The sequence below is a fragment of the Garra rufa genome, chromosome 2 (genome assembly GCF_049309525.1).
Source record: "Garra rufa chromosome 2, GarRuf1.0, whole genome shotgun sequence".
NCBI lineage: Eukaryota > Metazoa > Chordata > Actinopteri > Cypriniformes > Cyprinidae > Garra > Garra rufa.
Window position 1 is genome coordinate 49,370,246 of NC_133362.1, and position 72,089 is coordinate 49,442,334.

Genomic DNA, 72,089 nt, shown 5'->3' on the forward strand with positions numbered 1-72,089 from the left:
TGCCGTATAACAGGGAGATACCAAAAGACCACTAAACCTATCCCTTTGAACTTGACTGACTATCTACTGTTTGTATCCGTTAAAAATTAATACACAAATTCAAAATACAGCAAATACATTCTAAATCTGTTGAAACGCATCGATGTGAAGGTTTGGGATCAGTGAACTCTGTCAGTACGCGTCTGATGCTCATAAACACCGAGCCTCACTCCTCTTCTATGGGCGAGCATCCATTATAAAACACTCACAGGACAATAATTTGGACAACTAGGCAAATGTTTGAAATTTCACGCAAAAATAAGATAGGGATAAGAGCCCCGAGAGCGCGCATAGTTTGTGAATCAATAGCAGACTTATGCGTGTCTCATGCACGACTTTAACATACACGAGTGTTATACATTAGGCACGCGCAAGTTCGTTATTATGACACTAATCATTTTTACCTTTACATTAGAGCGACGGTTTGCTTCATGCATGCAGCTGAGAGATGAAACAGTAGTTTGCATACAGCGTTTGGAAGTTTTGAGCCGCCATTCAGTGTGTATTTAACAGTGCGATGAGGCTTGCTGCGCCGAGTCTGAAGCAATCAATCACAGAACACGAGAGAGGCTGTGCTTTTATTATTTTCATTTAGCATATTAATAATGAAATTAAACAATTATAGGATAATATTTAAATTAATTTTAAGATATCTCGCGGCCCCCCTGGAGGATCACTGAGGCCCCCTAGTGGGTCGCGACCCCCCGGTTGGGAACCGCTGGCATAGGACATTAAAAATAAAGATGCCAAATGGAAAGTTTAAGACCCAGTATCTAAAACGGCATTCAAATATTTTTAATACTGCTTGAGTTACAGACATGCAAACTTTGGAGAAAAACTTTGGAGAAAAGTGCTGTTTCCGCATTTTGAATGGTCACCATTGGCACATAATGCAACAAAGATTGCTAAAGTCAGCAGATTTTACTAATAGAGCTACCAATCTCGGTGTAAAAATAAGATAACGATGCTGCCATCTTTCTGAAGTCATTTTTAACCCCTGTAACTTGACTCTGAATCTACTGGCAATTTTGACCTCCCTCTACAAAATAGTGGATTACTCAGTAATTATTCATCCATGACATTTAATATTTTGTCTTTCATCACTATACATGTCTATCTTTCCTCAGAATATATATTGGCAAAATCAAAAATTTGAGCCGGGGACCTCTGGTTGAGTTGACACGGAATGACCCTTATGCAATTTTATTGTTTTAAAGGGGTAATGCTCTCATGCTTGGTGAAAAACACATTATTTTTCATATAATTTACATTTTACATAAGCTATTGTAATAAATTGTCTTGTTTTCAGAAAAAAAAACCAAGTCAAAATGAAGAGATATTTTGGCTGTAAACAAGACTAAAAATCAAATTTTTTGCAGTTTAAAAGCAGCCAAATGTTTACAATGACAATAATTGAATAAAAACATTGTAAGTTACTAATTATAATGCTTACATTTTCTTAGTTATTCAGAAAGCAGCTACAGAAAACGAGCAATGAACATTAACATTATCAGCATTAACATCACTGATTGGCCTAGCCTAATGCAAGTTTATGAATAAAAAAAAAACACAGTTGCGTTATAAGTGAAGCTATCTACACTGTATTATGAATATATCTCTTACCAAACACTGCACACATCTGTGGCTCGTTCAGCTCTGACTCGGCCATCGGAGCTGATCGCCACTCTAATCAATGCTTGTGTTTACATCAGCCGCGCATCCGCATGTGTTCCGACCCTCCCCAATACTGCACACGTCTGCGGCACGCGTAAAAAATATCGTAAAAATATCGTTGATATTCTAATAAGCTTTGTGACATCATAACATCCAGAAAATAATGCTGTGTAGTCCAAGCGAGCCGTTAATATCTCTCTTTGGAGTGCAGATTGTTTTTATGCCTAAACACACACCACACCCTGGATAAAATTCAAAAAGTGAAAAAGCATAATAGGACCCATTTAATTTAGCTAATTAAATGCATTAATAATGCTAATTATCACATTACAATATAAAATGACATGCCAAATAAATAATATAAAAATTTTAATTTGAGTTAAAATTGTTTTAATGATGATTTAATAAAAATGACTTGAAGTAATCCTAAAAATGGGTTCAGATAGGGCTGTGCAATTAATGGAAAATTTCGATTTTGGCTTTAAACGATTATGTAAAATACAATAATCGAGATAAAATGATTATTGCTCCCACTTTTGCTCCTCTATAAAGCCCGATCTTGCATGCAAATGAGTCAAATCACGTAACGTGATGCATAAAATTGGAACGTGCTTGATTTATTAATGTTTATTTGATGTTGTGTTTTTAAAAGCACGAAAGAGAATTTGTGCTGTTCTGTGTATCTTTTTTTATTGTATTCCTATCTTTAAATTAATCAATTATATAAAGTTCCGGACCCACACATAATCTTGTTAAATAATCGTGATTACTATATTGACCAAAATAATCGGGATTATGATTTTTGCCAAAATCGAGCAGCCCTAGGTTCAGATGAATGTTAAAGTGTGTGCCCTGCATGACTCTTCTCTCCTCAGTTCTCACGGTCAGGATCGGCTGCTGCCGCATCAGATCATTCACATCCTGCACTGGACTAAACACCAAAGCAGTGCAGTGATGTTCAAATTACACTAAACGGGTGGTTTTCAAAGTGTTAGGCATGGACGGTTATGATGAATTAAAACTAAAAAGTTTAGTTTATATAAACTAAGCAAATGTAAAAATATTTGTAACGTAGATCATAACTCTGCCTCTGTGAATGGAGATTTGCAGAGGCTGTAAACAGACTGAGATGAAGAAGCCCACTGAACGCTAGCCGCTCGATTTGTTGATGTAAATGGTCTGAAATGACAGCGTAAATACTGTTTTATCTGCTCTTTCCTCAGGACATTTCTATAAGGTGAATGTTCCTGTAATGGTGACGCGAGGAGCTCAGCACGTCCTGACGCGGCCCACTCAGACCCGCAGTGATCAGAACCAACTGTCTCACCCCGCGGCTGTGGCCCGCAGCAGTGCTCTGACCCATCTGTCCGAACGCCGTCCTCCAGCATCCTCTGCGCTTGTGACTCCTGAGACGCCGCTGACCCGTCCGACCGCCGACAGACCCTTGCCGTCCGCCTCTGACGCTCAGAGCGAGTTCACGCTGGACGGCATCGAGTTCAGCCCGCAGCCCGTCGACATGAGCACCGCATCGGCCTTCACTCCGCCGGCACAGGCTCTGTGCTCAGATTACAGCTGCCACGACACACAAACCACCTTCAGAGAACAGGACGGAGCTGCTGCTGAATCCACTGACCTTCCAGACCTGCAGACTGAAGCTACTCACGACATCAAGGTAAACCGCAGTACAACACGTCAAACACCTGTGAATATGACGGCAGTGCTGAATTAAAAACATTACGACCTCTAGATAGTGACAGTAGATGAATAAAAATCCAGCTGCTTGCTGAAATGAAACGGTGGGCTACGTTTACATGCATGTAAGAAAACATCAGCGTACTGAAACGTTCTGTTCTTCATAAGACCTTCTTCTGTGTCGTTTGTATCTGTTGTGGCTATTGCTGCCTGTGCCTGCAGCTGGTCACTTTCAGACTATTACATTATGCAGGGCTCTAGACTAACTTTTTGCACTGGTTGCACTGGTGTGCCTAACTTTTCTTCTTAGATGCACAAGCACACAAGTTAGGTGCACCCAAAATTTTCAAAAGCATCGCATTTAACACCTCAGTTTTAAAAGTTCACTTTTTTTTGTTTTTTATCCTGTCCATATGGGCAATATTGACTTGTAAACGATTAACAAACAGTCTGGTCAACAAAGTTTTTTTATTTTTTTTTATTTACAGCACAATTCTACAAGAAAGGTAACTTACTGAAAAAGTGTTGGTGCTAAAAGTGCTTTACTGAGCTGAAATTTAAACTGAAAATTGCTCCGACTCAATCGTATGTGGCTCATTATCTAATGCCATCTCTGGACCAGGGCCTGACATAACCCGGGAGGTTGATGGTAGAGGGCTGCATTGGGATTGGGACCCGCCGGGTCCCGCGGGACCCAACGCAAATCTCGCGGGAGCGGGCGGTTTGAACTTTGCTGCGGGCGGGAATGGGCGGCTAAAAAAAGCACTGCGGGATCGGGATGCTCAGCGCGCTTTGCGTTAGTGAGGAAAAAAGTCTTGCACTTACTTCGTTTTCAGGATACGGAGGTATTCCAATAAGGTAAAGTGCAACTCCATTCATTGGACAGCTTAACTTGTTTTGCAGGAGGATTTCGAGAGGGGGTTTCGGGAAAACCTGTCCAGTTTTCTTCCGTCCACTCGCCTTTTTCCCGTTGTTTGGGCTGCCCCGCAGTGCCCTCCCTCTTCCCTCGCCCGATGCAAATCCATTCTGTACTTCCAACGGCCTGTCTACTGCACAACGCGCTGGATTAGTCTGCGTGTTGTAATGAGTGGCGCGGCGCTCCCTCCTCTGGCTGCATACGGCGATTACGTGAAAAAAAGTACTTGAAGTCGGTAGCCAAAGCGTTTTAGATGTCCCCGGTAGCCCAGGCTACTATGCCCTACAAGTGTGTCAGAATACATGCAGGCCAGGGAAAGAAACAAACATGAATCTCTTTAATAAAAGCAATACAAATACGTTTTTTTTCCCCCTGCGGGACGGGAGAAGAGGCAAAATCAATGCATTTCTATTATCGTGCGGGAATAAATTCTCAGAGTTTTGCGGGTGCGGGCGGGAGTGGACATACATATTGCGGGAGCGGGCGGGAGTGTAACACACATGTTGCGGGAGCGGGCGGTAATGGTTAGAAAAAAACAGTCCCGTGCAGGGCTCTAGTTGATGGCTCCTTGTCAGAGCATTGGATATGATTTTTGGATGGATCAGGCCTTAACTTAACATTCTTAATGAAAAAGTTGTCAATCCAAGGATCTACACATAATTTTCTTGTTAGGAGCACAGTCAAAATTTCAGGAGCACAATCTAAACAATCAAAAAATCTGATAAAAAAATTAGCCTTCCCATTACGAGGTGATATTTGACTCCTTAAAGTGATTTACAGGGGAATTTTGTTTTTACCTTTTGTTTCTACCTTTTCATGTTTAATGAGGCTCAGAGGTGGCATGAGTGCAATCAAATTCATAAATTCATGTTTAGATTAATGTTTTAAATATAAAAATTTGAATACAGAAATATTAAATGATTTTAATAACCGAAAAGATTTGCCAGCAGGTGGCGGCAAGACACTGATTCAATTACTGAATCATTTTTATTTTTGCCCTCGATTGGCTGGACCTCAGATTTTTTTTAGTCGCACCATTGAGAAATTAGGTCGCACTCTAGAGCTCTGTTATGAAGTAAGAGTCACTGCTAACGCGAGGAGCAAAGCTGCTGATGTTTTGGTGAAAAGCTCAGCATGTCCTGATGAAGCTCAGATCCTGCTTCAGAAACCTGTGAACCGGTCTGTTCAGGACATGCACATTAATCAGGAGGCTAAAGCTGTGTTCACACCACTGATTTTGATGAGAAAACATCACCTAACAAGTCGTTTTTATATCTGAAGTATTTTTTTTGACAAGGTAAAAGGGTGTTTTATTACACTACTAAAAAACCTCTATATACATAATATTTTAATCACATGGAAACAGTAATGTTATTAAATCAATACAGATTTTGCATGAACTTTTAAGAGTCTGAAATAGATGTCAGTCACATTATAAATATACACATCAAGACTCCTAAAGTATGGACTTAAAGACATGAAGCTTTATTTCAGAGATTTTAATTTCAATGCAACAAGCAATGTAGTAACAGAGGCTTGTATGGTATTACAGGTCCTTTTCAAAAAAATAGCATATTGTGATAAGTTCATTATTTTCTGTAATGTACTGATAAACATTAGACTTTCATATATTTTAGATTCATTACACACAACTGAAGTAGTTCAAGCCTTTTATTGTTTTAATATTGATGATTTTGGCATACAGCTCATGAAAACCCAAAATTCCTATCTCAAACAATTAGCATATTTCATCCGACCAATAAAAGAAAAGTGTTTTTAATACAAAAAAAGTCAACCTTCAAATAATTATGCTCAGTTATGCACTCAATACTTGGTCGGGAATCCTTTTGCAGAAATGACTGCTTCAATGCGGCGTGGCATGGAGGCAATCAGCCTGTGGCACTGCTGAGGTGTTACGGAGGCCCAGGATGCTTCGATAGCGGCCTTAAGCTCATCCAGAGTGTTGGGTCTTGCGTCTCTCAACTTTCTCTTCACAATATCCCACAGATTCTCTATGGGGTTCAGGTCAGGAGAGTTGGCAGGCCAATTGAGCACAGTTATACCATGGTCAGTAAACCATTTACCAGTGGTTTTGGCACTGTGAGCAGGTGCCAGGTCGTGCTGAAAAATGAAATCTTCATCTCCATAAAGCTTTTCAGCAGATGGAAACATGAAGTGCTCCAAAATCTCCTGATAGCTAGCTGCATTGACCCTGCCCTTGATAAAACACAGCGGACCAACACCAGCAGCTGACATGGCACCCCAGACCATCACTGACTCTGGGTACTTGACACTGGACTTCAGGCATTTTGGCATTTCCCTCTCCCCAGTCTTCCTCCAGACTCTGGCACCTTGATTTCCAAATGACATGCAAAATTTGCTTTCATCCGAAAAAAGTACTTTGGACCACTGAGCAACAGCCCAGTGCTGCTTCTCTGTAGCCCAGGTCAGGCACTTCTGCCGCTGTTTCTGGTTCAAAAGTGGCTTGACCTGGCGCCTGTAAACGGTGGCTCTGGATGTTCCTACTCCAGACTCAGTCCACTGCTTCCGCAGGTCCCCCAAGGTCTGGAATCGGTCCTTCTCCACAATCTTCCTCAGGGTCCGGTAGGGTTGGGAATCGAAAATCGATTCCGATTCTGGAATCGGATACTTAAGATAAAGAATCGGATACTTGTTATAATATTAAAATTTCGATTCCTCGTTTCGATTCCTGGTTGCATTTTTTCCATCTAGTGATCTGCCAGGACCTTCCGCGCGTGCAATCTGCCAGGACTTTACGTGGTAATGTAAACATCAGTCGAAAAGATGGGTCACGGTAAGCGTTTAAAAGTGTGTCTACGCTTTGTAAAAACCGAAGACAAATCTACCGCTGCACGCAAACTTCATCTTAGAGATCTGCAAGGGACGGATTTTAGTCCTGCGCCCGCCCACTCCAGAAGGAATATAATGTTATTTCGTCCCGCAAAAGCCCACATAAAAGTCACTTATACCCCCGCGGGAAGACAGGTATCTACTTTATCTCTTGGCTGCATGAAACAAACCCTCCCGTTAATGTAAAGGCAAAGATGACCAGAGTAATAGTAACGAACTCACGCGTGCCTAATGTATTCATTCTTGTATATCGGAGTCGTACATTAGGCACGCATAAGTCCGCTGTTGATTCACAAACTATTCATGCTTTCGGTGCTCTGATCCATAGTATTTTTGCGTGAAATTTCAAAATATTTGCATAGTTTTCAAAATGAATGTCCTGTGAGTTTTTTATAATGAATGCTTACCCATAGAGGTGGATCTTGTAAGGGTCAGTGGTGTTTAAGCACATATGAGCACCAGCATAAACAGATTTACAATGTATTTACTGTATTTTTCATTTATATGTTTATTTTATAATAAATACAAACAGTAGATATTCAGTCACTTAAGAAAGAGTACTCTGAAGTTGTGAAGAATGTCTGAATTAAATAATTTAGGTGTTTTAAATCTGTATGTATATTCATGTTAAAAAGTTAGAGCAGAGGATTTTCTTTTAAATTCAAAAGTATAGCTTTAATTTAAAGTTTGTTTGATTTTTTTTATAACATGCAGGAGAAAAATAAAAAGGCAAAACAAATGTTTAGGTTAATAAAAAAGGTTAAAAAATAAACACCTTTAGAGGAAATGTCAGGCATAGGGGGGCCTTGCAAAACTGACCCGAGAAGAAGGGGGCCCTGATATAAAAAAGGTTGAGAACCCCTGTAATAAAATAATATGTTGCAAGCTAGCTCTGAAAATAAACATGTTTAATATATTAATGTTTGACTTTTGTGTTTGTTGTTGTTTTTTTTTTTTTTACTAAATCGGAATCGAAACTGGGAATCGAAAAGAATCGGAATCGGTAAGTGGAATCGGAATCGGAATCGAAATCGATAAAATTCAAACGATACCCACCCCTAGGGTCCGGTCACCTCTTCTCGTTGTGCAGCGTTTTCTGCCACACTTTTTCCTTCCCACAGACTTCCCACTGAGGTGCCTTGATACAGCACTCTGGGAACAGCCTATTCTTTCAGAAATTTCTTTCTGTGTCTTACCCTCTTGCTTGAGGGTGTCAATGATGGCCTTCTGGACAGCAGTCAGGTCGGCAGTCTTAGCCATGATTGCGGTTTTGAGTAATGAACCAGGCTGGGAGTTTTTAAAAGCCTCAGGAATCTTTTGCAGGTGTTTAGAGTTAATTAGTTGATTCAGATGATTAGGTTAAAGGGGTGCTATTATGCTTTTTCACTTTTTGAACTTTAGCCAGTGTGTGGTGTGTATGTTTGGGCATAAAAAACATACAAAGTTACAAATCTCAAAGTCCACTCCAAACGGAGATATTTAGTTTTAAAAAATCCCTTTTCAAGAACTACAGCGAAACGACTCGTTTGGATTACAGCGTTTGTTTGCCTACTGAAATTCAATTCGTTAGCGGGTGGGGGATTCGCCTAACTTTACCCATGTACTAAGGATAGCCGCTTTTGGGATGCTACAGCAAGCTGTAGGTCGGCTCATTCAAACACAGCTTTAACTAAAGGGTCCACGAACTGCTCCGGTAGCCGTGCTGAGGCAGCGCCGTTCACGTGTGTTGAACAGAGGGTCCAAACACATGCAGATCCGCAGCTGATGTAAACACTGACTAGTGATCATCCGTGGACGCATCGGAGCCGCGCCTAGACGTGCAGTGTGTGGTAAGATATTTATTCATCATACAGTGTAGATAACTTCACTAGCCTTATGGTTTCGGGCATGCAAATAATTAAATACATTAGCACAATAATGATAATGTCACGGATCCGCGATCTCGCATGCTGAAGATAGGACCAACAAAAGTGTTTTATTTACTCACCCTTCATGCATCCTAGGTGTATATGCAATTGGAGTTATATTAAATCAATTCTGGCACTCATGGAACAGCATAGACTGAAAATACGTCGATCCATAGTAAAAAAAGTGCTTCACATGGCCCCGGGGCGGTCGGTAAAAGCCTCCTTTAGCAATCAGATGTGTTTTTGTAAAAAAAATATCCATATTTAAAACGTAAGAATCACTTTAATCTAGTTTGCTACTTTGGGAAGGGGCGTAGCAGGGTGGAACGCGGTCTACACTGTGTGCCAATCACAACGCAGTGGGACTGCTGACCAATCACTATACATTTGGTTTTGTGGAAGGCGGAACCCGGAACTAATCGAGCCGTTTGTGCCAGCCTGGGGAGAAAGCTATTATAATAATCTAAATAATGTGAAAAATAATGCGTTTTTCAAACAACTAAGCATGAGAGCATGTTCAAGGACACCCCAAAAACAGAATAAAGACTTTGTAAAGGAGCATAATAGGACCCCTTTAATAGCTCGTTTAGAGAACCTTTTCATGATATGCTAATTTTTTGAGATTTTGGGTTTTCATGAGCTGTATGCCAAAATCATCAATATTAAAACAATAAAAGGCTTGAACTACTTCAGTTGTGTGTAATGAATCTAAAATATATGAAAGTCTAATGTTTATCAGTACATTACAGAAAATAATGAACTTTGTCACAATATGCTAATTTTTTGAAAAGGACCTGTATTTATTGTATATTTGGATCTATTTCAGATACTAATACCAGATATATGGTCATGTTTATTTCCTGCATAATTAGGTACACAAAGAAATCTATTTTTCTGTTAGATCAGTTCCCTGTGTCTGCAAGTGCGCAGCTGACACACCCACCTAAACGATTTCAATATATCGCTTATCCTGCCCGAAAAAGACCATAAGCATTCCAGATAACATCTTAAGTCAAATTTAATTTACATGCACATATCCTAAAAACTAAATGATTTGCTTCAAATCTGGGTATTTTAGGTCAGTGGTTTGCATGTGAGCCAATGGTGCTCTCTGCCGGTAGGGAATAGTAAGATGGAGGATCGAACACTTCCGGTGGCTTCAGTGCCTAACGCCTGTTTCACACATACTCCGTATGCACTGCAGTGCGTTCCAGAAGCGGCGCGTTTGCAGCAGTGCAGCGATCGATTCCGCGCCGAGTCTACTTTTTGCTGTGCTGCATGCGCTGAATTACAGTGACAGCGCATTGTTCGCAGTAAAAATGAACATGATTGACACGGAAATGTAGTGATCACACCATAAATGCATATAAATACTTGGCTTTTTGGCTAGGTTTAAAACAAGCAAAAGTGCACTTTTAAATAAGGCAACACTTGTGGAGGTAAAAAAGAAAAGTTCTTTAAGGGATTGTTTTTAATACAGATTTAATGCGAAAAAAGGCACGAGAGCAGACTCTGTATGTGGTAAGTTTTAATTTTAAATATTTGTGATAGCCCAGTTTCAATATGAAAAGAAACCTATACCTATTGTGTGTTTAAATGTGTTGCAACTTGCTTAAACAACTTAATATACAAATCTAGAATGTCAATGTCCGTGTGAGAGCCACAGGTGGCCTGAGAAGCAAACATGCTCCAGTCCGTGTGTAGAAACCTCACACTCCAGGACAGGTCTCTACACACGGACTGGAGTATGTTTGCTTCTCAGGCCACCTGTGGCTCTCACACGGACATTGACAGATACACTTCCTCTGTTTTGGATTACATTAATACTACCATAGACAGTGTTACAACCCAGAAACAGATCACCACATACCCAAATCAGAAACCATGGATGAACAAGGAGGTGCGTCTCCTGCTGAAAGCACGCAACACTGCCTTCAGATCAGGTGATGCAGGGCAAATCTGAAGAGGGGCATCAAAAAGGCCAAGCACTGCTACAAACTTAAGCTAGAGGAGCACTTTTCTAACTCTGACCCTCGACACATGTGACAGGGCATTCAGGCCATCAGCGATTACAGACCCAGCGACTCCACCCCCACAGCCACTAATGTCTTCTTCCTGGATGAGCTTAATGACTTTTATGCTCGCTTTGAGAGAGACAATACAGACACTTCCACCAAGATCGTTCCCTCAACCGACCACTCACCCATCACACTAACCTCCTCTGACGTACACTCCGCACTGAGCCGGATCAACGCGTGCAAGGCTGCTGGACCAGACGGTATCCCTGGCCACGTACTGAGGGCATGTGCAGAGCAGCTCGCTGGGGTATTCACAGACATTTTTAACATGTCCCTTGCCCAAGCAACTGTTCCCACATGTTTTAAATCCACCTCCATTGTGCCAGTGCCAAAACACTCCAACCCAACATGCCTGAACGACTACCGCCCTGTAGCACTCACACCCATCATTATGAAGTGCTTCGAGCGGCTGGTCCTCTCACACCTCAAGGGCTCCCTCCAATCCACACTGGACCCACACCAGTTTGCCTACCGTGGCAATAGGAGCACAGATGATGCAGTCTCCATAGCGCTGCACTCTTTACTAACACACCTGGACAATACAAACACTTATGCACGTTTGTTGATTTCAGCTCAGCATTCAACACTGTCAGACCCTCTAAGTTAATCACTAAACTTAAAGTCCTGGGCCAGTATTCACAAAACATCTTAAGGCTAAAAGGAGCTCATAACTTGCCGATTTAGGAGAAAATCTTAAAAATAATGGGTGTGTCAGTCCTAAATTTAGGACTCATAAGTTTTTGCTCTAAGAGTGTTTCACAAAGCGTTTAGCGCTAAAACTAGCTCCTAAGTCTGTTCAGCGTAAAGACTTATAGATTTATACGCTTCCGAAAGTTCGCTTGGGTTTGTGAAATCACCCATTTCGCGTTGCGGTGTGCACGGCTTCTCGAATGAACTGTTTGCGTGTCACCTCATTGCTCACAAAATATTTTAAAGCTGTTTTGGCTGAACAGGTATGCCTGTACAGACATCTCTATAATCCATCAATGCATGACCATAGAAATAGTCAGATGGCAAAAAGCTCATCGTGACCAGTATTGGTTTGTGAAACTGTACATTTTAACACTGTTGTGTTGGTTTTACTGTTGATGACTGCTGTAGTAAAAATATTTCTCATAATTGCTTTTGATAGTGTTTCACATTACTTATTTTCATAGGCGTAATTCACGGGTGGGATGGGTGGGACACTTGTAAAGCTCGATATTGTCCCACCACATCTCGCGGCACGGATGTACCTAATGCTGATGAAACATTCCTTTCTGTTAAATAAGGTGCTGACGCTCGAATCTGTATTTTTTTTCTGAAATCATGCTTAATGTTCGTCGCGACGGAACTTTCTCAATGCGGCTCGTGCTCAGTGTTCACACGCGAGCCCTTCAATCCCTCGCTTATGACTCATTACGGTTAAAAATCAAAACAAAATACACACAAATGTGTCTCTGATATAGGATCACTGATGAACATATTTAATTTTATTAAGGGTTGAAAAAACTTGTGTGATGGCGGATTAGAACCGAAACCCTCTGACTCATTCAGCAAACATTCTACCACTAGACTATTGGATACTACCAATAACTGATGCATATATATGAATTTATTCACTGCATCATTTATCTCAAGGCTAATAACTTATTATTAAAGTACATGTAAGAATAAAATTATCATGTTAAAAACGAGTTTAATGTCAATACATTATGTACACATGATCAGAGCCTGTAACCACAAAACATTTCATCTTACCACTAAAAGTTCTCCTAAATGGCAGTAAAAGTTTTTAGCTAAGTGTTTTCTCTTAAAATCTATTCACAAAGCTGCTGAGACAAAATTTTACTAAGGAATAGAGAGAAGTCTTATGCTAAAATTAAGGGTTGACCTCGTTACTATGGATGATGTCATCATGCTCATTAACTATGCACACAATGATTGGCTGATAGGGGAGGGGTCTCTGTCAGACATTTATTCATAGAAATATTGTAACGTGCACTATTATATCATATTTAAATAAAGGTTTTAAAATAAAAAATTTGCCATAGTCAAATAAAGATTTTAAAATGCAGCTAGTGTCACTAATTAAACGTGTATCTTCAGCCTCATGTGCGCTCCTCGTATACAGTTAGTGGCTATGCATATAAACAGCCTTTTAATTAACAGTAGAATAATCATAGGTGATAGTAAGGCATGTAAACGTAAAAGAAAACCAAACTGGACGCAAGAACAACTCTTACTTCTTGCCCAACTTGTTCATGAAAACAAGGATATAATCAAGGGAAAATTTGGAGTTGGGATAACCTCAAAAACTAAAAAAAAGATGTGTGGGAAAATATATGTGTGCAAATAAATGCAGCTTTCCCACTTTTGTCCAGAAGCAAAGATGACTGAAAAGCGCTGGTATTCTTTGCAAAGTCAGGCAAATTAAGGCTGAGATTGCAGAATTTAAGTGACAAACAACAGCTACAGCTAAACGGACATTACTTTCAAGTTGCCGATAATGTTTTCATGTGACCTTGTTATGCTATTGCAGATTGAAATCCTTGGCCTCATTAAAATATTTATTGCATTCATAAGGAGCTGCCATTCGAGGATTGTCAAAACCTTGATCTGTGGCGTTATTGGGTTGTTTCTATTTGTTGCAATTCTGCAATACCTTCGCGATAAAGACCGCACCTTCTGAAAAGCTCATTATCATCCAATGCTTCTAAATTGTTTCTGTTCCGAGGCAGACAGCCGGCAACAGCCATTTTAGGATAGTTTTAGGACTTGATCTTAGTGACTTAGCACTACTCCTAACATTTCACAGATTTAGGAGCTAGTTTTAGTGCAAAAATGCTTTGTGAAATACTCTTAGAGCAAAAATTAGGAGTCCTAAATTTAGGATTGTTTTAAGCATTACTTTTAAGATTTTCTCCTAAATCGCTAAGTTATGAGGGTACTTTTATCCTTAAGATCTTTTAGGAACAGGGGCCCAGAATTTGGTGATGTGCGCGCGCAGGCAGCACAGGCTTGCGGTGCAGAAGAACGCGTCGAGTATAAATCAGCCTAAATCGGGCTTAAATCACAAGATCAAATCCTAACCTTCCTAATATTGCTGTTGCTGGCAATCTGCCTCGGAACTTAAACTTTTTTTGAAACACTCTGCATATGCACGCATATTCTCACACAACTTTTTTTTTAGTCTTGGAGGTTATCCCAGCTCCAAATTTTAATTTGATTATATCCTACATTGGGCAAGAAGTAACAGCTGTTCTTGCGTCCAGTTTGGTTTTGTTTAACGTTTGCGTATCTCGCTATCAGCCATGATTATTCTATCATGAATAGAAAAAAAAAACATTTTCATGTCGGCACCGATAGCCTAGCGGTTAGTGCGTCAATATATAGCGTAACTCCGCTCAAAGACCCCTGAGTTTGATTCCCGTTTCTAAATGTTTTGCTGCTCCCTTCTCTTCACCCAATGATTTTGTGTCAGTTCTCCGCTATTCTGTGTCATTAAAAGCATAAAAAGCTCTTTAAAAAGTCTGTTTATGTAACGGAGGCCAGCTAGTAGGTGCTGTACAAATAAACCTACAAATAAACAGCCTTTAGCCTCCTTGTTAGTGCGTCCGTCCCCCGTGCCGGAGACCCGGGTTCGAGACCTGCTCGGAGTGGGTGCGGTAGGACGTGGGTGGGAGTAGTTATATTTACATGCATATCAGCCAATTATAAAAGACTGTCAATCATTTGAACACTTCTTTAGTAAGTGACACTTGCCCTGTATTTTGAATTCTTTATTTGAATGTGGCGACATTTTTACTAACTTTTTAAAACTATATTTGAATATGGCAATATTTACAACAATATTTCTATGAATAAATGTCTGTCAGAGACTCCTCCCCTATCAGCCAATCACTGTAAGCATGGTTAATGAGCATGCTGACATCATCCATAGTAACTAGGTCAACCCCGCCCTTACTCTTAGCTTAAGACTTCTCTCTACTGCTTTGTAAAAGTTTGTCTCAGCAGCTTTGGGAATAGGTTTTAAGAGAAAACTCTTAGCTAAAAACTTTTACTGCTATTTAGGAGAACTCTTAGTGCTAAGATAAAATGTTTTGTGAATACGGGCCCTGGACATTAACATTTCACTGTGTAACTGGATTATGGACTTTCTGACCAATAGACCTCAGCATGTTAGGTCAGGCCACATCTCCTCCACTACTCTCACGCTCAACACTGGTGTACCACAGGGCTGCGTGCTGAGCCCCTTCCTCTACTTCCCCTTCCTCCTGGTGAACTTCTATCGCTGCACGATAGAAAGCATCCTTACGAACTGTGTCACAGTCTGGTACGGAAGCTGCTCTGTTGCGGAGCGTAAGGCACTGCAGCGGGTGGTGAAAACTGCCCAACGCATCATAGGGACTCCACTTCCATCCATTGAGGACATTCAGAAGAAACACTGTTTGCGTCGAGCACGCAGTATTCTTAAGGATTCCTCTCATCCCGCCCACAAACTGTTTTCTCTCCTGCCTTCCGGCAGGCATTTCAGACTCCACAGGACTAGACCCAGCAGACTGAGGAACAGCTTCTTTCCCAGAGCTGTCTCCTTATTGAACTCTGCCCCCCACTGACACCTCTGCCCCCCCACCCCACACACCCCTACAGTCTCCCCACTACCATTGCACTACTTAATATTCATTGCACTACACTGTACATACCCATTTGTAAATGCACATTTCCTTTGCACATATACATATTGTAAATCTATATCTACACATGTCTATTTGTAAATTCTGCTTTAGTAAACGGCAACCTGTATATTATGTTCAAATCTACCTGCAATTTACATTATAGTTAATAGCAACCTGTATATTGTGTTCATCTATTTATACATTCTAATTGTAGTTAATTATTATCTGTAAATGATGTTCACAGTACTTCATCTGTAAATATTATCCATAGCTTCCCCCTGTACATATCTCCTATAAGTGCACTTATAAATTATACCTTTATCCTGCACTTGCTGCTTATTGCACTCCTGGTTAGACCTAAACTGCATTTCGTTGCCTTGTACTTGTACATGTGTAATGACAATAAAGTTGAATCTAATCTAATCTATAAGTGAAGTGCATTGAATAACACATTTGTTTATATTTATTGAGTTTAAACGTGAATATATCTATGAGCGATTGTATTACTGTGCTGTTAAACGAGGATCACGATGCTGAAAAAGCACGTTTGGATTTGAAATCAAAGTAACAGATAAATGTTGTGTTTGTGTTAAACAACCCCGGATCAGGAACGGACTGCAAACGTGTCCTGTGTGAAAGCAAAATGAGTCCGTGCTGCTTCTGCACCGCAGACGCACTGCAGACGGAGTACGTGTGAAACAGGCGTAACGGCAGTTTAGAACGCAATGAGCGATCCAGTCATTATATAGATCAGTGGTGCACACTGGCTATGACTATGGGCAGCTATGGAGAAACGGAGATCTGCTAAATCGTGCAAATCTCTGTCAGTGTGAACAACACAAGATGAAGGTCTCACTGGAGGAGCGCTCTCTCTGAGGTTGGACAGTGGCAGGACGTTTGCTTTTTCTGTGTTTTATTTACGGAGCATCGTACAGTACTGTACTACAAAACACTCACTTTAAAACCTTAAACTTCACCGCAAATAAAGCAAGTGGTAAAAAAGTACAGTAAAATGAATAAAACACTTTTTTTTTTTAAATGAAGTGCTACATTAAGAAATGATACATAAAAAAAAAAATAAACAGAAGCTGTGGAGGAGTTTGTTCAGCAGACAATCAAGCTCTGCTTGAACAGTTCGGCCAGTAGAGGAGACTCACGATGACTGCGACGATGATGGTCTTTCCACCTGCTTGCAGTAGAACAGTATCAGCTGTTCTGTTCTTCTGTCAAAGGCTGCTGAAGCCTGACATCCACAGGAGTTCCTCACATCTGATATAACACATGGATCCACCTTCAGCGGGCCCGGATGAGCTCAGTCCAGGAGCCGATGTCTTTAGGTGTGTTGGACTTCATGCGCCGCTGTGTAGTGCGATCTGTGAGAGTTGATGCTTGTGGAGACGTGAAGTTGGACTGTCTGCTGCTGGAGGAAATGTTCAGCTGTAATACGCATTCTTGCACCTCATCGATTTGTTCACCTGGAGCAGCTCGTTTTCCTGTAAATCTCCACTTCTGTGGAGAAACCCATCATGCGTCGTACTGCTCTAAGTAACCTAGTGCTTTAGTGTTTAAATCTGAGTGAAATTTGAGAGATGAGGAGATAAACTCACATCATCTGTAACCTATAGGATTTTGAGTAAATAACAGATTTGCATTTGTTCATCTGTGGAGAAAAAAAGTAGCCTAATGCATTGGTGGTGCTACTGATAGATTGTGGTTATAAACACAGAATCTGTTGATGTTTCCTCAGCTTGAGACGGAGCTTCAGACCGACCTCAACTTCAACCAGCTGCTGGACATCACACAACTGGACGGAGTCGCTGACAGCAGTTCAGACACGGAGGAAGATGACGACGATGATGATCTGGGGCTCGTTGGAGAGAACGAGTTTCTTGGAATGATCAATGCCGCTGAGGAGGAGGAGCTGGAAGAGGAAGAGGTACTTTCTTTGTTATAAATGTATTTTTTGCTTGAACTAAGGTTCTTACAATATCACAGTTTTTGTCAGGACCACTATTATCAAAATGATAGTCACTTAGCATACCGATTGGTTTGGCCATATGTTTTTTTTTCTGGGCAAAAACTGAAAGCAGCGATAATAACCCCCAACCACAGATGATGGCAGCTGAGAAGAGCAGCAAGTCCCTTAATGCAGTTCCTGAAAAAGATCAAAGATACAGAAAACCCATAAGAATTGGCAGCATAGTTTGCCAGTTTGCAGCAAACACAGCGTACTGCAGCTGTGGAAGTGAGCAAATGACTTGTTCAGAGATCGCAGATTCTTCCTGAGCTGAAAGCATCGGCATCCATTTAAAAACTCTATAACCACAGCATAACTCAGTCAACTCATCAGTTTACAGGTTGTCAACTGATTGACATTTGCACTCGATGAAAATGTGATATTTATCTGCTTACCCCCAGGGCATCCAAGATGTAGGTGACTTTGTTTCTTCAGTAGAACACAAAGATTTTTAACTCAAACTGTTGCAGTCTGTTAGTCATATAATGGCAGTCAATGGGACCCACAGCTTTAAGAGTAAAAAAAAAACATTCACAGACAAAACCAAATTAAACCCTGTGGCTCGTGACGATACATTGAGGTGTTAAGACACAAAGCTATCAGTCTGTGCAAGACACTGAACAGTATTTATATCATTATTTACCTCTGGTCCACCGCAACATCCAACTGTCCTGAGGCGCGTGACGAAGAGCAAGCAACCATAACTTGTGATCCGGCTGTTGTGAACACGCTCAGGACAGTTGAATGTTGCGGTGAATCACAGACCAGTCATTTTGTGTCTTAACACCTCAATGTATCGTATGTTATTTTGACTCTCAAAGCTGTGGGTCCCATTGACTGCCATTATATGACTGACGGATTACAAGTTTGAGGCAAAAATCTTTGTTTGTGTTCTCCTGAAGAAACAAAGTCACCTACGTCTTGCCCTGGGGTAAGCAGATAAACATCACATTTTAATTTTGAGGTGAACTATCCCTTTAATTTGACAACCTGTGTGAGCGCAGACAAAACTCCTTTATCAATACACTCGATAGCTTTAGGCAACAGCCTGTTGCTTGCTTAATCTTAGCATGTTGCAGTAGTCAGAGAAACTTAACCCTCTGGGGCCTGAGGTGTTTTGGGGCCCTGAAGAAGTTTTGACATGCCCTGACATTTGTGCTTTTTTCAGTATCTTAAAAACATATGAATGGTTAAAGTCAGATTACATTGTAATCAGCACATATTGGGCTACAATAATATGCAAGCAACATTAATATGCATGTTTGTGTTTTTGAGAAAACTACGTTTATGCGTGGTTATTGAAAATCTAAAGTTTTGAAGTCACTGAAATAAGGCCATGAAGCACATACAGGACATTTCTTTACAAGACTTTAGATAATTGGATGTCGTAGGCTAGAATTTTTTCAACCAAATGATGTGAAAATCATCTCGTTCACTCGTTCAGAGAAAAAAATATATTGATTTAAATTTTATAAAACATGTTTTGTGATCGAAAGGGATTATTCATAGGTGTGGCAATGACCCATGAATATTTAGCAATTCACACCTGAGAGACAAAAGAGCCCTCCCTAATGGCCCCATCAATGACTGACTTGACTATAGCAGGTAAGGAAACAATGTGAGAAGATTCAGAGAATGGAGTTTTAGATTATTTTTATTTTATTTACTATCACTGTATAAACAAAACATACATAATGAAGGTCAAAGACACATTATTGAGCTCCCTCATCTAACCACACAGATGTGCACAGACTTTGTGGCATTTCTGAAAACTTCTTCTGAATTCTGTTCAACAAATGAAACAAATCTTACCTGCTATTTTGCGTGCCCTTAAAAAAATACAAAAAAAAGTCAAAAACTTGTTTTACACTAGAATATCAGTGTAGTTGAACATCTCAAGTTTCTAGTGCTCTCAGAGGAAAACAGTTTGAAGGGACTCAAGGGAAAGAGGGCAGGATTCATCTTTTGAGCAGGTTTGAGATCACTACAAAAACAAAACAAACCAAAAATCATCAGGATCATCTGTCAAAATACAGTCTATACTCTAGAATTTGTACTAATGTAAAAAAAAAAGGACATGTAATATCTGAGAAACTAATAATTATCGTTTAGCACTATATTACTAATAAACGTGATGTAAACACACATTCAGTGTAAGCACTCATATTACTTTTACACTGTTATACAATAAAATAAATAAAGTATGATTCTACAGTCATAAAGATATCGTCATAAATGCATCTCACAGTCATAATCACATCGTTTTTCTAGAACATTATAAATATCCTGGCATCGTGAGAGATGCAATGCAATCAAACGTACTTCATAATGTTTCATTTGATAAAGTCAGGAATTTTAGTTTGGAATAAATCTAACTAGTAAAATGTGTACATGTTTTGTCAAAGTAAATAACAGCGAAAGCTAGTAGGAAAATGAAAGTAAGACTTACTCATGTAAATGTCTCCTCCTGCTGGGTTTGCGTCGCATCGCGTCCTTTTTAGGATTGAGGTAAATATAAGTCTTATTCCTCACAGCATATCTTCATTCAGTAACAAACTGTAACCAAGATGAACTTGAAGTCATGCTGCTTTGTTGCGGTAATGTGGGAGTTTCCTCGCGTACAGATACTCCGGTCCTTGCTGCGCTTGTAGCACATGGCTAATTTGCATAGCAAAAGAGATTTCGCTAGTGGGCGCGGTCACATTAGAGATAATTAGTTGGAACTCGATAGACTTGACATCTCCTTGGTTTCATATAGATTAATTTATCACAGATTATTTGTTTTTGGTAAAACTTACTTCGTTTAAAAGCATAAATCTCAAGCTTTCAGTAGATACCACTTTTCTGTTTGTGTGCTGAGTATTCACCAAGTTTGAATGATTTAAGTGACGCATTTCTAAAACCAGTTCGTGGAGAAAGAGAAAACAGAAATCACCCTGTTTGTTTTCTTTATTCTAAATAAAAAAGCACAACTTTCTGCTGTTCATTTGAGTGTGCACAAATAGAAGTACACATATTACAGTTTCCAATGATGTATATCTCTAATTTGTATGACTAATACCGACAGAGCATTTTTAGTGTCTTTTGCGCTGATCTAAAAAAAAAAGAGCTCGTATTGCCGGCGATACAGCCGGCCCCGGAGGGTTAAAGAAATAACATTTCCAATTACCAGATGAGCCATAAGCAGCAAGCGTATTGTATAACAAATAACAGATCAGATGGCCCTAAACAACAGCTTAAAAATTAAACTTCTTCTTGCAAGTTGTAATGGAACCAGCATGTTGCAGTAACAACCAATAGCCTAGTGTCAATTACAGTACAAGGCCCACGGGCCAAACACGGCCACCCATGGCTTTAAATCAGGCCCGCCAACAAATTCTGGTAATCAATTTGATGTGGCCTGTGCGTGTTTAAATAAGTGTCTGTGACAGTAACATTGAGAGGCAGGCGGTATTCTCACGCTTTACACAACTCGCTATTTTTGTGTCAAAAGTCAGATTCAGATTTTATTGTCCTCAAAGAGGAAATTCTACGGTGGCCGACAGAGGCCAATGCGCTGCAAACAAGAAACACATGCAAACAGAAAAAACGACAACAAATTAAGAAAACATCTTCATCAGTTTGACAACACAGGCGCTGCAAATCCTAGCAACGCAAACACAAATAGGGAAACGCGCTGCAAATTCTCACAACACAACCAAACTCTGAAACGCGCTGCGAACACACGAACGCGCTGCATATAGCACGGTCCACAACGGAAATGTTTCAGGGGGACCTCAAAAAGTGATGAACCCATCTGGGACCTGATTATTTTTTCAGTGGCTGTTGGTCAGAGCAGAGGTGTTATCGGTGAACTATCACCTTTTAGTGATAGTATAGTATCACTTAAAGGTGATAGTGATATAAATAATCAGGTAATATAGTGATATAAATAATCAGGTCCCAGATGAGTTCGTCACTTTTTGAGGTCCCCCTGAAACATTTCCGTTGTGGACCGTGTTATATGCAGCGCGTTTGTTAGTTTGCAGCGCCCTCGTGTGTTCGCAGCGCGTTTCTGAGTTTGGTTGTGTTGTGAGAATTTGCAGCGCGTTTCCGTATTTGTGTTTGCGTTGCGAGGATTTGCAGCGCCTGTGTTGTCAAACTGATGAAGATGTTTTCTTTATTTGTTGTCGTTTTTTTCTGTTTGCATGTGTTTTCTTGTTTGCAGCGCGTTGGCCTCTCTCGGCCACCGTAAAATCATTTCCACAGACCGTACCCCAACTTATACTGCACACATCTCCTACAGCATACAAATAATCCACATATATCCACCAGCTACAAATATATATCCTGCAGAGGTACATAACAATCTTACAAATATATATATTACCCATATGTTTATAGCATCAGCAAAACAGCCCCAAAGTCACACATTTCCCAGTTTCCGTGAATTTAACATTCTGATGGCAGAAGGTTCAAAACTTTTAAGCGTGCTTTTGTTTCACGAGTTCCCTCTTACAGATAATAAACTGAGCCAAAGGTTGTGCATGTTTGGCATGCTGTCTGGGAGAGGGCCTCGAGCTCTGTGGTAATTCCCGAGCCCGGGGCTCTCCCCCGCCCAGGGGTAGGGGTCCGAGCTCAGCACTGGCCCGAACCCTATAAGCGCTCCCCCTATGGGCTGAAGGTGAGGAGACGGGGTTTTGACGAGACAAGAGATGATGAAGGTAGGATTGTTGTGTTATTTATAGGGCTTTTTCCCTGCGTTGATTAGATAGGGAGACTAATTACTAATGGTGTATTGGCCGTGTTAATTATCTGCGCGAGCTCCTCCCGAAACTTGTTAATAAAACATCACTTCACGAGTTCCCTCTTACAGATAATAAACTGAGTGAAAGGTTGTGCGTGTTTGGCATGCTGTCCGGGAGAGGGCCTCGAGCTCGGTGGTAATTCCCGAGCCCGGGGCTCTCCCCCGCCCAGGGGGAGGGGTCCGAGCTCAGCACTGCCCCGAACCCTATAAGCGCTCCCCAAAAGGCTAGTAAATACTTGCAGGACAGCAGCCAAACAGCACCCCAAAAAGGGCTTGGACTTAAGGGATGCTGGACGTTCGCTGTAGTTGCGGGCGTTGGTGCATGGATGGAGATGAGGGAGGAGCTCCTGCGGGTACTTCTGGGGTAAAATAGGACAACTCCTAAGGAAAAGGCGACTGCTGCGGCAGTGGGGCACTTTAAAAAGGTGGATGAGGCTCCCGCGGGAGCTGAAGCTGCTGCAGAAGTGCGGGGCAGAAGGCTATGGGCTTCTGCGGGAGCAGGTTTCTGCGTAAGCAGGCTCTGCTGCAGCAGAGGGAGTTTATTAGTAGAGGCTCCAGCGGGAGCTAACGTTGCTGCTGCAGTGTGGAAGAAGGCTGAGGGCTCCTGCGGGAGCTGGCACTGCGGTGCAGGGATGAGGTCTAGAGGCTTCTGTGGAAGCGGGCTCTTTTGTGGCAGAGGGAGGTTGTAAATAGAGGCTCCAGCGGGAGCGAATGCCGCTGCTGCTGTGTGTGAGAAAGGCCAAGGGCTCTATAAGGGAGCTGGCACTGCGGTGCGGAAAAGAGGGCTAGAGACTTCTGCGGAAGCGGCCTCTGCTGCGGCAGAGGGAGGTTTAAAATAGAGGCTCCGACAGGAGCGAAACGCTGCTGCTGCTGAAAAGTTGGAAGGAGGCTAGGGGCTCCTGCGAGAGCTGGCACTGCGGTGCAGGGAGGAGGGCTAGAGGCTTCTGCGGAAGCGGGCTCTGCTGTGGCAGAGGGAGGTTAAAATATAGAGGCTCCAGTGGGAGCGAATGCTGCTAGTACGGAGTGGGAAGAAGGCTAAGGGCTTCTGAAGGAGCTGACACTGCGGTGCGGAAAAGAGGACTAGAGGCTTCTGCGGAAGCGAGCCCTGCTGCGGCAGAGGGAGGTTATAAATAGAGGCGGGGGCAAACGCTGCTAGTGCAGAGTGGGAAAAAGGCTCCTGAAGGAGCTGACACTGCGGTGAGGGGAAAAGGGCTAAAAGCGTCTGCGGAAGCAGGCTCTGCTGTGGCAGAGGGAGGTTAAGAAGAAAGCCTTCTGCGGGGGTGGAACTTGTGGCAGTGGGGAATTATGAATGGCGCTCTCGTGGGAGTGGGCACTACTGCGGCATAAGGGGAATAAGCGGGGGGCTCCAGCGGGAGCGGGCATTGCTGCGCATAGCGGAAAAAACGGGGGCTCCAGCAGGAGCGAGCATTGCTGCGCATGGGGAAATAAGCCGGGGCTCTAGCGGGGGCGGGCATTGCTGCGCATAAGGGGAATTAGCGGGAGCTCCAGCAGGAGCGAGCATTGCTGCGCATGGGGAAATAAGCTGGGGCTCTAGCGGGGGTGGGCATTGCTGCGCATAAGGGGAATTAGGAAAGGAAAGGAGGTGAAGTGAGGCCAAGTAAGGTGACCCATACTAGGAATTTGTGCTCTGCATTTAACCCATCCAAGTGCACACACACCCGGAGCAGTGGGCAGCCATTGCTGTGGCGCCCGGGGAGCAGTTGGGGGTACAGTGCCTTGCTCAAGGCACTCACCTCAGTCGTGGTATTGAGGGTGGAGAGGGTGCTGGTAATTCACCCTCCCCACCAACAATCCCTGTCGGACCTGAGACTCGAACCCGCAACCTTTGGGTTACAAGTCCAACTCTCTAACCATTGGGCCACGGATGCGGGAGCTCCAGCAGGAGCGAGCATTGCTGCGCATGCGGGGAATAAACGGGGGCTCCAGCAGGAGCGAGCATTTCTGCGCATAGGGAAATAAGCGGGGTGCTCCAGCGGGAGCGGGCATTGCTGCGTATAAGGGGAATAAGCGGGGGGCTCCGGCGGGAGCGAGCATTGCTGCGCATGGGGGAATAAGCGGGGCTCTAGCGGGGGCGGGCATTGCTGCACATATGGAAAATAAGCGGCGGCTCCGGCTGGAGCGAGCACTGCTGCGCATGGGGGAATGAGCGGGGACTCTAGCGGATGCGGGCATTGCTGCGCATAAGGGGAATGAGCGGGGGCTCCAACAGAAGCGAGCATTGCTGCGCATACGGGGAATACACGGGAGCTCCAGCAGGAGCGAGCGTTGCTGCGCATGGGGAAATAAGCGGGGGGCTCTGGCGGGAGCGGGCATTGCTGCGCATAGAGAAATAAGCGGGGGGGCTCCGGCAGGAGGGGCCATTGCTGCGCACAAGGGGAATAAGGGGGGGGGGAGAGGTCCCACGGGAGTGGGACGCAGAGGGGAAGTTTGAAGCGGGCTAGAGACTGAGGATGTGTGATGATGAATGTGGATGCGAACCAGCGACCTTGGAAAACACCTCCGAAACCGACATTTGTAGACAGTTGGATATCAGTTGGGGAAGAAATCAGGTTTTTATATAAGAATAATCCGTTACATTGTTTAAGGAAGGATATCCGTAGGCTGAGTTAGTTGCGGCATGGGTCAGTTAGGGATATTTGGTTCTCTAGGGCGTAGGCGGAGGATGTGAGCGAGAAGATGGAAGATGAAGGGGCGGCCTTGCGGGATGATGCGCATTGCAAAATTTAAATGTCCTAAAACGGATAAAAGCTCGAGCTTGGAACGGTTAGGATTAGTTAAGAGTGAGGAAGTCCCCAGAATCGTTCTATCGATTTTCTCTTTGCGTAGAGAGGCCTGGAATTTTTGGGAATCTAAGTTGGTGCCAACAATTCAATAGAAGTGCTGGGGCCTAGGGTTTGTCTTGGGCGAGGGGAATCCAGAGCTCTGCGAAAAGCTTTTGGGTAGTCAAAGATGTGTGGCTGGGAAGGAGTCGGGAGGCAAGATGATCAGAAAGTCGTTTAGGATATGAACCAGAAACTGTATGTCATGATTTTTGGAGAGGATCCAGCAAATTGCCTCTAAAAACATGTTGAAAAATTAAGGGCTGCTTCTGCAGCCGAAAGTGAGGCAGTGAAGTAATATTTATTCTGCCAGCAGACGCTGAATAGGTGCCAAAATCTGGGTGGATGGGCATGACTTTGAGGTAGACGCGATGTCGACTTTGGCCAGCCAAGCACAGTGACTTTTTTATTTTATTTATTTATTTATTTTTAATTTTAATTAGGAGGTTGACTGATTCAGGTTAGGCAAAGGCAGACTGGAGATTGGGGCAGATAAGGCTTCAAAAGGAATCAGATTGTATAATTAGAACATGTGTTTCGGAAATAACACGTAGCTTTTTAGTAAAATCTACGAAATGAATGAAATGACTCGAAAAAGATTCGTTCATTTGCTGAACGAGACAAAGATCCGAGTCGGTAAAAATGATCCGAACTCACGCTAGACGTAATCCCTGTAATGGACGAAAGGGGGGGAGGGGGGAATGGCGGGCGCTGGGGCTTGCGCAATTAGTGGAGGGATGTTCGCGTTGGTTTTGGATGGTGGCGCTGCCGGCCATGGGAAGGAAAGGGGAGTGTGGTGAGGCATGGGCTGTGAATGGGATTTTTGCCGACTGTGGCGGTAAACTCACGCTACCGCTGTGGCTTGAAGAAGCTGCTGGGTTGTGATCGAAGCCGTGAACGGCTGGCGTTCGCTTTGGTAGTTTGGCGCGGAACGTTGGTGCTGGGGCTGGCGAGCGCTTGCCGCAGACCTGCCACGGTCCATTTCACTGTTGCTGGAGTGGATGAGAAGGCTGAGGCATCAGAAGACGCCGGGGAAGGTGCCGGTGATGGCGTGGCGTCAGCGGGTATGAGCGGTGGCAGCGCGAGAAGGCCTGCGGCCCCGTGGTGCAGCCACGGGCTCGGTTGTAGGATCCTGCGGGCGGTGGTGGCTTGAGTTGCGGCTAGGGATGCTGCGGGATCTCGTGCCGCTTCAAAAGCGTTATCCTCTGGATAAAAGGTGATCTCGGATATGTTCGCGGTGGTTGGATGTGCCAAAGCGTTGACGAGACAAGAGATGATGAAGGTAGGATTGTTGTGTTATTTATAGGGATTTTTCCCTGCGTTGATTAGATAGGGAGACTGATTACTAATGGTGTATTGGCCGTGTTAATCATCTCCTCCCGAAACTTGTTAATAAAACATCACTTATATCTGCGGCCTGATGGCAGAAGAGAAAAAAACTAATTAAAAATTCTAGCCATCCTCTTAATTTTAGTATTTGCCCTTCGAATGATAGCATTATTGATAAGGGCTTAGGAGTAGAAAGACCAATTATTTTTGAAGAGGTATTAGTAATTTTTAAAAGCTTATTCCTGTTTGTGCAAGAAAGCATAGTAAAATAACAAGTGACACAATACATAATAATGGATTCAATGATACTGCGATACAGAAGAAGCAAAAGATATGGCTTCAATGACAACATCCTCAGTTTGCGTATGACAGAAAGTCTCTGTTGGCAGCGTCTATAAATATCCATGACATGATGGTCAAATGACAATTTACTGTCCAAGGTAATTCCAAGGTACTTAAAGCGGTCGACAATTTCTACAAACTGGCCATTGATTAGTATAGAATAATGAGGAATAAAGAATTTATGCCGTGTATCAAAAACGAGTTCCTTCGTTTTAGTAACATTAAGAAGAAGATGATTGTCTGTACACCATTGGGAAAAATAAGCAACAGACTGATGATATGCTGTAACTGAATCCTCATCCTTAAGAAATGCAAGTATAGCTGTATTATCAGAGTATTTGTAGTATCTCGTAGTCTGGAAGGGACTGAGACAGTCGTTGGTGTACAATGTATAAAGAAAAGGACTAAGGACACAGCCTTGAGGAGCTCCGGTGTTAACAACAGTAGTTGTGGACGTAACGTTACCCATCCTTACTGCCTGTGGTCTAGTGTTAATTTCGTCACCTATTTTTGATTTAGTCTTAGTCTTAGTCTTGTGCCAAATGTCCTTGTTAGTTTTAGTCATATTTAGTCATTCACATATCTTTTTTTGTTAGTCAAGTTTTAGTCGACTAAAAGTCTCTTCATTTTAGTCTAGTTTTAGTCGAAATAAAACTCAAGGTATCTTAGTCAAGTTTTAGTCGACTAAAAGTCTTTTAATTTTAGTCTAGTTTTAGTCAAAAAAGAACTCAATATATTTTAGTCTAGGTTTAGTCAAAAAATGTAGTCTTTTTTTAAAATAGCACATTATTACTGAGATTATCAATACACATTTCAGTAAAAAAAGTGTTTCACATATCTCAAACATTGGTTAAATGTCATAATTACCTGACAAAATACACTTGTTGAATGATTTTTGTTGAATGCAAATGTTAAACGTGTCTGGTTTTCAATTTCTGATTTAGGAGACACATTCACAAATGATTAACCCTTTCAGTGGTGAGTTTAAAATATTCTAGCGGACCCCTGAGAGTGAGTTTTTTTTAAGCGACCGTTATTTTAGAACGTTCGTCCTTATTGTTTCCATGGCGACGCATTAAGCTTGTCACGTGACACAACACAGACACAATAACACTGTATGACAGATAGATCGCTTTTATTTCGTTTTCCCTTTTTTATCCAGAATACTCACACACTTGCTTACCATGCCATGAACTATCTAATATTCCGATTCACAAATATGTCTGAATTAGTATGTTTCGTCATTTAAAACCCTATATAAATGTTCTGGATCGTAATCTGTAACGTGAGATGGGCGCGGCCATGTTTGTTCGCGCTGCTGTTCAGAGAGTCCTGTCAGCCGTATTTACAGCACATATACATTCATCCGTTTCTCCCGAAATACATGCAAGTAAGTGGCTGGTGAACTAGAAGAGGAATAGAGTGAACTTTTTAGTTACTAAGCCTATGTGTATGTGACGAAAGAAACACATCGGCAAATTATATTTGAATAGATTGTTATTTGCTGCTTCCATAGACCTATGTGTGAATTTTACAAACTCTAAATGTCTCCTTTTACTAGTACTTATGTGTATTTAAATGTCTGAAACCTAAAATAAGCGTTATGTGGTTAAAAATATGCATAGTTGTGATTATATGACAAGCGCAGGGCTCGTCCGTCTCTGGCTCAGCGCCAGCCAGCGCGCCAAAGCGCAGTTTGAATATTTTAAAGCCGTAACAGCTGATGAAAAAGCAGAGATGATTGTAGACGAAAATGAAGAGAGATTTTATCTTAGTTTTTATTTTATGCAAAACATTTTCATCTCGTCTTTTTTCGTCAACAATAATGCATGTTAATTTAGTCTTAGTCAGCGTTTTTTGACAGTGGTGCAGTCTTGTCATCGTCTCATCTTAGTCATGAAAAAAAAGGTCGTTGACGAACATATTTCGTCTCGTCTCGTCTGACGAAATTAACACTACTGTGGTCTGTCACTTAAAAAATTGTAAATCCAGCGGATTAAGAGAGGTGGCACGCAGAGATGATGATGGAGTTTTTTTGATCATAATATGACGCTGAATAGTATTAAAAGCGGAACTAAAGTCTATGAAAAGAATTCTTGCATGATTACCAGGGGTGTCCAGATGCTGGAGAGTATGGAGGAGGCATGCAACAGCGTCCTCAGTTCCTCTTTTGGCCTTGTAGGCAAACTGGTAAGGATCCAACCGTGGGCTGACGACTGGAAGAATGATGTTCAAAACTAATTTCTCAAAGCATTTCGCAATTATAGAAGTAAGCGCTACTGACCTATAGTGATTTAATTCAGAAGGATGAGGCCTCTTAGGAACTGGGATGATAGTAGCTGTTTTCCATAGCATAGGGACAGTTGCGGTCAGCAGTGACTCTTTGAAGAGTGAATAGAAAACCGGGGAAAGTTCCAGGGCACAGTTCTTGAGAAGCCTTCCAGTGATCCCATCTGGTCCAGGTGCCTTACCAGTTTTACACCTCTTGAGCTGCTGGTAAACATCCTCCTGTGTAAAAAGGGGAAAATGTGACCGCTCAGGTGTGGAAAGACTCCTGAGCAGTCTATCACACTCACTGGTGTAATTCCGGTTGTCAAATCTGGCATAGAATTTGTTCAAATCTTCAGTAAATGAATTAGAATCAGTAAATATAGGAACTTTAACTTTTGAAGTGGTTCCTGTAAGTGTTCTTACTTTCTGAAAGGCCTCTCCTAGTATTCATGCTACTGAAGTCCTGTTCCAGTTTTTCCTTATATGCAAGTTTTGCCTTTTTAATATCATTTTTCACCGACCGGTTGATGTCCCTTAAAGCAACCCAGTCCTTACGACGAAGTGCCTGCTGTTTCTCCTTAATTTTAAGTTTTATTTGATGTCATCCACGGTCTAGAGTTAGGATATTTTTTTACAGTCAAAACTGGAATGGTAGTTGCCATGCAAAACTTAATATAGTCAGTTATTATCTCAGTTCTTACATTCAGTTCACCTCCAAAGACGCTCCAGTCTGTACATGCAAGAGACCCCTGGAGTTTTGCCGTCGCATCCTCTGACCACTGATTAGTGCTGTAAGTGACAGGTTTCTCCCTCTTCAGCCGTTGTCTGTATTGTGGTAACAGAAAAACAATATTATGATCCGCGGAACCTAATGGAGGCTGCACGCGAGCAGAGTATGCATTATTGATGTTCCCATAACACCGGTCCAACACCTTCTCTTTCCTTGTGGGGATATCCACATACTGTTTAAAAGATGGAAGAACACTGTCCAAGCTACAGCTATTACAGTCACATGCGGTTTTCAAAGAGTATCTTCAAAGTAAAGACCTGCACTCCTGGGGGACGTGCCGCGAGGCCAGTGGGACTCGAAGCAACAGAGTGTGACGCGGGGCAAGACTTGTTGACAATGCGGGCAGGTATAGACTCGTGTCCCAAAATTAGAACTATCTAAACTTTAAAATATCTAAACAAATAAATAAATTGTTGGAATAAAAACGATTAACAGGAGCAATGAGGGCACAGGACTGAGAAATCTGCCCCACGCAGGTCTTTACTTCGTACGCTTTTCGAAAACAAAACATGATCAGTATGGAAGCACAATAGTCATTGAACTGCGGCTACTGAAAGTCAAAGAACTAACCGTTATTTTTCAAAAAGAAATGCATTCTATTCTTAATCATATTTGTTTTTATACTTTATAAAAACTTAAGCTACAGCAAAACAGAATAGCCTGTTTACACCTGGTCACCCTCAAACCGCTTCAAGAGGTGGTCTGTGCTGCATTCCAGACCAAACTGGACAAGTGTAAATGCATCTGGTAGTTGAAACAACATATGTAAATTTGACTCCTTGCAAAATGTTAAAATAATACGTTTGAGAGCGTGTTAAAGGCTATATGTTATAGTCAGGTATGACAGTGCTAATGCAACACACATCGCAGCAGAGGAGCAGGCTATCTGTTCGGCAAGTCGACGTGCAAACTTTCCCAAATGAAACAAAGACACAGAAGCTTAACACACAATCATCTTCATTAAAGGCAGTGAGAATAACATATCTTTCCAGTTCCTATTGCGATCGTATTGAATTTAGCTGATGATGAATAGAATGCAGCCCTTATTTATTGCTTTCGTTGACGTGAACTCTGTTAAATTTAAATATAGCACGATACATATGGTCAAGTGTGAATAGAATTGTTGTAACAAATCAGAAAGATTTACGATGTGCTGTACTGTTTTATGCAGTTAAGCTAGTCAAAGACCTTATTTCTTTGATTAAAAAAAGAAAAAAGCTTGCAGTGACACAAATCAAAAGTAAAACCTTGTTATTTTGATAAATATGGTTTAATGAATTGTGAAGGTTTTTTTTTTTTTTTTTAAAGTTACTAATACACTATTATTTCATCAGTAATCTAAATATCATCTAAATATATGTTCTGCCCCTGATTTTATTCACAGCCCTCAGCATGGCCCCTACTCAGTTTGGATTTGACACCCCTGGCCTAGAGCAACAAGCATGTTACTAAACACTAGATAAGCCTCGCAAAAGCTAAAAGCAAAGCAAAAGGCCCTGGCAGCTTAAAAGCAAAAGACTTTCTGAAATGGCTTAGACTGGGGCAGCATACCAATGATAAGATTTCACACCTAGATTCTATTGTTTTACTTCAATTTTTTTTTTTTTTTTTTAATAAAAGATCAATAGGATAATAGTGTGTGTGTGTGTGTGTGTGTGTGTGTGTGTGCATACATACATATATAGCTTTACAGTAACAATAATCTAAATTTGACAGATGGTAAGATTGCTATTATGAATTTAAAAGGTTAGAGTAAGTTAACGATACCTGAAGCAGCTGCATTTTGCTGTTTAAGTGATGGTTTAATAGAAATAATTTTAATTTGCATGCAAACTCAATCTGGTAATAAAAACATTTGGGGCTTCAGCCCACTTAGCCCACCCCTGTTTGATTCCCAAGAAATAAATACCTTACAAATGTGTACTTTAAATACAATATTGTATGCTTGCTTAGGATAAAAGCATCTGGAAAATGCATGAATGTAAATGCAATGTAAAACAAAATGTGTTTTGGGTTACATAATTTTGCATTTCTGTAAAATGGACAGCTGGCGTTTTAAAGAATAGAAGTGCTGATATAATACACACACTGAGAATATGCTGTTATGACTAGTACTGTCAAATAACTTTATTAAATCATGCAAAACCTGTCTGTTGAGAGATGTGAACAAATTTTACAATAGTTTATTGTGCCTACAGAGTACATTTTAAATGAAGTTAAATCATCGATTAGTTTATTCCTTTTATATACTTTAAAAACTTAAACATATTTGTGTTTTTTGTGCATCAGTGTATTTCTTTGTGTACTGTATTGAAACATGTCTAAGATGTGGACTAGTCAGTCATATGCTGTTCAAAATGCAGTATTACAGGATGTTTGGCGTATGTTGCTTTTTCAGATGCACGGTAAAAAAAACAACAACTCAAGCTCGCAGCACTTGCAGAGATTGAGCAGAATTTACTACTGACGCAGAGCATATATTTATTTAATTAAAAATTGTATCCTTTGCTTTGTAATAATTGCAATAAACCAACATAGATGTATTGCAGATATTAATGTTTAATAGTTTATTGGAAACATTTTATAAATTAGTTTGACTCAAAGTGGAAGGGATGCACTTTTTTCCAGGGGTTTCAGTACAGCGTAATCGATATTGCGTCACCAGGCAGGCGTGGCCTATTTGAGAATTTGCATAGGTCACCGATCATGCGCAGTTAGGGAAAAGCAATTTGCTTCAAATACCTCCACTATTGCAGGGCTTTCGTGCACTTCATATTCATATACAGTATCATGAAATACCTGTCCACGAACGCAGGGGTTTCGTGCACTTCATAATTATATGCATACAGTGTCTTGAAATACCTGTCCACGAACGCAGGGGTTTCGTGCACTTCAATTATATGCATACAGTGTCTTGAAATACCTGTCCACGAACGCAGGGGTTTCGTGCACTTCATAATTATATGCATACAGTGTCTTGAAATACCTGTCCACGATCGCAGGGGTTTCGTGCACTTCATAATTATATTCATATACAATATCTTGAAATACCTGTCCACGAACGCAGGGGTTTCGTGCACTTCATAATTATATGCATACAGTGTCTTGAAATACCTGTCCACGATCGCAGGGGTTTCGTGCACTTCATAATTATATTCATATACAATATCTTGAAATACCTGTCCACGATCGCAGGGGTTTCGTGCACTTCATAATTATATTCATACAGTGTCTTGAAATACCTGTCCACGATCGCAGGGGTTTCGTGCACTTCATAATTATATTCATACAGTGTCTTGAAATACCTGTCCACGATCGCAGGGGTTTCGTGCACTTCATAATTATATTCATACAGTGTCTTGAAATACCTGTCCACGATCGCAGGGGTTTCGTGCACTTCATAATTATATTCATACAGTGTCTTGAAATACCTGTCCACGATCGCAGGGGTTTCGTGCACTTCATAATTATATGCATACAGTGTCTTGAAATACCTGTCCACGATCGCAGGGGTTTCGTGCACTTCATAATTATATGCATACAGTGTCTTGAAATACCTGTCCACGATCGCAGGGGTTTCATGCACTTCATAATTATATTCATACAGTGTCTTGAAATACCTGTCCACGATCGCAGGGGTTTCGTGCACTTCATAATTATATGCATACAGTGTCTTGAAATACCTGTCCACGATCGCAGGGGTTTCGTGCACTTCATAATTATATGCATACAGTGTCTTGAAATACCTGTCCACGATCGCAGGGGTTTCGTGCACTTCATAATTATATGCATACAGTGTCTTGAAATACCTGTCCACGATCGCAGGGGTTTCGTGCACTTCATAATTATATGCATACAGTGTCTTGAAATACCTGTCCAAGATCGCAGGGGTTTCGTGCACTTCATAATTATATGCATACAGTGTCTTGAAATACCTGTCCACGATCGCAGGGGTTTCGTGCACTTCATATTTATATTCATATACAATATCTTGAAATACCTGTCCACGATCGCAGGGGTTTCGTGCACTTCATAATTATATGCATACAGTGTCTTGAAATACCTGTCCACGATCGCAGGGGTTTCGTGCACTTCATAATTATATGCATACAGTGTCTTGAAATACCTGTCCACGATCGCAGGGGTTTCGTGCACTTCATAATTATATGCATACAGTGTCTTGAAATACCTGTCCACGATCGCAGGGGTTTCGTGCACTTCATAATTATATGCATACAGTGTCTTGAAATACCTGTCCACGAACGCAGGGGTTTCGTGCACTTCATATTTATATTCATATACAATATCTTGAAATACTGTCCACGATCGCAGGGGTTTCGTGCACTTCATATTTATATTCATATACAATATCTTGAAATACCTGTCCACGATCGCAGGGGTTTCGTGCACTTCATATTTATATTCATATACAATATCTTGAAATACTGTCCACGATCGCAGGGGTTTCGTGCACTTCATATTTATATTCATATACAATGTCTTGAAATACCTGTCCACGATCGCAGGGGTTTCGTGCACTTCATAATTATATGCATACAGTGTCTTGAAATACCTGTCCACGATCGCAGGGGTTTCGTGCACTTCATAATTATATTCATATACAATATCTTGAAATACCTGTCCACGAACGCAGGGGTTTCGTGCACTTCATAATTATATTCATATACAATATCTTGAAATACCTGTCCACGATCGCAGGGGTTTCGTGCACTTCATAATTATATGCATACAGTGTCTTGAAATACCTGTCCACGAACGCAGGGGTTTCGTGCACTTCATGATTATATGCATACAGTGTCTTGAAATACCTGTCCAAGATCGCAGGGGTTTCGTGCACTTCATAATTATATGCATACAGTGTCTTGAAATACCTGTCCACGATCGCAGGGGTTTCGTGCACTTCATAATTATATGCATACAGTGTCTTGAAATACCTGTCCACGAACGCAGGGGTTTCGTGCACTTCATATTTATATTCATATACAATATCTTGAAATACTGTCCACGATCGCAGGGGTTTCGTGCACTTCATATTTATATTCATATACAATATCTTGAAATACCTGTCCACGATCGCAGGGGTTTCGTGCACTTCATATTTATATTCATATACAATATCTTGAAATACTGTCCACGATCGCAGGGGTTTCGTGCACTTCATATTTATATTCATATACAATATCTTGAAATACCTGTCCACGATCGCAGGGGTTTCGTGCACTTCATAATTATATGCATACAGTGTCTTGAAATACCTGTCCACGATCGCAGGGGTTTCGTGCACTTCATAATTATATGCATACAGTGTCTTGAAATACCTGTCCACGATCGCAGGGGTTTCGTGCACTTCATAATTATATTCATATACAATATCTTGAAATACCTGTCCACGAACGCAGGGGTTTCGTGCACTTCATAATTATATTCATATACAATATCTTGAAATACCTGTCCACGATCGCAGGGGTTTCGTGCACTTCATAATTATATGCATACAGTGTCTTGAAATACCTGTCCACGAACGCAGGGGTTTCGTGCACTTCATGATTATATGCATACAGTGTCTTGAAATACCTGTCCAAGATCGCAGGGGTTTCGTGCACTTCATAATTATATTCATATACAATATCTTGAAATACCTGTCCACGATCGCAGGGGTTTCGTGCACTTCAATTATATGCATACAGTGTCTTGAAATACCTGTCCACGATCGCAGGGGTTTCGTGCACTTCATAATTATATTCATATACAATATCTTGAAATACCTGTCCGCGATCGCAGGGGTTTCGTGCACTTCAATTATATGCATACAGTGTCTTGAAATACCTGTCCACGAACGCAGGGGTTTCGTGCACTTCAATTATATGCATACAGTGTCTTGAAATACCTGTCCACGAACGCAGGGGTTTCGTGCACTTCAATTATCAGTCCCTCCAGGATTTCACGATTTTTTTTTGTGATTTTTGCGATGAAAATTATAAATTTTGTGGTGGCAAGTCCTAGAAATTTGCGAAAAATTTTGCGATTTATTTAATTATTTAATTTATTTATTAATAATTAGGATATCACATTTACCATATTAGGTATTATGTTAGAGGCTCAATTATCATACATAACACAAATCAAACATAAAATTTGTTTATTCTGATACATTTGAACTTTTAAAATAACCTATGGGCAATATTCTTATGTGACCTTTGTAAACATTAACAGCAGGTGTAGAAATGTATACTGTACATAGCCTACTTCATTTCAGTCGCATCTCTTTACATACTCTTTACATTTTGGTAGCCCAAAAATTAATTGAACTAGCCCAAATAAAAAAGCTTTTTAATTTTTTTTTTTAAATATAGAAATTCAAACAGGAGTCTAAATGTCAATCAAATATGTTTTCAATACACAAATATAAACAAATATCAAGGAAGGAATTTTATTTCACTCTTTAGTGTATCTGCAGAATTTTTAAATATCAATTTAAAGCAATGTATGATCCTTTTTAAGAGCTGCACAAGTAAAATGAACAGAATGGGTGGGGTTGGACAATGTAAGGTAGAATTTTAGGTCATAAAATGACATGATTTATAATTCAGATACAGATTCACACAAAAACAATATCTTATACAATGGCATTTCAGCCTTTATACCATTAAAAGGGATAAATCAAGTATATAATTTATCATATTTCAAACATAAATATTACTGTCTTAATTGTTTAGATTTTTTAGAAGGCACATTAAAAACCCTATGTGTTTGCTGCATAAAAACAAACAGCTGAAAATGTATTGGAAAAAATTCTAAAAAATTAAAATTAAAAATTCTGTCACAAGGGGGCGCTTTAGGAGCGCTGAAATATTATCGTTTCCCTAGTAACGGCTGTATACAAATCAGCTTTAACGCTGTTTTATCAGCATGAAATGAAAATGCCAACGACACGTTTCTGAGGACAGTCGGTTCTACTCAGATACATTCATTTAAAGACATCAGTGCTGCGTTTTGACTTTGAAATGTGCAGGGCTCATATTTATTCAATGACATCATTGCCTTTAGAAGTTTTATCCAGCCCTATCGTGATTCGTCTTTCCGTCCCTAACTGACTTTTAAAATTATAATTAAGACTTTTCTTATACTATTTAACAAATTCAAAACTTTTATGGCGTTCCATTTGCAACAACAGAAGCCCTCTACTTTACGATAGCGGGTCGGCTGGCCAGTGAAACATTTTGGTAGCTCGACTGAAAAACACAATAGCCCCCGGGACATCGATCTTGCGAGCCCTGCAGACAGACAGCTCACAGACATCACGTGAGCAGCGTCTTTATCAACATGATATATATATATATATATATATATATATATTAAAATCTTTTTATTATTGAAATATTTGAATAACCATTTTTTGCGATTATTTTGCGGTTAAATGACAAATTATGCAGGATCGCAAAAAAATGCGACATTTTGTTGATTTTGCATTAAATTCAGCGATCGCAGAATCGCGAAAAACTGGAGGGACTGAATTATATGCATACAGTGTCTTGAAATACCTGTCCACGATCGCATGGGGTTTCATGCACTTCATAATTATATGCATACAGTGTCTTGAAATACCTGTCCACGATCGCAGGGGTTTCGTGCACTTCATAATTATATGCATACAGTGTCTTGAAATACCTGTCCACGAACGCAGGGGTTTCGTGCACTTCATAATTATATGCATACAGTGTCTTGAAATACCTGTCCACGATCGCAGGGGTTTCGTGCACTTCATAATTATATGCATACAGTGTCTTGAAATACCTGTCCACGAACGCAGGGGTTTCGTGCACTTCATAATTATATTCATATACAATATCTTGAAATACCTGTCCACGATCGCAGGGGTTTTGTGCACTTCATAATTATATTCATATACAATATCTTGAAATACCTGTCCACGATCGCAGGGGTTTCATGCACTTCATAATTATATGCATACAGTGTCTTGAAATACCTGTCCACGAACGCAGGGGTTTCGTGCACTTCAATTATATGCATACAGTGTCTTGAAATACCTGTCCACGAACGCAGGGGTTTCGTGCACTTCATAATTATATGCATACAGTGTCTTGAAATACCTGTCCACGAACGCAGGGGTTTCGTGCACTTCAATTATATGCATACAGTGTCTTGAAATACCTGTCCACGAACGCAGGGGTTTCGTGCACTTCATAATTATATGCATACAGTGTCTTGAAATACCTGTCCACGAACGCAGGGGTTTCGTGCACTTCATAATTATATTCATATACAATATCTTGAAATACCTGTCCACGATCGCAGGGGTTTCGTGCACTTCATAATTATATTCATATACAATATCTTGAAATACCTGTCCACGATCGCAGGGGTTTCATGCACTTCATAATTATATGCATACAGTGTCTTGAAATACCTGTCCACGAACGCAGGGGTTTCGTGCACTTCATAATTATATGCATACAGTGTCTTGAAATACCTGTCCACGAACGCAGGGGTTTCGTGCACTTCAATTATATGCATACAGTGTCTTGAAATACCTGTCCACGAACGCAGGGGTTTCGTGCACTTCATAATTATATGCATACAGTGTCTTGAAATACCTGTCCACGAACGCAGGGGTTTCGTGCACTTCATAATTATATTCATATACAATATCTTGAAATACCTGTCCACGATCGCAGGGGTTTCGTGCACTTCATAATTATATTCATATACAATATCTTGAAATACCTGTCCACGATCGCAGGGGTTTCATGCACTTCATAATTATATGCATACAGTGTCTTGAAATACCTGTCCACGAACGCAGGGGTTTCGTGCACTTCAATTATATGCATACAGTGTCTTGAAATACCTGTCCACGAACGCAGGGGTTTCGTGCACTTCATAATTATATGCATACAGTGTCTTGAAATACCTGTCCACGAACGCAGGGGTTTCGTGCACTTCAATTATATGCATACAGTGTCTTGAAATACCTGTCCACGATCGCAGGGGTTTCGTGCACTTCATAATTATATTCATATACAATATCTTGAAATACCTGTCCACGAACGCAGGGGTTTCGTGCACTTCATAATTATATGCATACAGTGTCTTGAAATACCTGTCCACGAACGCAGGGGTTTCGTGCACTTCAATTATATGCATACAGTGTCTTGAAATACCTGTCCACGAACGCAGGGGTTTCGTGCACTTCATAATTATATGCATACAGTGTCTTGAAATACCTGTCCACGAACGCAGGGGTTTCGTGCACTTCAATTATATGCATACAGTGTCTTGAAATACCTGTCCACGAACGCAGGGGTTTCGTGCACTTCATAATTATATGCATACAGTGTCTTGAAATACCTGTCCACGAACGCAGGGGTTTCGTGCACTTCAATTATATGCATACAGTGTCTTGAAATACCTGTCCACGATCGCAGGGGTTTCGTGCACTTCAATTATATGCATACAGTGTCTTGAAATACTGTCCACGATCGCAGGGGTTTCGTGCACTTCATAATTATATTCATATACAATATCTTGAAATACCTGTCCACGATCGCAGGGGTTTCGTGCACTTCATAATTATATTCATATACAATATCTTGAAATACCTGTCCACGATCGCAGGGGTTTCGTGCACTTCATAATTATATGCATACAGTGTCTTGAAATACCTGTCCACGATCGCAGGGGTTTCGTGCACTTCATAATTATATTCATATACAATATCTTGAAATACCTGTCCACGATCGCAGGGGTTTCGTGCACTTCATAATTATATTCATATACAATATCTTGAAATACCTGTCCACGAACGCAGGGGTTTCGTGCACTTCAATTATATGCATACAGTGTCTTGAAATACTGTCCACGATCGCAGGGGTTTCGTGCACTTCATAATTATATTCATATACAATATCTTGAAATACCTGTCCACGATCGCAGGGGTTTCGTGCACTTCAATTATATGCATACAGTGTCTTGAAATACCTGTCCACGAACGCAGGGGTTTCGTGCACTTCATAATTATATGCATACAGTGTCTTGAAATACCTGTCCACGATCGCAGGGGTTTCGTGCACTTCATAATTATATTCATATACAATATCTTGAAATACCTGTCCACGATCGCAGGGGTTTCGTGCACTTCATAATTATATGCATACAGTGTCTTGAAATACCTGTCCACGATCGCAGGGGTTTCATGCACTTCATAATTATATGCATACAGTGTCTTGAAATACCTGTCCACGATCGCAGGGGTTTCATGCACTTCATAATTATATGCATACAGTGTCTTGAAATACCTGTCCACGATCGCAGGGGTTTCGTGCACTTCATAATTGTATGCATACAGTGTCTTGAAATACCTGTCCACGATCGCAGGGGTTTCATGCACTTCATAATTATATGCATACAGTGTCTTGAAATACCTGTCCACGATCGCAGGGGTTTCGTGCACTTCATAATTATATTCATATACAATATCTTGAAATACCTGTCCACGATCGCAGGGGTTTCGTGCACTTCATAATTATATTCATACAGTGTCTTGAAATACCTGTCCACGAACGCAGGGGTTTCGTGCACTTCATAATTATATGCATACAGTGTCTTGAAATACCTGTCCACGATCGCAGGGGTTTCGTGCACTTCATAATTATATTCATATACAATATCTTGAAATACCTGTCCACGATCGCAGGGGTTTCGTGCACTTCATAATTATATTCATATACAATATCTTGAAATACCTGTCCACGATCGCAGGGGTTTCGTGCACTTCATAATTATATTCATATACAATATCTTGAAATACCTGTCCACGATCGCAGGGGTTTCGTGCACTTCATAATTATATTCATATACAATATCTTGAAATACCTGTCCACGATCGCAGGGGTTTCGTGCACTTCATATTTATATTCATATACAATATCTTGAAATACCTGTCCACGATCGCAGGGGTTTCGTGCACTTCAATTATATGCATACAGTGTCTTGAAATACCTGTCCACGAACGCAGGGGTTTCGTGCACTTCAATTATATGCATACAGTGTCTTGAAATACCTGTCCACGAACGCAGGGGTTTCGTGCACTTCATAATTATATTCATATACAATATCTTGAAATACCTGTCCACGATCGCAGGGGTTTCGTGCACTTCATAATTATATGCATACAGTGTCTTGAAATACCTGTCCACGATCGCAGGGGTTTCGTGCACTTCATAATTATATGCATACAGTGTCTTGAAATACCTGTCCACGATCGCAGGGGTTTCATGCACTTCATAATTATATGCATACAGTGTCTTGAAATACCTGTCCACGATCGCAGGGGTTTCGTGCACTTCATAATTATATTCATATACAATATCTTGAAATACCTGTCCACGATCGCAGGGGTTTCGTGCACTTCATAATTATATGCATACAGTGTCTTGAAATACCTGTCCACGATCGCAGGGGTTTCATGCACTTCATAATTATATGCATACAGTGTCTTGAAATACCTGTCCACGATCGCAGGGGTTTCGTGCACTTCATAATTATATTCATATACAATATCTTGAAATACCTGTCCACGATCGCAGGGGTTTCGTGCACTTCATAATTATATGCATACAGTGTCTTGAAATACCTGTCCACGATCGCAGGGGTTTCGTGCACTTCATAATTATATTCATATACAATATCTTGAAATACCTGTCCACGATCGCAGGGGTTTCGTGCACTTCATAATTATATTCATATACAATATCTTGAAATACCTGTCCACGATCGCAGGGGTTTCGTGCACTTCATAATTATATTCATATACAATATCTTGAAATACCTGTCCACGATCGCAGGGGTTTCGTGCACTTCATAATTATATGCATACAGTGTCTTGAAATACCTGTCCACGATCGCAGGGGTTTCGTGCACTTCATAATTATATTCATATACAATATCTTGAAATACCTGTCCACGATCGCAGGGGTTTCGTGCACTTCATAATTATATGCATACAGTGTCTTGAAATACCTGTCCACGATCGCAGGGGTTTCATGCACTTCATAATTATATGCATACAGTGTCTTGAAATACCTGTCCACGATCGCAGGGGTTTCGTGCACTTCATAATTATATTCATATACAATATCTTGAAATACCTGTCCACGATCGCAGGGGTTTCGTGCACTTCATAATTATATGCATACAGTGTCTTGAAATACCTGTCCACGATCGCAGGGGTTTCGTGCACTTCATAATTATATTCATATACAATATCTTGAAATACCTGTCCACGATCGCAGGGGTTTCGTGCACTTCATAATTATATTCATATACAATATCTTGAAATACCTGTCCACGATCGCAGGGGTTTCGTGCACTTCATAATTATATTCATATACAATATCTTGAAATACCTGTCCACGATCGCAGGGGTTTCGTGCACTTCATAATTATATGCATACAGTGTCTTGAAATACCTGTCCACGATCGCAGGGGTTTCGTGCACTTCATAATTATATTCATATACAATATCTTGAAATACCTGTCCACGATCGCAGGGGTTTCGTGCACTTCATATTTATATTCATATACAATATCTTGAAATACCTGTCCACGATCGCAGGGGTTTCGTGCACTTCAATTATATGCATACAGTGTCTTGAAATACCTGTCCACGAACGCAGGGGTTTCGTGCACTTCAATTATATGCATACAGTGTCTTGAAATACCTGTCCACGAACGCAGGGGTTTCGTGCACTTCATAATTATATTCATATACAATATCTTGAAATACCTGTCCACGATCGCAGGGGTTTCGTGCACTTCATAATTATATGCATACAGTGTCTTGAAATACCTGTCCACGAACGCAGGGGTTTCGTGCACTTCAATTATATGCATACAGTGTCTTGAAATACCTGTCCACGATCGCAGGGGTTTCGTGCACTTCATAATTATATTCATATACAATATCTTGAAATACCTGTCCAAGATCGCAGGGGTTTCGTGCACTTCATAATTATATGCATACAGTGTCTTGAAATACCTGTCCACGATCGCAGGGGTTTCGTGCACTTCATAATTATATTCATATACAATATCTTGAAATACCTGTCCAAGATCGCAGGGTTTTCGTGCACTTCATAATTATATTCATATACAGTATTTTGAAATACCTGTCCACAATCACAGGGGTTCCGTGCCCTTCATAATTATATTCATATACAGTATTTTGAAATACCTGTCCACAATCACAGGGGTTCCGTGCCCTTCATAATTATATTCATATAACATTACAGTGTCTTGAAATAACGTTACCTGGCCACGATACCGTTGGAAACCATGATTTATTTTGGTAAATAGACGCTACACGTTTTACATTTCTATAACAGCTGTTTATTTGTTTTCGAAAATCGTTTAAATTTAAGATTTTAAAACATAAAAATAACCTGTATGACTGTGTTGTCCTTCATTATCCATCAGTGCTGATCCTAGGTTTTGAAATGCCCGCGCAAAAAAACTGACTTACTGCGCATGATCGGTGACCTCTCTTAATAATTTTTTTTTTTTAGAAAGGGGCGTTTTCCCAACGCCCCCAGGGACGCCCATTTTACGTCGTGGTAATGAAACCCCTGGAATTTAGTGAGTCCCCAAAGTGGAATCAGAGGGCCGAATCCTGACTGGACAATAGGAGGAGCTGGGGATGGAGGAGGGTCATTTTGTTATTGAGCACCGTGAAAGCTGCTGATAATACTGAAGGCCCTTATAAATGAATATATAAGATTTTCACCCCACTGGCAGAGAGACTGTTTTGTGCTCGTGAAAATCTGATGCAGTTTAATGGATGCTTCTGTTTCAGGATCCGCTGAACTCTGGAGATGACGTGAGTGACCAGGACATCCCAGAGATCTTTGACACAGAGAACGTCATTGTGTGCCAATATGACAAGGTAAAGTGCTGAGAAGAGACTGTTCTGAATGAGATGAAATGAGATTAGCCTGTAGGAAACACTGGATAAAGATGCAAGCTATTAGGTTAAACTGTCCCATTTATACAAGCAAAATGAAATCAATGTAAGCTGTCATCTTGAGAGCAATTCTTTATTCTTATGTGTTCATAAATTGGCTGATGGAGGTACACAGCTTCAAACGTTTATGGGGCTGGGATGAATGAGGCAAATGATTTCTTTGTCACATCTGTTGGCAGTAATGTTGATGAGGTTTGACTGCAGTTAAACGGATCAAGATAAAGCAGCAGGCACGGATGGTGTTCTTCCACATGTGCTGATCAGTTGTTCTTTGTCCTTCATTTGATTATTATTTTTTTCATGTGGCAAATGTCTTCCTTCAGGTACTAAAAAAATGATGTTAGTATTAATCTTAGGGTAGGTCCACACTTGTCATGTTTGGTTTGATTAAAACGAACCCTGGTGCGATTGCTCTGTTAGTGCGGTTCGAGTAAGTGTGAACGCTGCCATCCGAACCCTGGTGCACACCAAACAAGCGGACAGAGACCGCTAAAAAGATGTGTCTCGGTCAGCTTCCAAACAAACTCTGGTGCGGTTCGAATGAAGTATGAACGCAACACGGACCAAATAGTTCTTAACGAACCAAAAGCAGGAAGTAATGAGAAGATGCGTCGCTATGCAACATGATTTCACAAAGGGAACAAGTGGTGTATCCAAAACAAAATGAGCAGAGGGCAAATGTGGAGCAACAAGGAGGTGAAGTGCCTTTGTATGAGCTCTTTGTGAGTTTGAAGGTGGTGAAAACCACATACATGCAACAATGAGCACGCTTAGTTCAGCAGACAGCATTAGGTGTATTTGAATGCACCTTTTCCTTTTGTTCGGCGAGTTCAGTCACAAAATATACGTCATTCAACCTGGTTGTGAACATATCACTACGCCATTAGGTTCGCTTTCAAAAATGCCAGTATGAACTCTAAGCGGACCAGGACCAAATGTATCATTTTCCTTTTTGGTCTGGACCAAATAAACCAAACCAACCGGAACTACAAGTGTGAACACACCCTAAATAATCATAGACCTGTAGCCTTGATATCACCCATTCTGAAATGTTTTAAACGGTTGGTCATCTGACAGGACGGGTCTTTTCAGTCTCTAAGACCTCTTACAGTTGGCCTACATCTTACAGCCACCTGGAAACAACAGCAAGTTCTGTAACAAATAGGTTTTTTGATTTATAGTTTTTACAAATGTTTTCTTAGTTAAATATTCAATGAATGGTTTGGGGGAAAGGCCAGTTGAATTCATATAGAGTTACCAAAGATTGGTGGATGAAGACAAAATGAGCTTATCTGCAAATAGGTTAATATTGTATTGCCAAAACATACACTAATATTTGAAAAAGAACTGAAATTTAAAGTTTTGTTCTTTTAGGTTACTGCTAATTCAGGCCATCCTGTAAAGAGCTTTGTGCTTTGTTACGCAAGTCTTCACTCTCAAGTAATGTCCACTTTATCACAAAAAAACAGGCTGTTATGATGTAATAAAGTGATCTCACAACACATTTGTGACCCTGGACCACAAAACCAGTCTTAAGTCGCTGGGGTATATTTGTAGCAATAGCCAAAAATACATTGTATGGGTCAAAATTATTGATTTTTTTTTTATGCTAAAAATCATTAGGAAATTAAGTAAAGATCATGTTCCATGAAGATTTTTTGTAAAATTCCTACTATAAATATATCAAAATGTAATTTTTGATTAGTAATATGCATTGTTAAGAACTTAATTTGGACAACTTTAAAGATGATTTTCTCAGTATTTTGATTTTTTTGCACCCTCAGATTACAGATTTTCCAATAGATGTATCTCGGCCAAATATTGTCCTATCCTAACAAACCATACATCAATAGAAAGCTTATTTATTGAGCTTCCATATGATGTATACATCTCAGTTTTGTAAAATTTAACCTTATGACTGGTTTTGTGGTCCAGGGTCACATTTAAGAGCAAGTTACAGTGTGAAATGAACATTTGAAGGTCTTATAAGATACAGTACACCCAGCCGGCATTTCAACGTTGATTCACCGTTGAAACAACGTCAGGTACCATGGTTGGATCAACGGTGAAAAACCTTTCGGATTTGCAAAAATTTTCAACGTTGATATTGTGACGTCTTTTCAACGTGGAAGTAACAACGTTGATTCACCGTTGAAATTGCGACTTTGTTTCACCCTTTTACCTTTCGGGTTATGGTCATCTGTCGACGTTGAATCAACGGTGAATAACCTTTCGGATTTGCAAAAAATTTCAACGTTGATATTATGACTTAGTTTCACTGTCTTACTTACCTTTCAGCAACGGTAAATACACAACTGTACGTTCAATTACAACCAGTTTGCATTTAGATCAACCCTGTACATACTTATTATTTAAAAAACAAATGGCTAGCAGCAATGGGTTTACTGTCAACTTCAATAAACTAACACATGATCAATATTATAAAACAAGTTTTATTTTGGAAACATACACTGTATAAATCAAAATAAAAACCTGTCGAAAACATTTTCCAAAAACAATACAAACACATTAATTCTGCTCACATGTTATTGTAGCCCAGTTTGTGATGAATACAAAGTAATCAGACTTTAGACATTATACATTACCACTCAGAAGTTTCTCACAGTAAAATTAAAACAAATGTTTTTTAAAGTCTCTTCTGCTCACCAATCCAAAGTACAGAAATATTAAATAATATATTTGTACTATTTAAAATGTTTTTCATTTGAAGATATTTGAAAATGTAATTTAATCCTGTGATGTCAAAGCAGAATTTGTATCATTACTCATGATCAAGTCACATTAACCTTCAGAAATCATTCTAATATTCTGATTTGCTGCTCAGAAAAATGTTGGAAACAGCTCAGTAGAATTCTTTCAGTTTGCTTTGATGAACTGAAAATAAAACAATTTATCTGATATAGAAATCTATTGTAATATTATAAATGTCGTTATTATCACTTTTGATCAATGTAAAGCATCCTTGCTAAATAAAAGTTTTGAAGTATAGCATATAATTTACAAATGATTTTTATTTCAAGTAAATGCTAATCTTTGGATCTTACTATTCATCAAAGAATCCTGAAGGAAAAAAAATCTACTGCTTAAATATTGATAATAATAAATGTTTCCTGAACAGCATATTAGGATGATTTCTAAAAGTTTCTAAAATGTGACACTGATGACTGGAGTAACAGGAATAAATTACATTTTAAAATATTTTAAATAATATTAAATATTATTTTAAATAACACAAATATTATAAAGCAGAAGGAAATTATTTAATAATAATAAAAAAAAACCTTACTGTTCAAAAACTTTTGACTCGTAGTGTATTTTTTTCAGATACTGAAAAAAAAACACACAGATGTCAGGGTTTAAACTTCTCCAAATTCCTAGACCCCAGAAGGTTAAAGACTCAAAAGTTTTTGAGCAATAACATGCATATTTTGCGCTGCACAAGAGAAACCTTTTTTGACTAAAACCACTTGATCTCTTATTTGGTGGTTAACTATGGTTCTGTGAAAACAGGTTTACAAATGTGTCTCATTATAAGAGATGTGTACATTTGTGCAGTGCAAATGGGCAAAAGACTTTGAGAATGGAACCTGCAACAGAAACCATGTCGTGGTGAAGGGATCAAAAAGCAATCGCCATAAAATTCTTTATGCAGGAAATATCTTAAATGAAATGTATTTATTATTTTAAGCCAAAATGTTTCTTCAAATTCTGATAAAAACAACAGCCTTGTGCATATATCATGGTTGTGCTTCGGGTGATCTTTGAAAGAGTCCCAGCTCTAGGTCCTTTCTGATGCTGTCCCCTCCTCTCTCCTCGACTTGTGTGCTTTCTGTGCTGTCCTGCATAAACAAAGACACCAAAAATAACATTTCATAAAATACCAGTGTTAATACTGTTAAATATCTTTAACTGAAAACACTCAATTCAAAAAAATCTTGTACAATATTTTTACTTTACAGTCCAATAACAGTGGAGTTGGAAACAAAGCGCACAACACTTCATTAAACACATTTTGACGTATTCAGGTTAAAGTTTAAAACAACATGGTTTTCACAATTCTAACAAAACAGTATACTTAGTGAAACAAGTAAAATCATATTGAGTACATTTGTATTACATTACATAAACTTATGACAAAAGAGCAATGAATCTCTACCAGAACTGACAGTGCAAAGCAGCAGATGAACAATTCCTTACCAAACTGCCAAAAAGCTGGATCCTTAATGACTCTACAAGGAGAAAGAATAAATGATTTACTGAAATTTTCTTAAAAAGCTGTTTTTCGTTTTAAACCATTCCTTTAAACAATCTTAATTAATTTTAATTAAAGATATTTGCCATTATATGATATTCAGAAAAGAAAGATAAAGTATGTCATCTTTAGGACTGTTATTATAGGATTAAAATGTAAACACATCTGCAGTAATGCATGGCATTTATATCAAAAAATGTGAATCTCTAAAAGACATTAACAAATACTAGCAACACACAACAACACCAGATATATAACGTTATACGACCAGATGAGCTAATATTGCTAGCGCGCTAAATGGGATTAGCTTCTAACTTTTGCTGTCTGTGATAATAAAGCAGCACAAACAAACACTCAAGTATTTAACTTCTGCAGTTTATATGTCTTTTACCAATTTGTAAACTCTTGTGCTATTTTTTTAAAAGGTAATAATAAATACTTATTGTCTTACCTGATTTAGCCAGTGCTGTATGTTTTCAGGGACTCGCAGCTCAGGTCTATTTCCTCTGTGTTCCGGTTTTTGTTCTCCCTTGGGATCTCACAATTCAAATACGCTCAAAATAAAAATATAATAGGAAAATATCAAATAATTCGGGACCAACTGAATAATTTCGGTAAGCAGCAGCTCTCATACAGTCTACGCAGCTCACAGCCTCAGAAGAAAATGCGGTAACGGTCGAATTTTTTTAAATTACAACAGCGCGCGCAGTTTCACCTGTCAGTTTCCTGAATGACAGCCAGATGAACCAATCATGATCAAAGCAGTAAGGTAAAACAACCAATAGGAATTGTTTCAGCATGTGGTAGCGAAATGTATTTAGTTTTATTGTTGGTGATGATTATATTTAAATACACTTACATTTTATAATAAGTTTCATGAAATAATAATGTTCATAATCATTTAAAAGGTAAACATTTCTTTGTATGCTGAATCTTATGTTGATTTATAAGTTAACCTTGTTAATAATAATTATTATTATTATTAATATTATAATTTAAACACTTGCTTTTGAAGGCATATATAACCATTTAGCATTCAAAATTTTATTAAAGTTGTTTTACCGTTGAAACAACAACCGACCTAATTTCAAACAAATTTCAACGTTGAATTTTGGTCATGTGTTGACTGATCTTCAACCATTGAGCATTCAACGTCACATCAACGTTGTTTCACTGTTGAAACAACAACTGACCTTATTTCAACCAAATTTCAACGTTGAAGGTCGGTCATGTGCCGGCTGGGACAGCTTTCCAACATGTCATGTCTGAGGTAATCATTTCAAAGGTTTTGTTAATTCTTGCTGTCCTTTGATACTGAATGATTGAAGCTGGTAATAAGAGATAGTATGAGAGAAAATCTTCTGAGGTGTTGAAGTAGGCGCATCCCTGACTATTTGTCATAGTAGCTTGTTCTTGGAGATGGAAAATTACAGTATACAGTAAGAAACCATGGCTAAGTGGTTCAATCAGTGGTTTTTAGTATCAACTCCAGTCCTTATAACAGACATAAATCTAGTGTGTGATTCTGACTGTGAGTGGAAGCTGCTGTATTTTATCTGAAGCCGCATGACTGAGAATATCTATAAATGCTAATGGCAAAGCAGATGAAAACTAAATCAACTATGCAAACGCCTGCTGCATTTTCAGAATAACTGCATTTGTTATACAGCTTTAGCCCAAATCTCACACACACACACACACTTACACAAAATAGTGCCAATTTAATGAACTTTATATATATCATTATTTTAATGGATTGTTTTTTTTTTGTTTTTTTGTTTTTTTTTATGAGCTTTTTTGTGTTTGTTTTTACAGATTCACCGCAGCAAAAACCGCTGGAAGTTTTACTTGAAAGATGGAGTCATGTGTTATGGAGGGAAAGACTATGTTTTCTCCAAGGCTGTGGGGGAGGCAGAGTGGTGAAAGGGAGATAACGCTGTCTGTTAGATTATCTTGCATAGTAATTATAATTTACATCGTCTTATGATTGAATTTTTGACTGTATTCTGATACAGAAAATAATGTTGAATTAAAAATATTTTGATAGACATAGTTTTTCATTACATAAGATGACTTTTTTTGTGGTTATTTTTGAAACTAGACTTTTTTTTTTGTTAATTCTAAAACAAAGATTAAAATGCTGATTTCAGACCAGTCTGCCATCTGCTGTTTTTTCTTACAAAACTGCATAAGAAACTTGACCTTCTAAATCAAAGTCTAAGAGAAATAGGTTCAGTTTTTTTTTCTCCAGCTCTATATTAGAGCTCCTGACTGACTCCTTGAGGACAGTGGTGGAAGTTTCTCATATTTTAAATGTCTTCTGTGCATGTTCCTGCTTGTGATGCTGAAGAAGCCCCGTGAAATTCTTGCTGCCATCGGGAAGATCCCTTGACCCTTCCTAACAGAACATGCAACACAGCTTCACGTCTTTGCCCTTGTCATTTTTAGACTGGACTACTGCAAAGCTCTTCTGGCTGGTGAGAGGGGGTGTTTGTGAATAAATGAAACACATTTGTCAGTGTTTCACTCTGTCTCGAATTGCGAAGAGCCTATACGACATTCACGTTACATGAATATATAGCCAAATTGAAAAACTTAAATTAAATTGTCTGTGAGAGCAAGTGGGCACCCTAGTGCAGTGTTTCCCAAACTTTTTTTTCTGGGGACCCACATTTTAAAGTCGATAAATCCTTGTGACCCAATAAACATTAGGCCCATATAGTTCATATATCACGAAGAGAATTTATGCATTAACAAAGTATGTATGACCATTTTTAAGGTCAGTTAAGCTTCCACTTAACTATTTAAAAGAGATACAGATATTTGACAAAGGGAATAATTGGTACCGGTACCGAGAGTAACATTTCGGTGGTTAAAACGAAGATGGTAAGTGTGTTTGCTACTAGATTTTCCCCTAATCTTGATGCTGACACTCTTTGTACTTATTTATCTGAGAAAATGGGCAAATCAATGACATGTCGGAAGATTGATTCAACCCGTACTAGATTCAGTTCGTTCCATGTAACTGCTGATTTACAGAAATGTATGACCCCCAACTTTGGCCGGCAGGGATTTACGTCCACCGTTATTTTGAGGCTCGCAAACCTAGAGGTAATGGTGGCAGCCCACTGAGCCCAGTTCGTGGATTAGGAGGGGGGGCTGTTTTGCAAACGCAGCAATTAGCGTCTGAAATTACATCTGTGGTTCTACAAGCAAGCAGTGGCCATGTGGGTGTCCGGGATAATTCACAATAAATGAATATCAATATTGTATCATACAATGCCCGGGGACTGCGCGTTGGGCATAGCGAAGCAGATAAATCACGCCGTTTCGTGGTGGAAAAACTATTGGACACCTGTGATGTTTTGTGTGTTCAAGAGACTTTTATCTAAGCAGGACTTGGAAAGACTGAATTCCCTTCATAAAGACTTCTATGGAGCGGGTGAATCCACCACTGACTTAAGCACTGAAATAGTTCATGGTAGAATACCAGGAGGTGTAGCTATATTATGGCAAAAAAAGTTTGATCAACTAATTAAGGTGGTCAGACTGGATGTTGATTGGGCCATAGGAATTGAGTTTAGTAATGGTGGAAAAAGGTTTATCATTCTGAACATTTATACACCATATGAGAGCTCTCAGAATGAAGATGAATATCTCAGTAGGTTGGCTTGTATTATGTCATTTATTCAGGATAATGCTTCCACATGTTTTTTATTTTATTTTGGGTGATATGAATGCAGATGTTTCTGATGGTAATTCCTTATTTGCCAATAATTTAATGCAGTTTTGCTCTGATAATGGTTTGATTCTGTCCAGTAAAGTAGGTTTACCTGCTAATAGTTACACTTATATTAGTGAGACATGGCATACAACCTCCTGGTTAGATCACTGCATCTGTACAGCTGATGCACATGATTCTTTAGAGACCATGAAGATCTATTATGAATTTGCCACTACAGATCATGTGCCTCTTTCTATATCTATAAATCTGGGTAATTTACCTACTTTTTTGTCTGGGAATAATGACATGCGTGCAGAGAGATTAGACTCCTACTTATTTGAGGAGGATCTTGGTATACTGTGTTCAGTCTGACACAATATTAAGTAATATTGATTGGCCGAAAGATGCAGCTGTATGTTGTGATATCAACTGTAAGAATCTGCAACATGGCATTGAGTTATGTTCCTTGTATAATAATATTTTGGAGTCTCTTTCTTACCTCAAGTAGGTCTTTGTGTAAGACCAAGGTGCATACGGTTAGGCCAGGGTGGAACGATTATGTTGAAGAGTTCTATGTTGAGGCTAGAAGGGCTTTCACAACTTGGGCTGAGTCAGGTAGACATAAATATGGTCCCTTATTTAAATATAAGAAACGAGCAAACGCTAACTTTAAATATGCTTTGCGTTACATTAAGAGGAATGAAAATAAAATGAGGGCTGACTCATTAGCAAGGAAACTGCAAGATAACAATTCAAATAATTTTTGGAAAGGAATTAAAAGGATAAACAAGTGTACAACATCCTTGCCAACGAATACCAATGGTGTTAGCGGTTCACAGGAAATTACTAACTTGTGGCAAAAGCATTACTATAAACTGTTTAATTGTGTTAAGAGTAAATCCTTTCTGGTGGGCAATATTGATAATAATGAAGATGTGACTGTCTCTCCTCAAGAAGTTTTGGATGCAGTTATGATGTTAATGTTATGAAGATAATAAGGCATGTGGTATGGATAAGATTTTTGCTGAACACTTAAAGTTTGCAAGTAGGAAACTTTGTATTCTGCTTGCTATTTGTTTTACTGGGTTTTTAGTGCATGGTATTTTACCTGATTCTATTTTGTCTGTTATGTTGCTGTCTATTATTAAAGATAAAGCTGGCAAAATAAATAGCATGGACAATTATCGACCTATAGCTTTGGCCAGCATTTTATCTAAAGTCCTTAAGAGGACTTTGCTAAATAAGTTAGAACTGTTTGTTTTGTCATCTGATCTGTTTGGTTTTAAATCTAAACATAGCACAGATATGTGTATTTTTGCTTTAAAGGAGATTTTAGATTTGTATAACAGGCATAATTCTACAATGTTTGTATGTTTTATTGATGCTTCTAAAGCCTTTGATCGTGTAAATCATGAAAAAATTATTTTGTAAATTATGTAAAAGAGGGGTTCCTAAGTTTTTAATAAGAATTTTGGCTTTTTAGTATGCTCATCAGTTTATGCATGTGAAATGGGGTAGCTGTATGTCTGCTCCATTTTCTGTAGTTAATGGAGTTAGACGGGGAAGCATTTTGTCTCCCTTTCTCTTTAATGTTTATATGGATGACTTATCAAAGGTGTTAAATAGCTGTGGAACAGGTTGTATGGTTGGTAACACTGTCATCAACCATTTAATGTACGCAGATGATTTGTGATCTTTTGTCCATATAGTGCAGGCCTTCAACAGCTATTGGGGGTTTGCTCTCAATATGGCTTAGATTTTGATATTAAATATAATGCAAAGAAGAGTAATATCATGATAATTAGGAGTAGGGAGGATGGGAAACTCTCTTTTCCTGAATTTTATTTGTCTGGTACTGTCCTTGAAATATGCAAGGAGGTTAGATATTTAGGACATTATATAACTGACGACCTGTCTGATGATAGGGACATTTACAGACAATGTTGTATGCTGTACGCTCAAGTCAATATGCTGATGCGTAAATTTAGTATGTGCTCAGGATTTGTTAAGACCACACTTTTTCGAGCATTTTGTACCCCTATGTATACTGCCCATTTGTGGCGGCATTATAGAAAGAGTAGCATGCAGAAACTTAAAGTAGCATATAATGATGGGTTGAGGCTGTTGCTTAAAACAGGTCCAGGGTTTTGCTGAACATCACCAGCCAGAAGTATTATCATCAAAAGATACACAACCCCAGGAGATGATCTAGATGCTGTTTGATCAAGTTTACCTGGGGGCGGCCTAGCATGACCACAATCCAGGATTCTTGCATACAGAAGATGTTGGCTCCTCTTTGCTGGATAGAGAGTTAAGTTATCCATTTTCCTTGGACACGTTAAACTCAAGAGGAGGTAGAAAGACAGGAGGATATTTACATGACAAAATGTCCATTTCCAATTTATTCAGCCCTGTCAAATAAGTTGACGGTGTACATGCACCATATGTGGTGAAATACTCGAAATCTCAATGTGAAATCCTCAATTTTGTTCATTTGTAAGCAAATTCTACAGTATTATGAGATGAAACTCACATAAATGGATTCCAATGAGTGTGCTGAGTACAGTAGAGGTGTTTTTATCAACAATATTGGTGATGTTTATGTACATGACGAAATGTCCATTTCCAATTTATTCAGGCCCGTCAAATAAGTGGTGGGTGGACATGCACCATATGTGGTGAAATACTCGAAAACTCAACGTGAAATCCTCAATGTTGTTCATCTGTAAGCAAATTCTACAGTATTATGACATGAAACTCGCATAAATGGATTCCAATGAGTGTGATGAGTACAGTAGATGTGTTTTTATCAACAATATTGGTGATGTTTATGTACATGAAAAAAATGTCCATTTCCAATTTATTCAGCGGGCCCTTCAGACTGCTCCCGTGGACATTCATTTTTATGCAAATTCTAGAGTATTATGAGATGCAAATGAGATAATTGGACTCCACTGAGTGTGGGGAGTACAGTAGATGTGTTTTTATTTCCATTTCTAGTTTAATAGACTGGAACTGGAACCAGAAATAGACTGCTAAGGAAAATTATGCAAACAGTCCCATTTCTAGTTTAATAGACTGGAAGTGGAAAGAGAAATAGACTGTTAAGGGAAATTATGCAAACAGTCCCATTTCTAGTTTAATAGACTAGAAGTGGAAAAAGAAATAGACTGCTAAGGGAAATTATGCAAACAGTTCCATTTCTAGTTTAATAGACTAGAAGTGGAAAAAGAAATAGACTGCTAAGGGAAATTATGCAAACAGTTCCATTTCTAGTTTAATAGACTAGAAGTGGAAAAAGAAATAGACTGCTAAGGGAAATTATGCAAACAGTTCCATTTCTAGTTTAATAGACTAGAAGTGGAAAAAGAAATAGACTGCTAAGGGAAATTATGCAAACAGTCCCATTTCTAGTTTAATAGACTGGAAGTGGAAAGAGAAATAGACTGTTAAGGGAAATTATGCAAACAGTCCCATTTCTAGTTTAATAGACTAGAAGTGGAAAAAGAAATAGACTGCTAAGGGAAATTATGCAAACAGTTCCATTTCTAGTTTAATAGACTAGAAGTGGAAAAAGAAATAGACTGCTAAGGGAAATTATGCAAACAGTCCCATTTCTAGTTTAATAGACTGGAAGTGGAAAGAGAAATAGACTGTTAAGGGAAATTATGCAAACAGTCCCATTTCTAGTTTAATAGACTGGAAGTGGAACCAGAATTAGACTGCTAAGGGAAATTATGCAAACAGTCCCATTTCTAGTTTAATAGACTAGAAGTGGAAAAAGAAATAGACTGCTAAGGGAACTGATCAAATAGTCCCATTTCTAGTTTAATAGACTGGAAGTGGAACCAGAAATAGACTGCTAAGGGAAATTATGCAAACAGTCCCATTTCTAGTTTAATAGACTGGAATTGGAAAGAGAAATAGACTGCTAAGGGAACTGAGCAAATTGTCCCATTTCTAGTTTAATAGACTAGAATTGGAAAGAGAAATAGACTGCTAAGGGAACTGAGCAAATTGTCCCATTTCTAGTTTAATAGACTAGAAGTGGAAAAAGAAATAGACTGCTAAGGGAAATTATGCAAACAGTCCCATTTCTAGTTTAATAGACTGGAAGTGGAAAGAGAAATAGACTGTTAAGGGAAATTATGCAAACAGTCCCATTTCTAGTTTAATAGACTGGAAGTGGAACCAGAATTAGACTGCTAAGGGAAATTATGCAAACAGTCCCATTTCTCGTTTAATAGACTGCTAAGGGAAATTATGCAAACAGTCCCATTTCTGGTTTAATAGACTGGAAGTGGAACCAGAAATAGACTGCTAAGGGAAATTATGCAAACAGTCCCATTTCTAGTTTAATAGACTGCTAAGGGAACTGATCAAATAGTCCCATTTCTAGTTTAATAGACTGGAAGTGGAACCAGAAATAGACTGCTAAGGGAAATTATGCAAACAGTCCCATTTCTGGTTTAATAGACTGGAAGTGGAACCAGAAATAGACTGCTAAGGGAAATTATGCAAACAGTCCCATTTCTAGTTTAATAGACTGCTAAGGGAACTGATCAAATAGTCCCATTTCTAGTTTAATAGACTGGAAGTGGAACCAGAAATAGACTGCTAAGGGAAATTATGCAAACAGTCCCATTTCTAGTTTAATAGACTGCTAAGGGAACTGAGCAAATTGTCCCATTTCTAGTTTAATAGACTGGAATTGGAAAGAGGAATAGACTGCTAAGGGAACTATGCAAATTGTCTCTGTCAACAGACTGCAAATGGGACCCGAAATGCTATAAGTAACCCCTGCACCATCAGTCTGCTTGACAATTCTGCTCTTGAAATACAGTGCTGTTGATTCTCACTGCGAAAACCAAACATGGCTTTAGACAACTGTCCATTGTGTTTTAGAGGCTACTACCAGCTCAGCCAACATCTGCGGAGCATGCACTTTGCAATGCAAGTGCTAAATTTAAAAGAGCGCCAGCTTCTCCTTGCAATCTCCTCCGGGCGGGTCAACATGAGGAAAGGCACCTGCCCTGTTGCAGGGTGTAAAAAGGAAACCAGCCGGCTGGACCGTCACCTGAGGTCCCACACTGAGTTGACCAAGACTGCTCAGAGGGATGCCTTGCAGGCCTGCAAAAGGAAAAAAATTCTTACAGACCTGGCAAGCTTGAGGGCCTCCAACCCGGAGGAGCCTATGGTCTCGACCCTGGACATCGACGAAGCCCAGGACGTGTGGGACGTTCCTCCGGTTCCGGAGGAGGAGGAGGTGGAAGAATGCAGTAACGTGGGGTGCAAGACGAGGATGAAGAAGCTTCAGGACCAAGTGGCTGATTTATCGAAACAAGTGGACACTCTGACCGATGCCCTCAGGGACGTCTCGCGGAGGTACCGGCTGCTAAGGAAGCGGTCGCTTCCCACCCCCTCTGGCCAGGTTGTGTAACCAAAGTTTTGCTGTCCACCATCAGCAGCCCTGAGGAGGGGGGCCCAGAGCAGTCGGTCGCTGAGCCTGAGGAGCAGGAAGAGGAGGATGAAGGCCCTGGGCCTTCAAAGAAAACTCACTCCACCTTCCCGGAACACGTGCCGGCCCTAAGTGAGTACTGAGTTTACTTGCACCATTAAAATAAAAAAAAATAGTCTTATGTTACTTAGTAACATAAGTAGTCTTGTTTTTGGTCAAAAAATCTAAAAACTCTTAAATTAAGATGCATTTACTAAATAAGCAAACTGGCATAAAATATGAGTGGCTTGTGTAATTGGGTTTGCAATTTTCCAGTTAAAACTAAAAAAAAAACTTTACTTTCATCTTGACTTTCTCGCTGCAATGTAAATTCAATGTTAGGTGTCCATTGCCAGTTTATTCAATGGGATCGATTAATTGGTCAGTGGGACTATTGTCCAAAAACCTGGAAAGTCATCCCCATTGAATAAACTGCAAATGGGATGTGTGTCAATTTGCAATGTATACAGTGTGACAGCTATATTAGTTTAGTGGGATGATTGCCCAACAATCTATTAAACAGTTACCATTCAACGGACTGGGAAAGGAATGTGTGTCCGTTTGCAATTTATTGAATGGTATCGCTTTAATAGATTGGTGGACAAAAACTAATAAAGCCATCCCACAGTACACATTGCACAAAAATGCTTTTCTTTCTTATATGTTTTGCTTTGTTTCCAGCCAAAATATCTAACAATTATAAATATTTTATTTAATTATAAATATCTAACAATTATAAATAAATTTTATAAATAAAAATATTTTAGTAAAAACAAGTCCAAATGAAGTGAGTTTTTGCTTAGAACAATCTAAATTATCTGCCAATGGGGTTAGAAAAATAAACTAGTTGTCTGCTTGAAATAAGATTATTTTTCTAAACCTATTTTAGGCAGATTATTTTGCTTGTTCTGAGCAAAAACTCACTTCATTTGGACTTGTTTTTACTAAAAACAAGACAATAATTTTTACTTGTCTAGAATATCCTTCCTGATTCAAGGATTTTTATATATTTTGGCTGGAAACAAAGCAAAACATATAAGAAAGAAAAGCATTTTTGCCGTGTACACAGTGCAAAAAAAAAAATGCTTTTCTTACTTAGATGTTTTGTCGGTAACACTTTATAATTACTAGACACTTAAGCATTGGTAAATAGTTAATGAATCATTTACAAAGCATTATCCCTATTCTTGTTTTAAAAGCATCTGTGTAATATGCTCAATATTTGTATTTTCATACTTTATGAAGGATCAGGTCATCATTTCTAAATGAAGCATTACATTATTTACAAACCGGTTAGCTGGTAGTTTTAAGTGGTTCATTTAGAAAAGTGTTAGTAAATGATTCATCAACTATTTGAATGCACATTTATAAATCTTATTATTCAGATGTTATGTTAACAGTTAGCAGTGTGTTAATAAATGCTTTAATAACACATATCCCTACTGTAACTCATAATTAATAATTAATCATATAAAACATGTACTAGCTGTCAGTTAATGGTTTTTGTCAGCTCATCTAAAATGAGGACTATTTTTGCCTTGTAAAGTGTTTACAAATGAGATTTAAAGGCCCATTTATCTTCTAAACGGAAAAAGAAAAACTACCAGCTAACCGGTTTGTAAATAATGTAATGCTTCATTTAGAAATGATGAACTGATCCTTCATAAAGTATGAAAATACAATTATTGAGCATATTACACAGATGCTTATAAAACAAGGTATAATGCATTTATAGCTGTATTTATAAACTGCTGACTAATGTCTATTGATGTAGGGACAATGCTTTGTAAATGATTCATCAACTATTTACCAATGCTTAATTATAATGCTTAACCATTAATGCTAATGATTCGTAGTGTCTAGTTTTTATGAAGTGTTGTCTTGTTTGTCTTGTTTGCAGCCAAAATATCTAAAAATTCTTAAATCAAGAAGGGTTTTCTAGACAAGAAAAAAAAAAAAAGTTTTTGAAAAAAAAAAGTCAAAATTATTTCTTAGAACTATTATTATTTTTCTTACCCCGTCAGCAGATTATTTAACTTGTTTCAGGCGAAAAAAAGCAATTCATTTTTTTTTTTCTGAAAACAAGACGCATCTAAAAATCCTTCTTGATTTAAAAAAAAAAGTAAGTAACAAAAGCTTTTTTTTTTTTTTTTTTTTGCTATTAAACCCGTTCACTAAATTGCAGACAGACACACATTCCTTTATTCCTATAGTAACTGTTTAATAGATTGTTGGGCAGTCATCCCACTAGACTAATGTAGCTGTCACACTGTATACATTGCATATTGACACACATCCCATTTGCAGTTTATTCTGTGGTGGCCCTAAGTGAGTATGACACTTGACCTGACTCATCTGGTCCTTCTTGTGTGTTTTTGTTTTTCAGATCAGCTCATGGAGGAGTTAAGGGCCCACTGGGAGGGCGTGGACCCCACTCCAAAACTTGTCAATAACGTCTCATCAAAAGTTTTTAGAATCAAAAATTTTATTTCCCATATGTCAGCTGGCCAGTCCAACTTGGCCAGCTTTAATTTCTTAAATAACAGAGCCAAGATCCGTTCCTGGCTGTCTTTTTTAAGACAGTGCCAGATAAGTGACCCCACAGTTCATCATTATTTAAAAAATGTATCGCAGTTTTTGCAATACATCAGAGAGACCCCGCCGCCCACGTGCCGGCTCTCCCGTGTGGCGTTAATTGGAATCAGACGGGAGCTCCAGAACCTAATGCGCCCGGTAAGACGCAGCGTGGCCGTTCACGAGGTGGCGGTAAAACGGGCCAAGGAGGCCAGACTCATCCCTAAAGCCATGCTTCGGGCTTGCCGGGAAGCTGCAAAACAGAAAATCCCTGAAATTCTGGGTAAGTTTTCGACTCCTCTCCTTCGCCTCTCACACTTTGGCATCCGACGCGACCCCTTAACACTTCTCTTTTTTTTCTGTGAAGATCTCCTGGAGAGTGGGGCGGATAAACAAATCCAATGGTCGTTTTATGGGCATCTCACCGCCTATTGGGCCAGCATCTATGGCCACCGCGGAGGGGTCTTCCAAAATCTGACCATTCAGGAGGTGGAAGATGCCCGCAAGACTGGGAGCGAAGGCCACTTTGTCATCAATGTGAGTGTTTCTCTCTCTCTTTCCGTAAATCAGTAAATCATAACCAGTTATTTAGTCGTCATCAGTGGTTCACACAATCATTTAGAAAGTCTAAGTAAATGATTAATGAACTATTTAAATGCACATTTCTACATATTATTTAGAAATATAGTCATAGTGTGTTAATAAATGCTTTATTAACACATATTCCTACTGTGCTCTTACTCCACTGAGTAACTACTGTATGTCTAAATAATATGTAGAAATGTGTATTCAAAGTTTATTAATCATTTAGTTACCCTTTCTAAATGATCTCATGAATCTCTGACGACTCCTGATTAACTGGACTGTTAATAATAGAATACTTCATTTAGAAATGATTAATCCATTATGAAAATACAGTTATTAAAAATATTATACTTATAAATCAGGAACAAAACTTTGTGAGATGCATTTATAAACTGCATACTACTGTCTATTAATGTGGACATAATGCTTTATCAGTGATGAATTGACTATTATTCTATTATTGACTAATAACTAATAGTTCATAGTGTGTAGTTATTATTAAAGTGTTACCAAAAACTCCCATCACTTCTCACTGTTTCTGCAGATATCGGCCCACAAGACCAACCAGGCCTTTGGTGCTGCACAGCTGGCCCTGGACAAGGAGGAGTATGGATGGCTGGAGAAATTCCTCTCTCTTCGGTCCACCTTGGTGGGGGGCAAGGATGCCACCTATTTCTTTTTCACCTCAAAGCCAAGCTCCTGCAAAAACCTTAAGTATTTTCAGGAGGCGTGGGCGAGCATGGGCTTGCAGGGGTCACCCACGTTCACTGATGTGAGGACCTCCATCGCCACCCATGTAAGCATTCCTGCTCCATGTTTCTGCTTTGTGAGTTTCTGATGTGTTTTCTCCTAACTCTTTCCCTATGCTTTCCTTTTTTCGAACAGGCCAAGAACACCCACTGCCCTGATGACAGAAGGAAAGTGGCGCAGTTTATGTGCCACGACACCGCCACAGCAGACAGGTTTTATGCCCTAAACCTAAATGCAAAACAGGCGGCAGAACACCGCCGCCTGTTTGAAACTGCTGTGGTGGGTGACGAAGCGGAGCCGGCGGAAAGTCAGAAAGTGGCCACCAGGTCAAAAAGAAAAAGTACGACGCCCCAAAAGAGGCCGGCTGTAACGACCCCCTCTGCCAGCCCATCGACCTCCGCCAGCCCTCCTCATGCCTTTCCTTCCCAGGAGTCGGAAGAGGAAAAAGAGTCTGCTTCAGTAAGTCTAATTCCCCATGGACTGGTTTAACTGTTTGTGACCAGTAGGTGTGTGTTTACTAACTCTTTGCCATTCTCATTCCTTCACTGAGGAGAGTGTCCCGACAAAAAAGTGGTCTCTCCGAAGCAGACTGGTGATGCAGAAATCCCCAAAGACGTCGCCGGAGATGAGAGAATCTAAAAGGCTTGTGGAGCTGGCAAAAAAGAGACTCTCATCGCCCCTGAAAAAGAGGATTTTGCGAAGAAGGTCCCCCAAAAAAGAGCCCCCCCTGTAAATAGTTTCCCCCTGTAAATTAATGTCCCTATATTTATGTTTTTGATGTTTGGTTTTGTTCTTCTTTTTGATGTTTCTTTTTGAGTGGTTTGTGTAATTTTGTTTGATATTTGTTTCAGTAAATATTTAAAAACTTACTTTTGTCTTGGCTTTTTTGCTGCAACCTAAATAGTTTGTGGTATAGGTGTCCATTGCCAGTTTATTCAATGGGATTGATTAATTGGTCAGTGGGACTATTGTCCAAAAACATGGTAAACCATCCCCACTGAATAAACTGCAAATGGACACATATCCCATGTATAATGTATTCAGTGGGATGGCTATATTAGTTCAGTGGGATGATTGTTGACCAATATATTAAACTGAACCCATTCAATAAAATGCAGACATATCCCATTTCCAATTTATTGAATGGGATTGTTTTAATATATTGCTCAACAATCATCCCACTGAACTAATATAGCCATCTCCACTGAATAAACTGCAAATGGACACATATCCCATGTATAATGTATTCAGTGGGATTGCTATATGAGCTATGGCAGGGCAGAGACCCTGGAAGAATTTGGGTGTCAAAAAAATAAATAAATAAAAAAATAAAAAATCTGTCTAAAAATTATGCCTGTGGCAAAGAACCACCCCTCCTGTACTCGAGGCATCTGCCCAGCCTACCCTCACCCTTTTCGAATAAGCTATGACAGGGCAGAGACCCTGGAGGAAGTTGGGTATAAAAAAAAAATCAGTCTATCAGTCAATTTATTCAGCAGGCCATTCATAGTGGTCCCGTGGACATTCATTTTTATGCAAATTCTAGAGTATTATGAGATGTAAATGAGATAATTGGACTCCACTGAGTGTGGGGAGTACAGTAGATGTGTTTTCTTTAACAATATTACTCATACTTATTGAAAAATACACGTTATTGATGTGTCCACAGGACCACTACAAAGGGCCCACTGAATCAATTGGAAATGGACATGCACCATATGTGGTGAAATCCTCAAAAACGCACTGTGACAAAAATATATATTGTCTAATTGTATGCAAATTCTGCTTCATTATGGGCTAAAACTCACATAAATGGACTCCACTGAGTGTGGGGAGTACAGTAGATGTGTTTTTATCAACATTATTGAAATGTTTATTTGCATGACAAAATGTCCATTTCCAATTTATTCAGCAGGCCATTCATAGTGGTCCCGTGGACATTCATTTTTATGCAAATTCTAGAGTATTATGAGATGTAAATGAGATAATTGGACTCCACTGAGTGTTCTGAGTACAGTATAGGTGTTTTTATCCACAATATTGGGGTGTATATTTTCATGACAAAATGTCCATTTCCAATTTATTCAGCCCCGTCAAATAAGTTGAGAGTGGACATGCACCATATGTGGTGAAATACTCGAAAACAACATGAAATCCCCATATAATACATTGGAAGTTGACAAATGTCCCACTTGCAATGTATTCAGTGGGATTGGCTGTTTAATACATTGGAAATGGACACACGTCCCACTTGCAATGTATTCAATGGAATGGGCTGTTTAGTACATTGGGAATGGACACACATCCCACTTGCAATGTATTCAATGGGAAAGGCTGTTTAATACATTGGAAATGGACACATATCCCACTTGCAATGTATTCAATGGGAAAGGCTGTTTAATACATTGGAAATGGACACACATCCCACTTGCAATGTATTCAATGGGATTGGCTGTTTAATACATTGGAAATGGACACACATCCCACTTGCAATTTATTCAATTCGATTGGCTGTTTAATACATTGGAAATGGACACTCATCCCACTTGCAATGTATTCAATGGGAATGGCTGTTTAGTACATTGGAAATGGACACTCATCCCACTTGCAATGTATTCAATGGGAACGGCTGTTTAATACATTGGAAATGGACACAGGTCCCACTTGCAATATATTCAATGGGAACGGCTGTTTAATACATTGGAAATGGACACTCATCCCACTTGCAATGTATTCAATGGGATTGCCTGTTTAATACATTGGAAATGGACACACGTCCCACTTGCAATGTATTCAATGGGATTGCCTGTTTAATACATTGGAAATGGACACACATCCCACTTGCAATTTATTCAATTCGATTGGCTGTTTAATACATTGGAAATGGACACTCATCCCACTTGCAATGTATTCAATGGGAATGGCTGTTTAGTACATTGGAAATGGACACTCATCCCACTTGCAATGTATTCAATGGGATTGGCTGTTTAATACATTGGAAATGGACACACATCCCACTTGCAATTTATTCAATTCGATTGGCTGTTTAATACATTGGAAATGGACACTCATCCCACTTGCAATGTATTCAATGGGAACGGCTGTTTAATACATTGGAAATGGACACTCATCCCACTTGCAATGTATTCAATGGGATTGGCTGTTTAATACATTGGAAATGGACACACATCCCACTTGCAATTTATTCAATTCGATTGGCTGTTTAATACATTGGAAATGGACACTCATCCCACTTGCAATGTATTCAATGGGAATGGCTGTTTAATACATTGGAAATGGACACAGGTCCCACTTGCAATATATTCAATGGGAACGGCTGTTTAATACATTGGAAATGGACACTCATCCCACTTGCAATGTATTCAATGGGAATGGCTGTTTAATACATTGGAAATGGACACACATCCCAGTTGCAATGTATGCAATGGGATGGGCTGTTTAATACATTGGAAATGGACACTCATCCCACTTGCAATGTATTCAATGGGAACGGCTGTTTATTACATTGGAAATGGACACACATCCCACTTGCAATGTATTCAATGGGAACGGCTGTTTAATACATTGGAAATGGACACACATCCCACTTGCAATGTATTCAATGGGAACGGCTGTTTAATACATTGGAAATGGACACACATCCCACTTGCAATGTATGCAATAGGATTGGCTGTTTTATACATTGGAAATGGACAGAGGTCCCACTTGCAATGTATTCAATGGGAACGGCTGTTTATTATATTGGAAATGGACACACATCCCAGTTGCAATGTATGCAATGGGACGGGCTGTTTAATACATTGGAAATGGACACACATCCCACTTGCAATGTATGCAATAGGATTGGCTGTTTTATACATTGGAAATTGGACACACATCCCACTAGCAATGTATTCAAAGGGATTGGCTGTTTAATACATTGGAAATGGACACATATCAGACTTGCAATGTATGCAATGGGATTGGCTGTTTAATACATTGGAAATGGACACACATCCCACTTGCAATGTATTCAATGGGATTGGCTGTTTAATACATTGGAAATGGACACTCATCCCACTTGCAATGTATTCAATGGGAAAGGCTGTTTAATACATTGGAAATGGACACTCATCCCACTTGCAATGTATTCAATGGGAACGGCTGTTTAATACATTGGAAATGGACAGAGGTCCCACTTGCAATGTATTCAATGGGAACGGCTGTTTAATACATTGGAAATGGACACACATCCCACTTGCAATGTATTCAATGGGATTGGCTGTTTAATAAATTGGAAATGGACACACATCCCACTTGCAATGTATTCAATGGGAATGGCTGTTTAATACATTGGAAATGGACACACATCCCACTTGCAATGTATTCAATGGGATTGGCTGTTTAATACATTGGAAATGGACACTCATCCCACTTGCAATGTATGCAATGGGATTGGCTGTTTAATACATTGGAAATGGACACACATCCCACTTGCAATGTATGCAATGGGATTGGCTGTTTAATACATTGGAAATGGACACACATCCCACTTGCAATGTATTCAATGGGAATGGCTGTTTAATACATTGGAAATGGACACACATCCCACTTGCAATGTATTCAGTGGGATTGGCTGTTTAATACATTGGAAATGGACACACGTCCCACTTGCAATGTATTCAATGGAATGGGCTGTTTAGTACATTGGGAATGGACACACATCCCACTTGCAATGTATTCAATGGGAAAGGCTGTTTAATACATTGGAAATGGACACATATCCCACTTGCAATGTATTCAATGGGAAAGGCTGTTTAATACATTGGAAATGGACACACATCCCACTTGCAATGTATTCAATGGGATTGGCTGTTTAATACATTGGAAATGGACACACATCCCACTTGCAATTTATTCAATTCGATTGGCTGTTTAATACATTGGAAATGGACACTCATCCCACTTGCAATGTATTCAATGGGAATGGCTGTTTAGTACATTGGAAATGGACACTCATCCCACTTGCAATGTATTCAATGGGAACGGCTGTTTAATACATTGGAAATGGACACAGGTCCCACTTGCAATATATTCAATGGGAACGGCTGTTTAATACATTGGAAATGGACACACGTCCCACTTGCAATGTATTCAGTGGAATGGGCTGTTTAATACATTGGAAATGGACACACATCCCACTTGCAATGTATTCAATGGGATTGCCTGTTTAATACATTGGAAATGGACACACATCCCACTTGCAATTTATTCAATTCGATTGGCTGTTTAATACATTGGAAATGGACACTCATCCCACTTGCAATGTATTCAATGGGAATGGCTGTTTAGTACATTGGAAATGGACACTCATCCCACTTGCAATGTATTCAATGGGATTGGCTGTTTAATACATTGGAAATGGACACACATCCCACTTGCAATTTATTCAATTCGATTGGCTGTTTAATACATTGGAAATGGACACTCATCCCACTTGCAATGTATTCAATGGGAACGGCTGTTTAATACATTGGAAATGGACACTCATCCCACTTGCAATGTATTCAATGGGATTGGCTGTTTAATACATTGGAAATGGACACACATCCCACTTGCAATTTATTCAATTCGATTGGCTGTTTAATACATTGGAAATGGACACTCATCCCACTTGCAATGTATTCAATGGGAATGGCTGTTTAATACATTGGAAATGGACACAGGTCCCACTTGCAATATATTCAATGGGAACGGCTGTTTAATACATTGGAAATGGACACTCATCCCACTTGCAATGTATTCAATGGGAATGGCTGTTTAATACATTGGAAATGGACACACATCCCAGTTGCAATGTATGCAATGGGATGGGCTGTTTAATACATTGGAAATGGACACTCATCCCACTTGCAATGTATTCAATGGGAACGGCTGTTTATTACATTGGAAATGGACACACATCCCACTTGCAATGTATTCAATGGGAACGGCTGTTTAATACATTGGAAATGGACACACATCCCACTTGCAATGTATTCAATGGGAACGGCTGTTTAATACATTGGAAATGGACACACATCCCACTTGCAATGTATGCAATAGGATTGGCTGTTTTATACATTGGAAATGGACACTCATCCCACTTGCAATGTATTCAATGGGAATGGCTGTTTAATACATTGGAAATGGACAGAGGTCCCACACAGCAAAAATCCCGGTGTTAATTTAACACTCCCAGTGTTAATTTGTGGACTCATATATACACTGGCTTCAGTGTTAACTTCAACACTGCTTCAGTGTTAACTTTAACACTGAAGCAGTGTTGAAGTTAACACTGAAGCAGTGTATATATGAGTCCACAAATTAACACTGAGAGTGTTAAATTAACACCGGGGATTTTGCTGTGCACTTGCAATGTATTCAATGGGAACGGCTGTTTATTATATTGGAAATGGACACACATCCCAGTTGCAATGTATGCAATGGGACGGGCTGTTTAATACATTGGAAATGGACACACATCCCACTTGCAATGTATGCAATAGGATTGGCTGTTTTATACATTGGAAATTGGACACACATCCCACTAGCAATGTATTCAAAGGGATTGGCTGTTTAATACATTGGAAATGGACACATATCCCACTTGCAATGTATGCAATGGGATTGGCTGTTTAATACATTGGAAATGGACACACATCCCACTTGCAATGTATTCAATGGGATTGGCTGTTTAATACATTGGAAATGGACACTCATCCCACTTGCAATGTATTCAATGGGAAAGGCTGTTTAATACATTGCAAATGGACACTCATCCCACTTGCAATGTATTCAATGGGAACGGCTGTTTAATACATTGGAAATGGACAGAGGTCCCACTTGCAATGTATTCAATGGGAACGGCTGTTTAATACATTGGAAATGGACACACATCCCACTTGCAATGTATTCAATGGGATTGGCTGTTTAATAAATTGGAAATGGACACACATCCCACTTGCAATGTATTCAATGGGAATGGCTGTTTAATACATTGGAAATGGACACACATCCCACTTGCAATGTATGCAATGGGATTGGCTGTTTAATACATTGGAAATGGACACACATCCCACTTGCAATGTATGCAATGGGATTGGCTGTTTAATACATTGGAAATGGACACACATCCCACTTGCAATGTATGCAATAGGATTGGCTGTTTTATACATTGGAAATTGGACACACATCCCACTAGCAATGTATTCAAAGGGATTGGCTGTTTAATACATTGGAAATGGACACATATCCCACTTGCAATGTATGCAATGGGATTGGCTGTTTAATACATTGGAAATGGACACACATCCCACTTGCAATGTATTCAATGGGATTGGCTGTTTAATACATTGGAAATGGACACTCATCCCACTTGCAATGTATTCAATGGGAAAGGCTGTTTAATACATTGCAAATGGACACTCATCCCACTTGCAATGTATTCAATGGGAACGGCTGTTTAATACATTGGAAATGGACAGAGGTCCCACTTGCAATGTATTCAATGGGAACGGCTGTTTAATACATTGGAAATGGACACACATCCCACTTGCAATGTATTCAATGGGATTGGCTGTTTAATAAATTGGAAATGGACACACATCCCACTTGCAATGTATTCAATGGGAATGGCTGTTTAATACATTGGAAATGGACACACATCCCACTTGCAATGTATTCAATGGGATTGGCTGTTTAATACATTGGAAATGGACACTCATCCCACTTGCAATGTATGCAATGGGATTGGCTGTTTAATACATTGGAAATGGACACACATCCCACTTGCAATGTATGCAATGGGATTGGCTGTTTAATACATTGGAAATGGACACACATCCCACTTGCAATGTATTCAATGGGAATGGCTGTTTAATACATTGGAAATGGACACACATCCCACTTGCAATGTATTCAATGGGAATGGCTGTTTAATACTTTGGAAATGGACACACATCCCACTTGCAATGTATGCAATGGGATTGGCTGTTTAATACATTGGAAATGGACACTCATCCCACTTGCAATGTATTCAATGGGAAAGGCTGTTTAATACATTGGAAATGGACACATATCCCACTTGCAATGTATTCAATGGGATTGGCTGTTTAATACATTGGAAATGGACACACATCCCACTTGCAATTTATTCAATTCGATTGGCTGTTTAATACATTGGAAATGGACACTCATCCCACTTGCAATGTATTCAATGGGAATGGCTGTTTAGTACATTGGAAATGGACACTCATCCCACTTGCAATGTATTCAATGGGAACGGCTGTTTAATACATTGGAAATGGACACAGGTCCCACTTGCAATATATTCAATGGGAACGGCTGTTTAATACATTGGAAATGGACACTCATCCCACTTGCAATGTATTCAATGGGATTGCCTGTTTAATACATTGGAAATGGACACACGTCCCACTTGCAATGTATTCAGTGGAATGGGCTGTTTAATACATTGGAAATGGACACACATCCCACTTGCAATGTATTCAATGGGAAAGGCTGTTTAATACATTGGAAATGGACACATATCCCACTTGCAATGTATTCAATGGGATTGCCTGTTTAATACATTGGAAATGGACACACATCCCACTTGCAATTTATTCAATTCGATTGGCTGTTTAATACATTGGAAATGGACACTCATCCCACTTGCAATGTATTCAATGGGAACGGCTGTTTAATACATTGGAAATGGACACTCATCCCACTTGCAATGTATTCAATGGGATTGGCTGTTTAATACATTGGAAATGGACACACATCCCACTTGCAATTTATTCAATTCGATTGGCTGTTTAATACATTGGAAATGGACACTCATCCCACTTGCAATGTATTCAATGGGAATGGCTGTTTAATACATTGGAAATGGACACAGGTCCCACTTGCAATATATTCAATGGGAACGGCTGTTTAATACATTGGAAATGGACACTCATCCCACTTGCAATGTATTCAATGGGAATGGCTGTTTAATACATTGGAAATGGACACACATCCCAGTTGCAATGTATGCAATGGGATGGGCTGTTTAATACATTGGAAATGGACACTCATCCCACTTGCAATGTATTCAATGGGAACGGCTGTTTATTACATTGGAAATGGACACACATCCCACTTGCAATGTATTCAATGGGAACGGCTGTTTAATACATTGGAAATGGACACACATCCCACTTGCAATGTATTCAATGGGAACGGCTGTTTAATACATTGGAAATGGACACACATCCCACTTGCAATGTATGCAATAGGATTGGCTGTTTTATACATTGGAAATGGACACTCATCCCACTTGCAATGTATTCAATGGGAATGGCTGTTTAATACATTGGAAATGGACAGAGGTCCCACTTGCAATGTATTCAATGGGAACGGCTGTTTATTATATTGGAAATGGACACACATCCCAGTTGCAATGTATGCAATGGGACGGGCTGTTTAATACATTGGAAATGGACACACATCCCACTTGCAATGTATGCAATGGGAATGGCTGTTTAATACATTGGAAATGGACACACATCCCACTTGCAATGTATTCAATGGGAATGGCTGTTTAATACATTGGAAATGGACACACATCCCACTTGCAATGTATTCAATGGGAATGGCTGTTTAATACTTTGGAAATGGACACACATCCCACTTGCAATGTATGCAATGGGATTGGCTGTTTAATACATTGGAAATGGACACTCATCCCACTTGCAATGTATGCAGTGGGATTGGCCGTTTAATACATTGGAAATGGACAGTCATCCCACTTGCAATGTATGCAATGGGATTGGCTGTTTAATACATTGGAAATGGACACACATCCCACTTGCAATATATTCGATGGGATTGGCTGTTTATTACATTGGAAATGGACACACATCCCACTTGCAATGTATTCAATGTGATTGGCTGTTTAATAAATTGGAAATGGACACACATCCCACTTGCAATGTATTCAGTGGGATTGGCTGTTTAATACATTGGAAATGGACACAGGTCCCACTTGCAATGTATTCAATGGAATTGGCTATTTATTACATTGGAAATGGACACACATCCCACTTGCAATTTATGCAATGGGATGGGCTGTTTAATACATTGGAAATGGACACACATCCCACTTGCAATGTATGCAATGGGATTGGCTGTTTAATACATTGGAAATGGACACAGGTCCCACTTGCAATGTATTCAATGGAATTGGCTATTTATTACATTGGAAATGGACACTCATCCCACTTGCAATGTATTCAATGGGAACGGCTGTTTATTACATTGGAAATGGACACAGGTCCCACTTGCAATGTATGCAATGGGATTGGCTGTTTAATACATTGGAAATGGACAC